At 34.1% G+C, this 70,391-nt stretch overlaps 8 protein-coding genes across 17 annotated transcripts in view; 5 read left to right on the plus strand and 3 right to left on the minus strand.

The window, feature by feature from the left end:
* LOC109714578 (protein IQ-DOMAIN 31-like) overlaps positions 1 to 1,156 on the minus strand; it is a 7,450-nt gene extending 6,294 nt beyond the window's left edge. For 2 of the 4 annotated variants that reach the window (XM_020239294.1, XM_020239291.1), the window contains exons 1-2: positions 987 to 1,156; positions 257 to 377 (exon numbers count right to left, since the gene is read on the minus strand). In XM_020239294.1, coding sequence (XP_020094883.1) covers positions 257 to 346 — 90 coding nt within the window. In that variant the 5' untranslated portion in view covers positions 347 to 377; positions 987 to 1,156. The remainder of the gene's footprint in view (positions 1 to 256; positions 378 to 986) is intronic. The other 2 variants (XM_020239276.1, XM_020239284.1) reach the window with 2 other exon arrangements.
* LOC109720981 (probable choline kinase 2) lies at positions 4,491 to 8,599 on the minus strand. 2 transcript variants are annotated; one of them, XM_020248372.1, is made up of 8 exons: positions 8,509 to 8,575; positions 7,719 to 8,184; positions 6,742 to 6,863; positions 6,459 to 6,654; positions 5,941 to 6,058; positions 5,789 to 5,836; positions 5,098 to 5,198; positions 4,491 to 4,971 (listed from the first exon to the last, which is right to left on the minus strand). In XM_020248372.1, exons 2-8 carry the CDS (start codon positions 8,127 to 8,129, stop codon positions 4,879 to 4,881), a joined length of 1,089 nt encoding a protein of 362 aa, XP_020103961.1. In that variant the 5' UTR covers positions 8,130 to 8,184; positions 8,509 to 8,575; the 3' UTR covers positions 4,491 to 4,878. The 2 variants fall into 2 exon arrangements, with proteins under 2 accessions (XP_020103961.1, XP_020103953.1); XM_020248364.1 differs by having other exon boundaries at positions 7,719 to 8,599.
* LOC109716457 (histidine protein methyltransferase 1 homolog) lies at positions 17,762 to 23,628 on the plus strand. Of its 5 annotated transcripts, none has more exons than XR_002217931.1 (10): positions 17,762 to 17,914; positions 17,989 to 18,111; positions 18,215 to 18,280; positions 18,383 to 18,449; positions 18,549 to 18,649; positions 19,914 to 19,958; positions 20,071 to 20,361; positions 20,485 to 20,587; positions 21,199 to 21,806; positions 21,961 to 23,607. XR_002217931.1 is itself a non-coding variant. In XM_020241932.1 (10 exons), the coding sequence occupies exons 1-9, from the start codon at positions 17,879 to 17,881 to the stop codon at positions 21,279 to 21,281; spliced, it is 915 nt and encodes a 304-aa protein (XP_020097521.1). In that variant the 5' UTR covers positions 17,762 to 17,878; the 3' UTR covers positions 21,282 to 21,300; positions 21,718 to 23,628. The 5 variants fall into 5 exon arrangements, 4 of the variants coding, with proteins under 4 accessions (XP_020097521.1, XP_020097540.1, XP_020097528.1 ...); XM_020241932.1 differs by having other exon boundaries at positions 21,199 to 21,300; positions 21,718 to 23,628; XM_020241951.1 differs by having other exon boundaries at positions 21,199 to 21,300; positions 21,961 to 23,628.
* Positions 28,012 to 29,150, plus strand: LOC109719770 (transcription repressor OFP14). Its single transcript, XM_020246583.1, has one exon. The coding sequence runs from the start codon at positions 28,218 to 28,220 to the stop codon at positions 29,073 to 29,075; it is 858 nt and encodes a 285-aa protein (XP_020102172.1). The 5' UTR covers positions 28,012 to 28,217; the 3' UTR covers positions 29,076 to 29,150.
* LOC109724334 (putative lysozyme-like protein) lies at positions 31,104 to 36,519 on the plus strand. Its single transcript, XM_020253158.1, has 3 exons — positions 31,104 to 31,108; positions 33,096 to 33,470; positions 36,393 to 36,519. The coding sequence occupies exons 1-3, from the start codon at positions 31,104 to 31,106 to the stop codon at positions 36,517 to 36,519; spliced, it is 507 nt and encodes a 168-aa protein (XP_020108747.1).
* Positions 41,831 to 52,669, plus strand: LOC109718062 (potassium channel KAT4). 2 transcript variants are annotated; one of them, XM_020244065.1, is made up of 13 exons: positions 41,831 to 42,121; positions 43,906 to 44,121; positions 44,701 to 44,862; positions 47,403 to 47,460; positions 47,749 to 48,066; positions 48,148 to 48,387; positions 48,606 to 48,704; positions 48,800 to 48,832; positions 49,342 to 49,527; positions 49,738 to 49,812; positions 50,538 to 50,613; positions 51,555 to 51,689; positions 52,024 to 52,669. In XM_020244065.1, the coding sequence occupies exons 1-13, from the start codon at positions 41,976 to 41,978 to the stop codon at positions 52,125 to 52,127; spliced, it is 1,848 nt and encodes a 615-aa protein (XP_020099654.1). In that variant the 5' UTR covers positions 41,831 to 41,975; the 3' UTR covers positions 52,128 to 52,669. The 2 variants fall into 2 exon arrangements, with proteins under 2 accessions (XP_020099654.1, XP_020099660.1); XM_020244071.1 differs by having other exon boundaries at positions 49,342 to 49,503.
* Positions 54,252 to 57,544, plus strand: LOC109722712 (protein SYS1 homolog). Its single transcript, XM_020250832.1, has 3 exons — positions 54,252 to 54,824; positions 55,734 to 55,960; positions 57,126 to 57,544. The coding sequence occupies exons 1-3, from the start codon at positions 54,601 to 54,603 to the stop codon at positions 57,131 to 57,133; spliced, it is 459 nt and encodes a 152-aa protein (XP_020106421.1). The 5' UTR covers positions 54,252 to 54,600; the 3' UTR covers positions 57,134 to 57,544.
* LOC109709297 (phosphatidylinositol 4-kinase gamma 4-like) lies at positions 59,732 to 62,708 on the minus strand. The gene is made up of 2 exons (XM_020231463.1): positions 60,766 to 62,708; positions 59,732 to 60,285 (listed from the first exon to the last, which is right to left on the minus strand). The coding sequence occupies exons 1-2, from the start codon at positions 62,095 to 62,097 to the stop codon at positions 59,908 to 59,910; spliced, it is 1,710 nt and encodes a 569-aa protein (XP_020087052.1). The 5' UTR covers positions 62,098 to 62,708; the 3' UTR covers positions 59,732 to 59,907.

Consider the following 70,391-nt stretch of genomic DNA (forward strand, 5'->3'; position numbering starts at 1 on the left):
AATCTCATTTCAGATTTCTACCAAAGCCAAAAAATTGTGCACTTTTGTACACTAAGAGGCTAGCTTTCGCTTCTAAAGCAGAGAATCCACTCCAATGACTGAACAGGAACTAAAACGAAAAGGAGCATCAGCAGCTGCCAGCTAGGGTTTTCTTACAGTCACTAACTAATGAAAAAGACCGTTCTTTCTCATCAGACGGTGACATCACAACAAATAAGAATTCCTTCCCTTTGCCGAAACAAAAACAAGTACATACCGAAGAATTCCTTCCTTTTGTCGAATGAGATCTAGCTGATTTCTTGCCAAAAAGCAGTGTCTTGATCCATTTCGCAGGTGATTTCCCCATCTTGCGATGTGTTCTCTCCTATAATGTAAGCCTGCAAGAAAACAGATCACTGCATTAAGCAACGGAAACTAGCATCAATTTAACCTTAAATCGTGAGAAAATTAGCTGCAAATACAGTTGTCCTACTCAATCTCCAAAGATATCAAGTTCTACAAATTATCTACCCAATTTATTGCAATTCTTCTGACACGCAAAAGAAATCTGAAAACAGATCCACTCTACGGTGTACCAAAAGACAGAAGAAATAATGTTCCCATCGCACAAACGCACAAGTGACCTGAACAACATGCTAAATTGCCTCCAACAACCTCGCACCATTCTCCAAAACCCTAGACATTCACGAAACACATTGCGAACCCTAACCCTAGAACCCTACTTCTCCTAGATCCGACACCGACGCCCGTCAAATCAAGTAGATAAGCAAAATTATCAACAATAAAACAGAAAATAATCAACCCAATCGGTAGCTCAGAGCAGCTAGAACTGAGTTTTAACTCCCGATCGGAAAAATGGCCCCGAGCACTCGGAACAAGATTTCAAGAACAAAAAAGAAAACGAAACCCTAGATTACGAATAGAACATCAACGCAATGCACGAACTACGGACATCGGATTCAAGGAGAAGGGAGAGGGATCGAAACCTCGTAGATCTGGGAACTTGCGAGGCGTAACCCGACGAGTACGGAAACCCTAGCACTCTCTCTCTCTCTCACTACTCTCTCTCTACTCCATTTTCGAGCCAGTGTAAGGAAGAAGAAAGGGGAGTGTGTAAAGTGGAGAGAGAGAGAGAGAGAGAGAGAGAGAGTGAATGAGATCTGAGACGAGAATGATACCGAGAGTGAAAAAAAAAGAAACGAAATTAATAAATGAGAAAATAAAAATAAAAGATAAAAACGTATGGAGGCCCCTCACCTATTGCAAATTTTTGAATCAGGCCTAAACCGTTTTTTTATGTTTATTTCATTTAACTACTATAGCCATTAAATTTAATAACTAGACTAATTATTAGTTATTAATTATTCAGTCTCATTTGTTTGAAAGTAAACTAAGGTTTCTGATAGAATTGCTGATGAGTTTAGTAAAAAATCACAATTTATCATAAAAAAAATACTTACTTCAAAAATTTAAAAATTAAAAAAATCTTAATCGCAATAATAGAATTTAGTTCAGATGAAGAGCACACTAACAATTTATTTCATAAAGCGTGATTTACTAATTGTTTGTCCATGCATTATATATATATTTTAATTAGTATTTTTATGACACATGAAATTACAATTCATGGAGTTAGATATTTTATTCGATGTATAGGTACGGTTGGGATAGAATTTCTACATAGTAATTTAGTAAAACTTTTTTCACTTAAATTAAGTTTTTCAGAATAAAATAAAGGGATCTATTTTAAAATAGCCTATAGTTGAGGGGTCCTTATAAATATTTTATCTAAAAAAGGAAAATATTATTGATACACTCAAAATAGAGAGTAAGATTTACAATGCCTCATGGGAGGGTTTAAAAATTCTTTAAATTTTTAGTATTCAAAAAAATTAATTTTAACAAGATAAGAGTCCATTATAGACCTTTGGATGAGGTGATATAAGAGTTACATGCTTTTTTTTTTTGTGTATGTGTAACATTGCTAAAAAAATATACATAAAGACTCAATTTCGTTCTCAAAATTTAATATTTTACAAAATTTGACTCAAACTTTCCAAATTGTTATAACCCTCCCAATCTAATTTACTTGACTGAATATTTGTGCGCCATTAATATGAAAGCAATGTTGTAGTATTGTGATTGATGGCATCTTGTTACTTCCATATCAGTAATACATTAATATCTTATCAACTAAATTGAGTTACGAAATCCGATTAATAATAATTTATAAAGTTCGAACAAAAAATTATAATAATTTAAAGTTTGAATACCAAAGATTCACATGCCTCATAGTTTTAAGGACCAGAAGCGTACTTTGGGAATTAAACTTTCTAGACTTTATCAAATAATTTAATGAATCATTCTTCTGAACCGAAATTTTTAATTGAATTATTGTTACATATTCATGCCTTACACATAATTTTGTATGCCTTCAAAACACAAACACATAATTTGCTCTTCTGAATCCGATAATTAAGCATTAAGATTTAATAAAGAAAAGAGAGCCATCAGATTAAAAAAGTTGTGAGGTTAAAAAGGTTGTAGGGGTTTGTGTACAAAATTGCTTAAGGTTTAGGGGCTCTCTGCATATTTTTTTGAGAAAACTTCAAATACCCCCTTGTGGTTTCATTTTTTCTCACTTTCGTACCATGTGGTTTAAAGTGTATCAAGTTAGTACCTCGTGGTTTAAAATGTATCAAGTTAGTACCCTATGGTTTCGCACTTTCTCACTTTAGTATCATGTGGTTTAAAAACCACAGAATACTAACTTGATACAAAAAAAAAAATCACAGGGTACTAACTTGATACAAAAATAAAACCATAGAGAACTAACTTGATACACTTTAAACCACAAGGTACTAAAGCGAGAAAGTGCAAAACCACAGGATACTAACTTGATACACTTTAAACCACATGATACTAAAATAAAAAAGTACAAAACCACAGGGAGGTTTTTGAAGTTTTTTCTATTTGTTTTTAAAAAATAAATGAATTGAGTGATGTTATTTTATTAGTCACATAATATGACAAAAAAAATAAATCTTATTTATTAGATGAACGAAGTGTACATCATTCACCTCAAAATGAATAGCCTTTTTCACAAAAAAAAAGAGAAAAATTTCAAATACCACCATTGTGATTTCACACTTTTTTATTTTAGTACCTTGTAGTTTAAAGTGTATAAATTTAGTGCTCTGTCATTTTTTTTATCCTTTTATTATCAATTTTATTAATTTTTTTGTTAAATCAGTGACAAAGTTAAAACTAAACAGTATTAATGTGAATATTTAGTAAACCTAGGTAGGGTATCCAAGTCTTTTGTATATAATTTAATAAAATATTAATGAAGAAACTGACGCAAAATTAAAAATAAAACCACGAGATACTAACTTGATACAATTTAAACTATAGGGTACTAAAGTGAGAAATTACGAAACAGTAAAAAAAAAAAAAAAAAAAGGGGGTTGAAGCAGAAGAGAGTGGGGCCCACACCCCTACGGGCAACAATTTCAAATAAAGCGCATTGGTAAGAGACCCGGAACTGTGACTCATTAATGAGACCGTCCTTGCTGGCACTTTGTCATATCGACACGTGTCCTTTGGTGCGTGCAGAGTGAACATCTAGGTCCAAATGGTCCCCTCTGTCCTGGTTTGCACGGCGTTGCTTTTTTTAAAAAACTTCAACTAAACGCCTCAAAACTACTGCTGCTTTTGGGCCCGGACCTTGTTATTACTTTTTGTTTTTTTTTTCTATTAAAAAAACGGAAATGGATATTTATTCTCTATTTTCATTTTTTTTAAAAAATAAAATAAAATGGATATTTACGTACAATTAGATTATAAAATATGCTGTTAAAAGGTCGAAGATACATTTTTCCCTTGAGACATAGAAAGTCAAACAAATTATAAAAATATACGGTAGATTTTTTATTTTTAAAATTCAAGTATCTGTCTCGAAAATCGAAATACCGTAGCATCTATATATATAGTTATGAATTGGAGAAACAAAAATGGTACGGCCGCCCTCTCCGTGAATTGGGAAAATTATTCAAGGAATCTGAATAATTTTTCATCAATAAATATTTACATATGTATAAAGTAAAATCCGATTCGTCTGAGCCGGCTCGGTGTGATCAATTTTTGGCTAGACGGATTCGACCCAGTCCGGTCATTATGGGCTGGGTCGAGCTTGAATAGTTTGCTATGTCTTTGGACTGAGGACGGTCCGGTCCAGGCCGTTTTTTCCGTGGCTTGGCCCGGACTGGAATTTGCTTAGTTCGATTCATATTTTTACAAAAATGAATTTGATTTTTCAAATTCACCCATTCTTAATGAGAGAATAAATATCACGAAACAAATTTGTACTTCAGAAAAAAAAGAAAAGAAAAAAAGAAGACAATTCAACCACCCCACTAGGAAGAGAAATGCTTCTTTTTTTTTTTCTCCTTTTTGTCTTTTCAGATAGAAAGAGTGTTTAGAGTAGCAAGTCCTAAACTTCAAAATCACTCTTAAACCATTATTAGTGGGTATTTATGTGCTATATACATCAATACAGTCGAAATCCTATAGTAATACAAACATTAGGAACACCAAAATCTCACTGTTATTGTAGCATAACAGCTTTGATTTTACGACACTACTCGAGTTTATTTACTACTTTTATTGTACAGCTTGAGCCTTTGTACATATTGCGGCGCGAACAGCACAATCTTAAGGATTATATTTTCTAGAGATGTCACTTTGTTAACCTTAGCCTTGCACCCAGAAAAGTTGAAACCCCGGTAACTTGATGAAGCTGCGATTTTGTTTGATGAGGCCCTTGAACTTTACTTTTCCTTTCTTTTCTTTTTTGTTTCTTCTTTCCTAAAGAGGTTATTAAACCAAAGTCAAAGATTTCTTTAGCCAATACTGCTGGAACCTTTGCCGCGCGTACTCCATGTAGTCGAAGTCGATGTCGTTTACGTGTTCCTGTAGTTAAAGAGGGGAATTAGCGAAGAGCAAAAAGAAAAAGAAAAAGAAAAAGAAAAAAGGGAAGAATGCGTAGAGAATGATTTTAAAAGTTGAAGAGAGAGTTTGCGATGGAGAGCGGCTTACAGAGATTAATCCCCAAAGGCCCCATACGAGATGACTTGCGAGAGCATACTTCTCGATGGTTTCGAGCAGGTTCTCGAGTTCGGTGTCATCAGGTTCCTCACCTGTTTCGAGAGGGATCCATATTCTACTTTAGAGAGAGTAAAATGGAGGATTTAAGCATGAATAGCAATTTTTTATCGAAGTGTCGCATTTATTTTGTAGTAAAAAAGCAAATTCAGAGGAATCGAGACAAGTTCAACGATATTCAGATGATGAGAAACTGAAATAAGGTACTCCCCGACTAATTCATTCAGCATTAGCCAAATATTGCTATACCCCTTAACCCGTAAACTCTCGGGCCCTGTTCATCCTTGTCCTAACATCATTATGGCAATTTTAGTATACTGAATCAGTTGTGTCGTTCTTCTAACGTAGCATTCGCGATGTTCATTTTCTTAAGCATGGCTTATCTCTTTACCAGTGAGCTCTATTCTAACATAATTGATTATAGTGCAAAGTAAGTGGCCAGGTTCGGTATGACTACTGCCATCTGACATGCTATTTAACAGGAAAAAGAATCAAATAAAAAGAATAACACTTGCAAAATGAAAAACAGCCACACACTACTGATTATGATATTATGTCAAGGACGATAAGAAATTAACATGAATTCCATTTTTTTTTTTTGAGAAAAACATGAATTCCATATTACCAGAAGAACTCAGGTAGGTCTCCACAAATCTCTTACGCTCCTCGAAACCTGTCAAGTGGAATCATGTAAGAATTTTTATCAAGTGATCAGATTGAATGGAGAAAAATAGTAAAACAACAACATCAATCAAGCAAATATGAGAAGTTGGCTACCTGGGTACTTGGTGTAGTCTAATATGTGAGGCTTTTCCGAATGGTAGTTAGCCGCCATCTCACAAAAGTGATTCGCAATGTCATATGCAACTGGATTGAAACTTGCATACTCGTAATCCTATTCAAGAAAGGAGATACAAGTAAATCAACTAAACTCCACATTTTCTACTCCCCCTCTCTCTAAAATCAAAAGGGAGCACGAATTTCAAACACTAAACAACAAAGTGACGGGAGAAAAAAGGCCATAAAGCAGCAGTAGTGATAGAATAAATAAGTTTAATAGAAATAGAAAAGACACAACATATGTTTTCAAAATAAAGTCAATCCCATGTATAATGCGCCGCTCAAACAACCATTACTAATCACTCCCGGAAAAATAAACTAGTAGTGCAAATTGCTCAAATAGTGACACTTACTATAAGAGGAAGAAACAAATATAATTCTGCATATGGTGGAAGGTTATGTAATTGAAGAACAATAGGAATTATATTGGAGAATTGACAGAAGAAAAAACTTACAATTATGGTCACTAAGCTAGTCTCTTCATCAATCATGATGTTGCCATACTGAAGATCATTATGACAAAACCCTATCCTCTGATTCTGGCCAGAAAATTCGTTCTCTAAATCAGTAATCTCCTCCTCCATGATATCCAAGCAATATTCTTCGGCTTCCTCAGGGGGGCACAAGCTCCTTGCTGCCCTAAGCCAATTCCTTAAAAAGGGCAGATTGTAAATATTATGTCCATTTGTTTTAACAAAATATTGATATACAATATTTGATATAGCAATTAAAAGGTACCTTAATCTGTTCCAAAGCTGAATTGTTTTTGGACCAGGCATGTCAAGATCATGAAATTCCCTTAGTTTTGCTGCCACGAGAGCAGAAATTTTTTCGTCACGAAGGTCAACAGCTGAAAGGGTCTGTAGTGCCATAAAAACCAAATCAGAATCTCTATAGTTGAAGGACAACTTTATAAGTCACTTGTATTTATATGTATAATGACAAGTTCTTATACATCTCTTATGTCTTATCACCAAAAAATACATCCTAGGCTTCATATACTTTCTATTTCTGTTGTTAGTCACACCTCTTAGTCCTTTTCTTTTCCAAAGAGAAGTGAAGAAAAGTCAGATAGACTGGTTAAAGCTATTCAAAGATCTAGTATTGGTTACGCAAAATCAAAGAGCTAACTTATTTAACAAACTATTTCTCTGGTTCATAATCCCATTCTTGAATTCATCCATTATCTAAAACATAAAGATAAGAAACAGATTCATCTAAAAAGATCTAAAGGGGAAAGAAACACCTTAGAAAAGTCACGGCAATCATAGTTCAAAACAGGAATCATATATACTCTTATTTGCAATAGCATAAGCACCCTTTTGACCAAGGAATTTAGAGAATTCGTAGAGCAACTTTATTCCAAAGTAACTTTTCCATTTCGCATCATTTCCCTTAATCCACTAACTTCTTCTAAGCAGATTCCTAGCTTTGTAAAGATGGATTCTTCACATTTATAGCGATCGAACCAATTATACTTCCTAAGTAATACTAGGTAACGTCTAGGATTTTGCAGCCCAAGCCCCCGGGATAAGAGAGCAACAAAACCAAATTTCGATTCAACAAATTACTCGACGAAAGTAAATTACCCTATTATTTGCTATCATCTCCAACAAATCAATAGGACTACCAAAATAACCCTATTATTGGCAAATTTTCTAAAAAAATAGGGCAAAAATTAGAAGAACAAAGGATCGATTTAGGCGAATACAAACCCTAGCGTGGATGAACTCCTCGATGCGCCCGTTCGGGAACCGGGCGAGGAGGCGCGGGCCCTGGCCGTGGCGGGAGATGCACTCGAAGGTGCGCACCTCGTCGGCGCGATCGAAGAAGAGATCCGTCCCGTCGCCATAGATCCGGAGCAGCACCTTCTTCTTCCTCACCTCCTCCTCCTCCGCCTCCTCCTCCGCCGCCCCCGGCCTCCTCCTCCGCCACCGCACCTGGTAAACCTCGTTCGTCATCGCCCCGTTCATCGGCACCACCTCGAGCGCCCACCGCCCCTCCTCCGCCGCCGCCGCCGCCGCCACGGCGCCTCCGGCGAACCACCGCGCCGTGAGTCCCTGCAGCGCCCCCGCCGCCTCCCTCGGGATCCGCAACCCCGCCGCCCCGATCTCCACCGCCACCATCGTCTCCTACCCCCTCCTCGCCCGGTGAGTTCGCCGAAACCCTAGCTCGGAGTCTCTAATTAAGAGAGGTTTGATCGAAATAGAATCTCCGATGAGCAAATCCGATATTTATAGTTTAGATAAAATAAAATGCGTTCGATTCTTAGTTTCCTTTCATGAAAGGCGTCTTAAATAACAAGAAACCAGGTGGTAGGGGGACAAAGCAGAGGCTTTGGAAACGAGTCGTTGAAAAGAACTACTCCGTGCACCGGGCCTACCACATCATTTGAACCGAGCCAGTTATGCCTTTCTTAAAAGATAAATAGAACGGGTATTTGACAATAGACCGGGTCCAGGAAATAGACCCAGAGGTTTACGAAGAGGGTGGAGCGGGAGAGACCGTTTTAAGGCGACACGTGTCAGAGAGCGATTGGCAGTGGTGGCGACTATCGAGGGAGGGGAGCAAGAGCGGGCACAGAACGAAGAGTTGGGGGGGGGAGCGAGGGAGGCGTGAGTATATATAGGATGCGTGTGGGGCCCGCTTTATAGCCAAAACAGCGACACGTTGATTATTTTATGTCATGCCACGTGGCATGGCGTGTGGGCCCACGCTTCGCGGCTTTGTAAATTGGTCAAAGGAAGAGCGGCACGCGCTGCACCCACGGCACTCAGGAAGCGACACGTGTAAGCGACGGAAGGTTCGACACGTGGCGTTTGGTGTATGGATAAGGTGCGTGGGATCGTGCAACACGCAGCGTAGGTCGATTTCCACGAAAATAGACAAATATCTCGGCCGACCGTGTGAAACGGAGCGCACGCGGATCGAAGTGTTTGTGGATTGACGAAATTACCCCTGAGAAATTTTCAGGAGCTCAAAGCTGTACTCTACTTATCCGAGAGCTCTTATTCTTTACTTCTCTTATCAATTTTTTTTATTAAAAAATTAAAATTTATACTTATTTATAAATATATAAATATATATATATATAGTATTTTTATTTTTTCAATGGCTTTTAATAATGTGAGAACAACAGTCGTGACTTTCACCAATGCAACGCAAATGGGCTTTTCTAATGCTTTTGAATTGCTAGACTCTTGTGCGAAGTAAATCTTTGCACATTTGTGGTAAGATCAATTTATGCTATTTGCATATGAAGATTATTTTTGCACGGAGTGATTCCACTTCAAATTGAGCCATCCTTGTAAATTTATAGATCGATCATGAAGCAGATTTATAGTGGGATAGAAATACGCTCTCTTTTATAGCAAGTGTCTTTTTTCTACAAACACGTGTGCATGTCGGATTGATCACGTTACAGATTTGTAGAGGATTGCCCCGCTATAGAACCCCTACGACGCTCAATAGTCCCGCATCAGGTGAAAAAGAAATTATAAGTAGAAATATAAGGATTATATATAGAAACACAAGGAGTAGGAACCATACTATCAATTACTGAAGTTAAATATTTTTGGCTGGTGATTTGAACCAACGAATTATTACTACTAGTGTACAGGATTGTTAAAATTAATATCAAAACCAGTTCACTAGCTGGTTGTGATGCCGAATCGTCCCATATCAGATGAAAAAGGATTGCACCTTTTAATTTCAATTTTAACTTTTTTTTATTATTCTTTGACACACCACTAATCAAAGTAAAAGACTAGCAAGTAGAGTCACTGATCAAAGTATGTGGACTGCCATAGAGTTAAGCTTTTCTTTAATTGAAAGAGATAAGCTATCAAGGAAGTGTTATGTATAGCAGGTTTCTTATACCAAATAGTGGTACTTGTTCATATCTTTTGATCATGTTGTAAGGTGCAGCGCTAGCACTGTTAACTAAAGTATTATGTCAGAAGCATTGTATGGAGATCTCCCAATGTATAACTTCTTTTTGCAGCAATAGATCAGCTTCAAATTAGAGATTATACTTTTTAAATTCAAATGTTCTATTTTAGTTTACCGTTGCATGCAACAAGAGTCCTAAACTTTTCTACTTGTCAAATATTGTGCGACAGATGTTCGCAAAGTATAAGCAAACAAGATCTCAAACAGAAAAAAATGTTTTAATTACAACATCGATCTTTTTTTGTAGGATAACAACAACCACTCAAAAGCTTTAACTCTGGTTAAAACTATACGAATAAGATTTTCTTCAATAATAATTTCAACATAAACTTATCATATTACACAGTTTAATACGGTTCATTTAATATTAGATCTTACGAGACATGCCTATTACAAAAATTAAGAGTTTCTCGCCAAATAAGCACTACATTCTACATCAGTGCTAAATTAACGAGGGAGCATCGATAGATGTAAAAAAGAAAAAATATGAACTCTATTTAAAATATAGTTAAAGGGTCTTCATGTTTCTTTCATTTTACCTTTGTACTCCATTTTATCATACATTTTAAAATTTCATACATTTTACCTTTGTATAGAAAGTAAATTTCATACATTTTAAAATTTGTTATCAAATTTATTGAAGAGTCGAAAAATGAACAGTCAAAAACGAATAATCTTGTGAAAATAGATACGTTAGACATTTTCAATTCATGACCGAAGTTATCAAACGTTATCTAAATAGTATAAAGAATTTTTTATAAAAAAATTAAGCTGTTTGGATTGTTCTACGCTGTTAAACAAGCAAACGACTCATATAGGTCATAAAAAACGGACGATTTTTGTGATCCTTTGATTATTACGTAAATAATTTTTAAAATTCATAAAATTTAGTTTTTAAACACTTTAAATACTCTAAATCAAAGTTAACGGTCTCGATCATCGATTCGAAATCCCTATTATCTAAAACGACTTAGGAGGACAAAGGCCTCCGTGCGTTCTCCTAAAATAATAGTAGCTGAATTTATGTTTAATATTCAAATTATAGTATTATTATACTAATCACTATAGTACCAAAATATTTCTATAAAAACACTTCACTCCTACCGATCGTCCCTAGAGCAAGTGGCAAAAGGTTTGGTGGTTGGTACCCGAGACCCAAGTTCGAATCCTAGTTGATTCACATTTCTAGTTTAGTTTATTTCTAAATGAAATAAACGAAACGGATAGCGTGCTACCTATCTCTCAAAAAAAAAAAAAAAAAAAAAAAAAAAAAAAAAAAAAAAAAAACTTCACTCCTTTGCATTAGAAGCTTCTTGTGCACCATCCAACCAAAAGAGGAAAAGCAGCTTCAAGCAAAAGCCATTTTGACTGCAGCTGCACCAGTCACTTGCCACCCCAGTTTGAAAAAGAAAAAGCCAATGAGAGGAGATTATTTTTATGCTACAAAATCAAAGCTCATCTCAGCTTTTTTTTGCTTTCATGTGGATTTTGTTCCTTTTCCTTTGAATCCATGAGGTCCACAATTTAAAGTAGAATAAAGTGCATTAGTTATAGTTATATTTTATGCTTGCATGAGGACTACAATGCCATTTTTTTATTATCTTAATGAATGCTTATGTACTACTGGACATAAATTTAAGGATTTTTTAGTCTTCTAGAGTGATAAGCTCAAACCTGAATTTTTTTTTTTCATTTATTATATTCTATCTTTATCAGAATTAGATTTAAAATGAAAGATGGGTGTGTTAAGACTAATTTTAAGCTATTTTCTACTATATTAAATTTTTGGATAGTACAGTACTAGAGCCAATTCTAAGCTCAATCTCTTCTAAGAGATCTTTATTTCAATTACAATACATTTTTGTTAATTATGTACCCCACTTGTATTAAGAGAGAGAGAGAGAGAGAGAGAGAGAAATCTTTTGAGAAAGAGGACAAGTACAGAGAGAGAGAGAGAGAGAGAGAGAGAGAGAGAGAGAGAGAGAGAGGAGGAAAAGTACATAGAATAAGAGGGATAATTTCATTTATACCCTTCAAAAGATTAGAAATACCACAAACACCCTTATAAAATTGGTAAGCAATTGTCTCTTTAAATATCCACTTTATTTCAATTTTACCCTTGTCGGTAGTCTCCTTAGTTTAATTATATAGATTTAATCCCATTTTTTATTATATAAAATATATCAAATATGAAATTTTCTATTTTACCTCTTATTTTGAATCTTCTGGTGGTATACCCATCATTTATTTCCCTATTAACTAATAAAAATAATGTGCATAAGACCCCTCAAATATAGATTATTTTGAAACAGGACTGTAAACTATTTTTAACTTTTTTTTGGTCCATATAATTGACAAATTTGTCAAAATTAAATAGTTCATTAGCTATAAGCTGCTAATTCTTCAGAAAAATAGCCAACTAAAGCCATCATAAATTGATACAATTGTTGTTTAAATTTATGAAATTCTCATTTTAATGCTTGAAATAAATTAAAGCAAATAAGATAGAAGAGGGTGAGAAAATATTTAATAAAATTGAAGAGCTATTTCAAAATAGCTTATTGTTGAGAGAGCTCCATACATTTTTTATGTTTGGGAAGATTGCTGCATTTATCTAAAATTGTTTCGTAATTTTTTCGTAACATTCCATAAGTATTTTAAAATGAGTTTTTATAGCTGATTTTAAAAGACTTTTTTAACAATTTATTAGATTGTTTATTAGCATCTAATTAAAGAATTTCTATAGTATTTTGTTCAATATTTTTTCAAAGAATATAATTAATTCACTAATAAATATAATTAAAGTGTATTTATGAGTTAAAATTTCAAAGGGCATTGATGAAAAGTAGAACAAGGGGTGTAATAGAAATTTGTTTACCGTTTACTTCAGCATGGACGAAAAGTTACATATAAAGCTAGTTTTAAAAAAATTTTAAAAATAGAGGGATATTTATGATATTTCAACTTTATGGGGCATCAGTGAAAATATTTCTTTAGAAGGGCATTGAGTAAATTTTCTTTTGAATAAATGAGAAAAAAAGCACTACTAGTTACAGAAAGAGACTAACCGCTTTTTAGCGCTAAGTGGTAAAGATTTAGTGATTGATAACTAAAATTTCAAATTCGAGGCCTAATATTTTTATATTTTTAATTAAATCTATTTTTTTAAAAAATGTAAAAATAGTTGCAGAAAAGAGAGAGGGAGGGAGGAATTTTGACACTTTTATTATAATAATTAAAATTAGGAAAAACTTTAAATACCCCCCTTGTGGTTTCACTTTTTTTCACTTTAGTATCATGTGGTTTAAAATGTATCAAGTTAGTACCCTGTGGATTCTCACTTTATCACTTTAGTATCCTGTGGTTTAAAGTGTATCAAATTAGTAACTGTGGTTTTGTACTTTATCACTTTAGTATCCTGTGAAAACCACAGGGTACTAACTTGATACAAAAATAAAACCACATAGTACTAACTTGATACATTTTAAACCACAGGGTACTAAAATGATAAAGTGAGAAACCACAGGGTACTAACTTGATACATTTTAAACTATATGGTACTAAAGTGAAAAAAAATGAAACCACAGATGGGGTTTTTGAAGTTTTCCCTCAAAATTATCATTGATAGACCATATATACTAATATTTTGCAGTCTATTGAGTGAACACATAAAGAGTTGAGTAAAAGCAAACATCACAGATTCATTTTCTATGGAATTGATTTACTAGTGCTTGCTAAATTTTATCTCTAATTGACTAACTCTCATCTACTTAACAAAGAAAATAAAGAGTTTGCGTGCTTAGAAAAATTACTCTTAAAATAAGAAAACTTACTAAAGTCATATGCTTATTATATCTACTTGTGTTTAATTGATTAAGTACTGGTCAAATGATAGATAACGTGCAATTCCTTTCCACTTCTGAGTCGTTTGAACATCTTACACCATTCTACTTTGATCCAACTCACCTGAATGGAGCAGCATGCATGCGTTGATGCTATTTTGATATTTGGATATATAACATGTAACTTTCGATTCGATAGCGAAGGTTGAACTTACTTAATTATGATCGAAAGAGACGTGTGCTCTACCGGATCGAATAGACAAGATTGTTGCAATAGAGTGTCGGATCGTTGGCGCTAACCATTAATCTCAAAAGCTCGAGCTGTTAGAAATACGCAACCAATTCACTTAAAGTGTACAGAAACAGCGTTCACGGGTCTCGATTGTGACTCGGCCTACCTGGCCTCACGCCACTTCGAACATGACTCGGCCTAACCCAGCTTCACACCATTTCGAACATGACTTTGCCCACATAGCCTCCCGTTATAGGACAGAATGTTGGCTCATTTAAGCCAACATAGAGTACTATAGTTAACCGCTATAAAACGACGAGTTGTGAAAGAGGACTACGGAGAAAACAAAACAAAGTCGAATCAATAGTAACAATTGCCTTTTCTAATCGCGACATAAAAGGGACTTTTTTTTTTTTTTTTGAGGGAAAACACGCCCTGAAGCGATTTTATGCCTTTGATGACATAAAAGAGAGTACAGTGTTGGAAATTAATACCATTGCAGATCCTTTTATTTTGACAATATCTTACTGCTATTATTCGGGATGTCAAATAAGTAGGGTCTCATAAATTTATTTTCTATGGGTGTCTTTTATAATTCTTTTCGCTTATGGTTCGTGAGTCGGCTCGTGTTCGGCTCGTTAATAAATGAGCTCGAACACGATCTGACTTTTTCGGCTCGTTTCTTTAACGAGTCGAGTTCGAGCTGGATTTTTCAGCTTGTTTAATAAACGAGTCGAATACGAGCTGAGGTCAGTTCGCTCGTGTTCGGCTCGTTTACAGCTCTAGGTCCATCTAGCCTGTAACTAGGTTTTTCTTACGCTGAGTAGGATATGCCTGTTTCGCCAAAGGTAAAATTCATATTGAAATAAAATTTTCGGCAAACTATTGTTCGGGTGAAAATAATTGGGAAGTAAGAGTTTCGTCCAAAGTGATTTGTTTGTATAGCTGCGAAACTGAATTTTTTTTAGTTATGTTAATTTTTTATTTGATAAGAAGTAAATAACATAAAAGATAAAGACATAGAGGATAGAGTAATATTTTACTTTTTTTTTTTTCATAAGTGATTTTGGGTTGGGATGAACTAAAGTCAATTACAACATTACGAAGGATTTAAGTGTTGATCAAAGATAAAGTTACGATGAATCAAATAACGGAAGTGAATGTTTAGGACACATCCTTAGAGTAAAACAACAATTCTAATAAATGTCATGTCAGGCCAAATAAATACGAAATTTTCTGCATAATTTATCCAATTATAGTCTAATATTACAATAGAAAAAAATTTCTAAGTTGAGCTTTCCTGAATTTAAGTCTTAATTTAATTTTTTAAAGTTTTTAATAACTCTACTTAAATTATATTATTATTTTTTTATTAAAAAAAAAAGAACAAACTACTCTTGAAGGGGGGGAGAAATATAGTTAAAGGTCATTTTATGTACTTTTCAATGTTGTCACCTGCATTACCAATTTTCTTATCCATCTTCTAATCTTTGTAATTTTATAGANGGGGACATTTTATGTACTTTTCAATGCTGTCACCTGCATTACCAATTTTCTTTTCCATCTTCTAATCTTTGTAATTTTATAGAATATCATCATTGTCTTAGTCAAAGTATAAATTCATGCACAATTAAAGGGGATTCCACAAAGAATGCAATTTATGGTTGGACTCTCTCTATTTGTCACCATCAATGTACTTTTTATGAATAGTGGTTCAAACAAGATACCCATTGAGTGATTGATTAGGGGAATGAGATTCTTTGAAAAATTCCATATTACACCCAAGGAATTGATTAGAATGAAAGAATCATCTCCACTTGCACCTTTTCCAATTTTTCATCAAATGAAAATGACAATTAATAAGAGGCTTGATAATTTCTTGATTGCAACTTGAAAATGGGAATGTCAATGGTTACGGATACCTGACATTTAATTCGAATCTGAATCCGAAGGAAGAGGGTTTAACCGATGCTGAACGAATATGAGTTCGATTATTGGTATAAAAAATAAAAATCCAATGAATTCGGATTCACGTATGATTTTTTTTTTTAAATATACTTGATCTGAATCTGAATCTGAATTGGCTTTCTGTTATATAATCATATAAAAATTTAAGTTTGTACACTAACAAAAATTTAGTTTTGAATATAATGTGTTTTAAATTTTGATAAAGAGAAATGATTACTTTGGGATTTGAGTCATTGGGTTCCGTTCCAGGTTTTAGATGTTTTTTTTTTTTTTGCCAAGTTTGATTTTGGTTATAGACTTTCAAAACTCTGACTGGTTCGGATTTTGATTCGGATTGGAATTTTATTTTCAGTAGTCGGATTCGAGTTTGAATTTTGAAAATATGTCCCGGATTCGGTACGTTGGCATCCCTACCATAAGGAAACTTTAGGGGCACAATACATTGATTTATTTCCAGGGCCGTGACAAAGGTAGAAGTTCACATTTTTATATTGGAATTGAGTTCCTATGCTTTTAAAAGTACCAAGTGATTAGTATTTGTAAGTTTTCGGCTCTTGGATTAAGGGATGTGCGGTTAGGATGATGTGAGCCCCCTAGGATTGAGTGGGTGGTTGGTTGAATAGTATAATCTAACGGGTAAAAATGATCAAAGGCGTAGATCTAACGGTAAAAAATTTACAAGCACCAAGTACCATAGCCGGATTCTTTATATTGTATCCTAATAAATTATAGGGACAAATCTAATATGTTCTTCAAAATTATAAAAATACCTTGTTTTTTTTTTTGAAATATCAAAATATTCTTATTAATTTTATAATTTTTTCAAATATTCGCATCTTCTCTGGGGCTTATTAATGAGATTGGATTTTTGACGGGTATTATAATAATTTCAAAACAAATTTAAAAATTTTGAATAGTAGTAAACAATAAATAAGCAAAAGCTCTAAATTACAAACCACCTCTAGATAGAATCTCACAATAAATAAAATTATGTGTGTAATTGGACCTGTCAAAAACATCAAGATTTAAATAAGAGGAGGGGACATCATGGGGGTGTTGTTACATCCCAATAATTCCAAAGTAAATTAGAAATAAAATTATGATGGATATATAAGGAGTTATGCTCCGTTTAGAATTGCGGAGAGATTGTGTTATGTGCTGCGATTAAAATATCATGTTTATTTTCGTACATAATATTATATTCCTTATATCGTAATGAGTCGGTGACGATATATTTTCTACGATCGTACCGAATAAATATTAGACTGAATCATTGAATTATCTTCCAATTTTTTAAGGCCTAGATAGGTTCAAAGAATATCGCAGTTATTTGACATTAATGTAATTGAAGCTCGTTCAAAAACATGAAGATGACACCAAAATCTCTCGGTCAGTAAATTTAATTTCTACTCGCTTCTTTTATTTTTATTTTCATATCATTTTGCAGGTAGAGTTATTAGGGCTTAGTTGTTTTTTGGTTACACACCTTGAACTTAGGATAGTGAAAATTTTGAAGTCTAATTAAGGACCAAAATGCAACCCTGTAAATGTTCGAGGGTTAAAAAATATTTTTAAAAAAACGAATGAGAATAGTAATATCCGTTCAGAGGCCCATTTTGTTTTGGGCCCCTATTATGGGCTTGGGCTTAACGAAACGAGCACACGAATCCAACGACCCATTGTTCAATCTCCACCGTCCATTATTAGACGGTACAGATTAACTGTACCCTGGATGGACGGTAGATCGCCCTCCTATTGGCGTCCGCATACGGTGCCATCCGTACACTAGCCCTTCCTTCTATGTTTCTAGGGTTTCTAGGGTTTCTCTGCTCGAAACTTCGCCTTCGTACTCTCCCTGCTTCTTCTTCTTCGAAGCTCGTCCATGGCGGAGGAGAAGAGCTCAACCACGAACCCTAAGGTACTTCTCTCTCTCTCTCTCTCTCTCTCTCTCTCTCTCTCTCTCTCTCGCTAACACCTTTTATCTACTCACAGGAATCGTACCCTTCCTTCTCCCTTTCCAATCTCACTCAATCGGACCTCGGATTAGGGCTTTTCGGCTTCCCCGAGAAGCCGCTGCCGCCTCCTCCTCCGTGCGTCGAAGTCGATCCCTCGGAGGTACATAGTTAGTACCATTCCATCAATTGCTCTAAATAGTGTCCTCTGCATAGGCGATTAAATTCTCCTCATCTCACATTTGACCCTGTTCTTATAATCGTAGGAACCTCCGATTGCATTATCTAATGCAGATCCTGTTGTTATTAACGAATCTTTAACACTTTATAAGGTATCCGGTTCATTTCCCGCAAAATGTTTATTTAATAATGTAGAAAAACAAGGTGTACTACAGGTGTTTGATAAAATGTCGCTTTGGTTTTATTTATTACAGGGAAGAGTAAATACATCTGATGTTTTTGGTGTCACCAACTCGGATTTGGTCCCTGGAAAGTATGAAGGTGAAGAAAAAATTGCTCTTTTGGTGCTTAATTTCTTCTTTAGGTACTGTTGGATTGCACAATCTTGTTGATGTTAAGTGTTGATTGTTCTCTTACTAGGTGGATTGAAGTTGTGGGAGGGGTCTCTTGATTTAGTTAAGACCGTCTACTCTGAGGTTGAGAAAGGTCGACTAGTATTGAAAGGAAAGCGAGTATTAGAGGTGGGCTGCTTCTTCTCAGGTGACATTTTACATCCTTTTGTAGTGTGGACTTAATTTGTAATAGTTGTCGGTTTCAGTTTATCGAATCAAGTTCATGTGGAAATCAATGGGAAATGCTGCTTTGTGAGATGGGATGTATTGCTAGTTGTTATTTCTTGTGTGATAAATAGACAAATAGTTAATGTAGTTTTATTGCCCTAACTCAAGGTTTCCTGCTAATAGTAGTTGTATTGTTATTTCATTTCTCATAAAAAAAAAAGGAAACTCTTGCATCGTTTATACTGGCAATGGCAACTTTTTAGGATTTTAGTAGGTATATGAGAAAGTAAATAATTGGTCTTGTCCAAATCTGCAGTATTGAAAAATGCTGATAGAGAGAGAACCTGCAGCAGCGCAGAATACTCTTCTCACTCTTTTTGGTATTGAGGGGAGGAAAGATTTAACAGAAATCAGTTAAACATTATAATTCTAAAAAGCTTATGCTTGTTTTTGCATATGTTCCTCATTTTTATGTACTATGATTTCTATTCTGTTCATTAAGTTCTCTCATAAACCTTAAAATCTTTTGAAAGTAGTCGCTCATATATATCTTCATCATACATGATTAGTCATTTGTAATTTGATAATGTATATTATTTCTCTGTAAACTGTCTGATGTGACAACTTCTCTTAATCATACTCCTTAAAATGGGAGGGTTTAGGGGCCTCGAGTATGAAGTTCTGGTGAAACAAAATTAGGGACTAGAAGGAATTCATATACGAAAGAAAATTTTTTAGTGGGTTCTTTTAAATGCTGCTGCATAATCACAAAAAGGAGGCTCCATAGATGAATGTAGTTTCCCGTCAGGATTAAATGTGATTATTTTCTCTCAAAGTTAAATGCTTGTGATGTTCAAGGTTCCAGTTTCTCCGAATTAACTTTTACCTCAAGTTACAGGTCTCAATTTTGGAAAGTTAGAAAGATTCAAAATGTCAGATCAAAGAATTGTGAACAGAATTTTATATCTACTCTGACATATTAGATTTCTTTTTAGTGAGAGAACTTTTTGTAGTTATTGTCATCCTTTCATGAACTTAACAGCAGTGAGTTCTCTTCTCAAAAATAAGGGAGATATTTTTTTTATCCTATCTATGCTGCATTTGAGGGGGGTTGTGAATTGTTCAAATGTGCTTGCATTTAAAATGTTTGCGCCAAGTTATTAGTGGATATTGTAAGTTCTCTTCTGCAAGGGCTAATTATGGTTTCTTTCCTCCTATATTTCAGCTTGGATGTGGCCATGGGCTCCCTGGTATCTTCACAGGTCGTGAGGTATGAGTTACATAGGCTCAAATTTGTATGGTTTGGGTTTCTGTTTTAACTACCGGATTTTCTTTTCTTTATTATTATTATTATTATTAATATTTTGTTCCTTAACCATTAGGGTGCAGCTCTCATCCATTTCCAAGACTTCAATGCTGAGGTCCTAAAATATCTAACCATACCAAATGTAAAAGAAAATCTTATGAAAGATACATCTGTATCCCCCTTTGTCCGCTTCTTTGCTGGTGACTGGAGTGAAATTCACAAGCTTCTTCTCTCTGGTAACATTGATCAACAAAAAGAAACAGATGAAACCTTAGGATCGGAATATGATGGCTATGATCTCATTTTGATGGCCGAAACTGTTTATGCATTATCTTCACTTAGTAACCTCTATGTGCTTATCAAGAAGGTTAGTGTTTCCAAAGTTTAGAATTTCTTTTGTCCCCCTTTTTTTTTTTTGTGTGTGTTGCTGCAAAATCTCCTGCATTTGTTGTTTGTTTGTGGGTATCTGAAGTGAGCATGCATATTGTAGTGTCTGCACTACCCTCGCGGAGTTGTATACATGGCAGGAAAGAAGCACTATTTTGGAGTAGGCGGCGGCACGAGACAGTTTGTACACTTGGTTGAAGAAGATGGTGAGTGATACTTCTTTAGTACTATTTAATGATATTTTTGTCTTGAGGATTGTCTGGACTTCTCTTCTAGTCAAATTTTCAGGGATAGCTTTTCCTATGCATGGGATATACAACCATGTCATCAGTAGCCAAGAATAAAGCCAATTTCAAATTGGTCTTCGAATTTAGGAATAATTGTGAATCTGTGATAATGATTATGAGGATAGACGTAATGATAAAGTATGGTTCTGGGGATGACTGGACATTAAAGGGATAGCAAACATTTCATTAGTTAGCTGGAAACAGCACTAATTCCCATGTTACTATTACGTGCTTTTTATCCTGCATTTAGCAGAATAAGGGAGGAAATTAGAATTGGTAACTCACTCTGTTCCCTGTATCCTAATAAAGGGTATATATGCTATTGGGAAGAGTGATTGGGTGAAACATTGCTTTATCAGTGTATCATTTTTACGTCTTATCATTAAAAAATATTTTGTAAATTTACACCGAGTTTTCGTTTTAATTCAATTCTCATATATTTGCTGCCCTTTATGCTTTACAAGCTCCTTTACAAACTTTGAAGCATGCGTACGCTAAGTCTATGCTGATTTCTCTTGTTCTTTTTCCAGGTGCCATGGAAGCTTGCTTGCTTGCTGAAGTTGCTGATGGCTCATCTAATGTTAGGGAAGTGTGGAAGTTCTCATTCAAATAGTACTTCGTCCATACTCGAGGCAAGTGAATTCAGAAATTGTGCTTTATGTATTACTATGTTCTGTTATGCTATACCATGCCTAAACAAGAAAGTAACACATTTCTTTTCCTTTAGTCGGTAGACTTTTTTTTTTTTTATTGTTGCCCCATCAATAGATATTATGTACAATTCTCTCTTCCGCTAGCCATTTCATTATTTAAATCTTTCATTGTGTTCTTCATAGCCCACTCTTGTTCTACTATTTTATGTTGAATATTTCTGATTAAAATGTGTATTATTTATGTTTCCTAGTGCTATGGGGTTGCTCCTAGGGATCTTACCATCTATTTCTCTTTAGAGGAAAGATAAAAAGCAGAAATAATAGAAAACTTCATTATAGTTTAATGAATTATAATCAATAATCAATGTGTGACATCATGATTCAGTATTACTGCAGATATAGGATTGGCTTCAAAAATATGCTCGACTGAAGCTTTCATAATTTATTCGCTACAAGTAGAAGCCTCATGATTCATCTCAAGAAGGGTAGCTCTTCTTCTTTAGCTTATAGGATATAACGATGTCCGAGTCATGCTATTCGTAGAAGTGTTATCTTAAAATATTTTTGAACTTCTCCTTTAATATTTCTTTTTTTTCTTTACCAACTGCTTTACTGGGGGGCTGTTGCTACCTAAATCAGTGGCAGGAGCGGCGCCAAACAAGTTCTTAGAAAATGACGGCAGAGCTCCTTCTGCTAAAGCACACCTTTATTGTACGACATCTACCACCCTTTTTGAATTATTGTTATTTCGAAATTTGGTTCAGTGGTTAGATTTAACTTATTTCACATGGGATTGGATTTGGGCTCTTCATAAAATTTTTGTTCAATATATGAGACCCTCTTATTGCTTTTCCAATGGTAGCATTCTAATGGAAGCAAGTGAATGGTTAGATTTAAATTATTTTACATGGGATTTGGGCTCTTCATTAAATTGTGTTGTTCAATTTGTGGGGCCATTTTATTTTATTTTATTTTTTAATGGTAGCATTCTAATAGAAGCAAGTGCAATGAATAGTACACATGTGCTGGCCCAAAGCAAACTCATGGGGAAAAAGCTATGTTGTCCTTCCACGTATTCTTATCATGTGCAATAATAATGATTACATTACATTACATACATAGTACGATGTGATGGGCTTGTTTCTTCTACCTCTTAGTTGTCTTTAGGTCATGCACCTTAGTGTATCAAATTACTAACCAATATTTCCTTCACTCTTTTTTTTTCTTTTAATTCCTTTGTGAATTAGTTTAATGTTATTGTATTGAGAACAGGTTATGATAAGAAGCTCTCACCTACATAGTTGAGTTTATATTGAGAGATGAGAGTTAGGGTGTTTTCTGAAGCTGTGGTAGTAAGTTTTTTTTTTTTTTTTACTTTTTCGCGCGTCAGATTGGATCATGAAAATCATATGCTCTACCTTTAAGATTCACTTTGCATGATATATTGCAGCAGATCCGATCTGTAGAAAAAGTGGAATCACACTCTAAACTCTTCTCTCTCTCTCTCTCTCTCTCTCTCTCTCTCTCTCTCTCTCTATGCATGTTTATGTGTATATATTATGTGGAAAACAAATGGTCTCTTTCATGCAAATTGGTGAGGAACAGGAAAGGAATCAAAGCCTATCAGGCCATGTTTGTCTCCTTCCCCTCAATGTCTATCCTTCAATGAGTGTTGCCCACTCCCATGTGCTTTAGCCCATCACACCATCATGTTGCTCCCTCTATTATTCTCCTCCGCATTCCCCTAACCCTATATCAACACCCTACTCACACTTACTCCCTAAACTAAGCACATCATAGGCAATGGGCTTCAAAGACATCTTTGTAAGATGCTCTAGAGGCCACTCTTCCTCCTCCTGTTGCTACTACTACAGCAGCTACCAAAGGCTGCACTACCAAACCGCTGACATGACAGTGATGCAAGGGAAGCAGCGACAGCGAACAAGCGGTGGCGCAATTTCTTGCATCGAGAAGCCGTCGATGTGGCGGCACTTCTCCTCGGCCCTAGTCCTGAGGAGGGTGCTCGACGACTACGGCGCGGGGGTCGGTCCGGTCATCGTCTTCTCGTCCCCTTGGGGGCTTCCGGTTCTCTCTCATCCCGCCCTCGTTCCTAGGAAGAAGATCGGTTCGTCGTACCGGAAGGCCGTGTTATGAGTAGTGAGATGCAACTTTTGAGTACATTTTGAAGTTGCCTTGACAAAGTTGCTAGTTATGTACTTTTCCTTGGATGTACAATTGTTATTGCATTTTCTACCCCTTAGTTTTTGTACCCTAGATAGTTATGTATCTATGTTAAATCTACAATTATTTTGGCATTTGCTATCCCTACAATCTCACAAAAATTCACATTCAATGGCTCTGCTATTTCTAGTGGAGTAAACAAAAATAACATATGCATAGTTCGCTAGTTACATAACATGTTTTCAATCCAAACATCTAAACTATGTTCTAAAAGAATGAACACTAAAATAAACCATAGTCAGTTAATTCGGGAATTATTGAGAATCCAAATAAAACAGTTCGTATGCAATTTATTTTCAAAAAATTAAAATAAAACGCGAATTTTTGGATTAGGTTTATTATTCGTGAATAATTTGCATAAGCCGAACTATTCGGTCAAAAAAATGCGCAAAATATTTGGATAAAAGTCCCTTTTCAAATTGTTCGCAAATTATTGCAGAATTATTCGCGAATTATTGAAAAAATTCATAAATTTTTGGAATATGTGGATCACGAAAAAAAAATGAAGATGGAGACGACAATAAATGCTATTATTTTTTGTTTACTTAATCTACTTTATTTTGTAGCTCTCTATTTTTATATTTTTAAAAATTTATAATTATGTATGCTAGTAGCATAAATTTAGAGAAAAAAAATTTAGTTTAGTTTTCATCTTGAATTTTTAATTGGTGAATGCATAATTTTCGTATAAATCGCATATCTGAATAATTGACAGATTTATTTTTTAAACCGTATTTTTTAACAAATTTAAAAATTGTGATACAATTATACCCATACCGATTTTTTGCCGAATCCGAATTAACTAACTATGAAATAGACAACTTTGGTAATCGAGTTTGCATTTGGTACGGCCATGCTAAATGTTCTTCTTCTTCTTCTTCTTCTTCTTCTTCTTCTTCTTCTTCTTCATTGGGCACGTTCACTTTTTAGATCCTCTCTTTTTCAATCATTTTAATTATGATTACAAATCATTTGATGAATTAAAAAAAAGAAAAGAAAATAAGAATAGATGAATAAGGTTTGTAACTAAATACAACTCGAGCAGGTTGGGTCAGGCCAAACGCCTCAATTTTTTAATCTTATATTTTAAATCTGTTTTATTATTATTCTTTCATTCAATTTTATAGAATATTTATTGTAGTTTATTTGGTAAGTAAATATTACATAATTTTCTATAGAAAAACATTCGAAATTATTGAATAGCTGATTTGGTTTGGAAATTTCTATCCTAAAATAGCACAAATTATGTCCTAATTTTTTTTGGTTTATTTTATTGCCCTCATTGTTTGTAGTTAGGTATAATAATGAAAATTAATAATAATAATAATAATAATAATAGCCTATATAGGTGATAGTACAATTTTACCATAGCCGTTATTCCTGGGATAAACATGTTATGAGAATATTTTTCTCATTAAATTGTAGGTGGTCTTAATGTGAAAAAAAGGAGAAAAGTTAAAATTATTAGTACATTTTTTAATGGCACTCTCTCTATCTTTAATCAATTTGATTTGAGTTTTTCTAGTTAATTAACTAGAGAACGTAAAAATTAGTAACTTTGTTAGCGATCAACCATTAAAAAATAACAAAATCCACTATTTTTTCAGCGGAAAAGTGAAAAAAGGAATTAATTTTAACGAAATCTTGAAATTCTCCATTCAGCTCATTAGAATAATCCAAACCAAAATAGTTGCAAGTTTAGTGGGTGTCAAGAAAATAAAATAAAGTTTAAGACCCTTTTTAAAAAATGGCCTCTTGTTGAGGGGTTCTCCATAAATTTCCACCAAAAAGAATAAAAAAAAATACTAATGGTAAAAAACCCCTTTTACGTTTTGTTTTAAAAAAAAAAACAAATGATGAGATAAGTAAAAAAAAAAAAAAGGAAAAAAAGAGCTAAAGTTTACACTTACACGTAGGGCCTATGGATAGCATTGATAAATAAAAGGAAAATGCTTAAAACGAAAAAACAAATGTAAAAGGACTCCTAAATGTTAAATATAAAAATGTTTAAACACCGTTATCTAAAAGCTTAACTTTTTAGAGTACAACGGTTGTTTCGTATGGTATCAGAGCAGGAAGTTCTGAGTTCGAGTCACGCCAGGCTCCTAGCATATTAATTTCCTCCCATTTAATTCAAGCCCACGTCATGGGCCGATTAAAAAGTTTCGAGGACGTGAGGGGAGTGTTAAATATAAAAATGTTTAAACACCGTGTTGTTTCACACTAAATATTAAAACTTTTACAAACAATCCCCTGAACATTTAATCTCGCTCCTCAGCCCAACTTACTTATTAAACAACTGATTTAATCATATATTTTTCAAATAATTTTGTATATATAATTTCAAAATATGCATGACCAAGTACCGAATCGAAGAATAGGATGAATATATCTTTAAATTTTATTATTCTTTATTATGAGTTAGAATAGAAAAAAATAAATTTGTCTGTGTTTTAAACTATGCAAGATTATATACAATACAAGCGATCAAGATGACTACTTAATTACTTAACTTATGCTGAGAACAGAACCAGTTAAATTATTTGATAATATTTAGAGAGTCTAATTAGTAATATTAAAGTTTTGTTTCCAAAAATAATAAAGTTTAGAATGTTTTTCTCCATTTTTCTAAAAAAAAAAAAATTCTCAATTTCCCCACAGTGTATTTTTACTTTGTCATCCAGTGGTTCAAAAAAGTGGCACTGAAATACTTTGCAATATAGGACATTTTTATTTTTCCACCCCATGATTCAAAAAATTATATTTAACTACCATATAGTTTGTTTTTTTTTTTTTTTTTGAGGAAATATTTTTGTNTTCTTTAGAGAATGTGATTCAAATAATTTTGAAGAAAGAAATAAAAGTTTTAGAGCAGTTGCTATATATCGTCTTAGGAAAATTTTCATAACTCTCCAAGACTAGCTTCTCCAGTGTTTTTCCTTTTTTTTTTTTTTCTAATTGTGTTTAATTTACTATTCTATTTAGGTAGGTTAATTTTTTGTTAAAATAAAAATAAAACGATAGTATAATTAATTAACTGTAATATTTTGAACTATAAAGTGGCAAAATAAAAATGCACTAGCCTACACGCAAAAAAAAAAAAAAAGGGTGGGGAACACGCATGGGACTCTAGCAGCCGTCCGATCTTAATCAGACAGCTCCATTTAACCGAAAGAACGATCTCTTCGTATTTAAAACGCAATCAATCTTCACATGCATTTGCTTTATTAAAGCATATGAATTAATGCAAGGTTGAGGTCACAATATCTTATTGGTATGCCAAACTAAAATTTTGTGGGGATATTCCCCCCAAATGAGACAGTCTTATCCACCGTTCGTCGTATAAACTGCATGGGATGAATCTCAAAATATAGTTCTCAATGAATGGGGTCGTCTGAATATGGGGACTGTCCCCGTAAAATTTTGTATCTCGTTGTGTATTTTGTGAACAGATTTTTTTTTTTCTTTACTGAGAAAAATGTGCTGTATCTTTCTAAAAAGAATGAATTGTATTTTTAGTATTTAAACTTTAATTTGTTGCAAATTTTGCCCAAAACATTCTAAACTGTTATAGTTAAATTTCGCAATCCAATTTAGTTTGTTAAAAGAAGATATATTGATAATGTGATAGTTTGGTGATAGATGACGTGGTGCTTACTGAATTGCCCCATCGATCACTAGTATATCTGCGAAATATTCAAATCTATTCAATTAAATTAGACCGTAAAACTTGATTATAGTTATTTATAAAATTTTAGTCAAAAATATTCTCTTTTTAATACTTGAGCAATTAATGAATATTTGTTTCATCGTTTACAAATGACTAAAAATGTTAATAGAAATTTTTTTTTAATTTTTTTTTGCCGGTTTAGATCTAAAAAAAAAAGCTTTTTTTGGGAATTTTTTTTTTCCAAATTTCATAGAAGACTAGTATTTTTATTTTTCAGAATTTTTTTAAAATAAAAACACTACTTTCCTATAAAACTTCGAAAAAAGCTTTTCTAAAAAATCTATTATTTTTTATTCAAACGAACAAAAAATTGCAAAAAAAAAGATTCACGGAATTATTTTTTAAATTATTTTTCGCACTTTCTGAGGAACCGAACAACTTCTTAGTTGATTGATTGAAATAATTAGGAAATTGTTCACATTTTGGATGGAGAGAAAGGAAAGAAATTGGGTTTTGTAACTTGTTAATTAATTAATTAATTAATTAGGAAGTTAGTTTTTGTAACTTGTGATCATAGAATCAACATAAGTAGTCATTAAGGCAACTCCTTAATTAATATAAGAGAACGTTTCCTAAAATCACTTTTAATCAGATCCCAATATCAGTGTACCCAACCCCCATTAAATCCACGTAACTTTCCTCGCCATTAATTAATTAACTCCGTGTATATATACATATACATATATATAAAAACTCCACAACTTCACATCTAACTCATATCTAAGCATCTCATATCTAATTTACCCCCACTCACATTTAATAGCAAAATTTGCTAAGACAAATTTGGAAAATTACATTAAAATATATATATACAAGATGTATGATATGAGTGAGAGAAGGAGAAGAGAGAATATATAGGAAAAGCGCTTCTGGGAGAATTGAAGCGCTTCTCGGTGGTGACGTGATTAAGAGCGTTGGCATTAACATGAACAGCATGGGGAGGAGGAGTAAGAAGCTGCAGCTCTACTTGTCGAAGAAGCTGAGGAGATCGGTCCCCAACATCAACATCCGCATCCAATTCCGGGCCAGAAGGAGGACCGCTGACAAACCCGTTAACCCGCAGTACTCCACCACCAGTTGGCTCCTCTCCGCCTGCAAGTACCCCAAGACGCCGTCCTTCGCCGTTAGCCGACACAACGACGACGACGCCGCCGACGCCGCCGCCGCCGCTCACGGCGCCACGCTGTCCGACGTGGACCGGTTCCTGCACGAGAACTTCCACTCCCTCTACATCCGCGACCCGAGTGACGTCACCGACGCCGCCGCCTCGCCGCCCCCCCGGTTCGACCCCGAGCCGGGGCCGGTCCGGTCCTCGGACCGGTTCTTCGTGTCCCCCGCCACGACGTCGAACTCGATCATGCTGGACCGGGCCGGGCCGGCCACGTCGGCGTCGACGTCGTCGTCGTCGTCGGAGGAGGACACGTCAGCGGCGGAGGGGGGAGAGGATGACGTGGCGGCGGCGGCGGCGGCGGCGGTGGTGACGTTCTCGAAGGACCCGTACGAGGACTTTCGCCGGTCCATGCGGGAGATGGTGGACGCGCGCCGCGTGGACGCGTCGCAGCCGTTGGATTGGGACTTCATGGAGGAGCTCCTCTTCTGCTACCTGGAGCTGAACGACAAGAGCGTGCACAAGTACATCCTAACGGCGTTTACGGATCTGACCGTTAGTTTCCGCCGTCCCCGGGACCCCGCGGTGTCGGCGGATGCCGGGACGGAGCAGCGGCGGCGGCGGCGACGGACGAGGACAAAGGCTGCGGCGGCGGCGGCGGCGGTGCGGCTGTGACGGCGGCGTCGAACGCGCCCCGATTCGTTACGAAATTGTATACTCGGTGATGTTACTGACAGAGCTGATTTTAATATTAATAGATATAATTTATTGAATTTGGTTCATGTTTCGTTCGATATATATATATATATATATATAGTTATTTATTTATTTTAAGCAATTAGATTTTGAATTTTGCACCTCGAATATCATTCTCTTGCTTCTGTTAGAGACTGTCGGTTCTTGTTTATTTTAATTTGATAAAATTTCAGATTTGTTCAAAAATGTTCAAAATTAGAAATCAACAATCCATATTTCAGTTCATTTATATATATATATATACAGAGAGAGAGAGCGAGAGTTGAGTTAGAATACTATCGATAGCAAACAGGCTCTATTGCCACCCATTTGTTTTCGGTGATTGAGTCTCCAAATCGACGATCGGCATCGTTAAATATAATTTATATCACTTGAAGTGTTTGGAAATCAAATTTTAAATCTTTTCGACATAATTTGCCTAATGATCAAAGGGTTTCAAAATTTGTAATTTTAATGGTCGATACGAGACGTTTTCTCGTTTAATGGTGTAAAGATATCCAAATTAATTAAATTTTTGTTAGAAATTTTTTTAAACTATTTAAAACGAGATTTATACTCTTAATCTTGATTACAAGACTCCTATCATCATTTTCTAAAGAATATTCATTTTCAGCCGTTTATTTTTGTGTCTATTCGATGGATAGGAGAACAATATTGAAAATATATAAAATTTAATTTCTAAACATTTTAAGCGGTATGGATCATATTTAACGGCGCCGATCGTCGATTTGAAAGCTCCATCATCGAAAACAAATAGGTGGCAACGGAACTCGTTTGCTATCAATAATATTCTAGCTCAACTCTCTCTCTCTCTATATATATATATTAGTTTCAATAATATTTGTAATTAATAAATCTCCACATTAAAATGACTTAATTAATATTAATTTCTAATTATTCGGTAGTTTGTTTTTAGAGGGCCCCACTTTAACTTAAAGGTCGCCGTAGACAGAGGTGACCACAAAATATATAGGGAAAACTTTAAAAAACTCCATGTGGTTTCACATTTTTTTATTTAAGTAACTTGTGATTTAAAGTGTATTAAGTTTGTACCATATGGTTTCTCACTTTATCACTTTAGTATTTTGTGGTTTCTCACTTTATCACTTTAGTAACTTGTGGTTTAAAGTGTATCAAGTTAGTACTCTATGGTTTTATTTTTGTGAGTCCAGCTGGGATACTATCAATAGCACAAAGTATTTGGTACTATCAAATTTTCTACCGTTAGATTTACCTCTTTTATCATTTTCAACTGTTAGATTATACTATTCAACCAACCACCCACTCAACCCTAGAGGGCCCACATCATCCTAACCGCACATTTTTTAATCCGATGGTATACAACTTAATAGCACCAAGTCATTGGTGCTATTAATAGTATTTCAGCCTAGTTCTTATTTTTGTATCAAGTTAGTATCATGTGATTTTATTTTTGTATCAAGTTGGTACCCTGTGATTTTTAAACCACAGGGTACTAAAGTGATAAAGTGCGAAACCACATGGTACTAACTTGATACACTTTAAACTACAGGGTACTAAAGTGAAAAAGTGCAAAATTATATGGTACTAACTTAATACACTTTAAACCATAAGGTACTAAAGTCAGAAAAAGAGAAACCACAAGGGGGTATTTGAAGTTTTCCCAAATATATACTCAGAATGTGGATACTTCTCTCTCTCTCAAAAAAAAAAAAAAAAAAAAACTTTTAGTGTAGATATGATATTTTAATTGTGTTACAACGCAAATTACGTGATTCCTCACATGCAACGAAGCAAATGTGATGTGTTATTATATTTGACTTTTGGAGTATACTTATAGTACTTAAAATTATTTTTATTACGTCTACGGCTGCTACTACTATATTAACTATATCCATTTTGATTAATAATAATATCGCATTTAGGTGACAAATTGGTACAATTAGTTGGGTTCCAACCGCGTGATCAATGAGGTATATATGCTGCAGATGCTATAATAAATAAATTGTAGTTAATGAGGATATAAATTGCCGTTTAATTAATTAAATAGGGTGAGATTTGTGATCAATGTATACAATTAAGGACATGCATTGGGTGTGGTTTTTTAATTGTAATACTTAGGACCCGTTTGGAAACTATATAATTTTATAGTATCAAAATATTTTTTTACTAGTTTAATAAAAAAAATTATGTTTAATTATAAAGGAGCATTTAATTAGGTGCTTTTTTGAAGTATCAAAAAAAATAAAAATATCTCAAAAATACTGTGAATTAATTTATTGTAAAAACAAAAAAGAGCTAAAAAACTTCTGAATTTAATTACTTGTTGTTAACGAATATATGTTGTAGTATAATATAATAACTTCACAATTAATATATAAAATTACAATATTGTATCGTCCTTATATCAAAATATATGGAAACCCCCACAACTACAGGCAATTTTGAAATAAGCCCCTTACCCTTTTTTTAAAAAAGAAATAAGGTCCCTCAACTTTAAACTTTTTATTGAGTTCTTATATACTTGGTTAAGAGAAAAATTTTATTAACTGTTAATGTGTCTTAATTTTATTTTCATTTTTATGCATTAGAATAGAAAAAAAATTATTTCTATTTTAAATATTTACACGATTTTATATCCAAAACATACGGCTAAAATGGATGCATAATTAGTAATTTCATTTGAACGGAGAGAGGGTCCATTAATGGAGTCTAATTAAGAAATAAAAATTTTATAAATCTAATGCAAAAAAGTGCTAAAGTTCAGGAGAATTTTCTACATTATTTTTTTCTTTTGATTTTTTTTCTTGCATGTGAGGAGATAGAGTAATGGCTAATATAAACCGTTGACTGGTTACTTATTATAATTATTATGAGAAATTTTACTTGTATAACTCAAAAAAGTGTGTAGATCTTATCCTTTTTATTCTAAGATTTATAAAAATTTAAATAAATATTAGTCGTTGGATGGAGAGGGTATAAGATCGATGCATATTTTATTTTGGAGTGTGCCAATTGTATTGCCTCTTATTGTATTATTCGATTTGGATTTTTGGAAATACTGCAATCAAGTCCTGCAACCTAATTTAGTTGACTAAATATTAATAAATTACTGTGGCAATTATTAAGACATTGTATTACTTTTATATCAACTATGCATTAGCATTAGTCTATCAAATTGGTTTATAAGATTTGATTATAAATTGCAACAATTCTGAAAATTTAAGTAGGAATTATAGTAGATTAAAGTTTGAAGGCAAAAGTGTCACCGTACTGATAGTCTAAGGACCCAACTTGCAATTTGCTCTTATTATTATTTTCAAAAATTAATCTCAAGGTTTACTTTTGGTGATGTGGAAACAGTGATGTTTAGTTAAAGCAGATCCAAGTTAAAGTGAATTGAATGGCTTGGTTTTTGTTTTGGTTTTGATTTGGTTTGGTTTGATTTACTCATTGTGACCATCATAAAAATGCTTTTCTCAATTTAACTTTTCACAAGTTTTCAGCTTTTGTAAAATTAGATTACTATTTTGAATTTTGCAGATTCGATTCGAATTTTTAGGACACTAACTAAAATATTCTTATTTTTTTCTCTCTATNAAGCCCAAAATAAGTGGATTTTTTATGCAAATTGGCCTACTTTTATTCTCTTTTCTCTCTCTTCCTTTTTTTACGCCTTGTTTTTCTCTCCGACTCTCCGCCTCCGAGGCGGCGCCGGCGGGGTCTGCGGCCGCGGTCCGACCCCAAGGCATCCGGCGTAAGCCCTAGATCGCACGGCCCATCGCCTACGCCCTCCACGGCATTGGGATGGGGAAGGTCAGCATTTTACACTATTTACACCATTTTACAACATTTAAATGGTATAAATGGTGGGAGTTCAAAACATCTAATCTAGCTAAATGAGCTTTTCCAAAATGGTGTAAAATTGTGTAAAATTGTGTAAATACCATTTCGAAAAAGCTCCCCTGGTCCTCCTCATAGCCCACGTCCCTCGTCCTCGCCGCCTCCGACCACCACTCCATCCGCCGGCGGCGCTCGAGGCGGCGGTGACGGCAGTAGCGCTCGAGGCGGAGGTGGAGGCGACGGCGGCGAGGAGGGGGCTGCCGGAGAAGGGTCGGCTGGTGGAGGTGGTGGTCGCTGCTGGCCTGCTGCTGCATACCCTCCCTTGCTCGCTTTCGAAATCCCTCCTGTCACTGCCTCCCTCAACCCCAGCCTCAGCACCAACGTCAATAACATCAACATCACCGACCCAGACGCCACGCCCACGCCTCCGCTTCGGGCGATGGCGTCTGCGTCGTCCTCGCTGGAGAGCAACGGGTGCGAATTACAGCAGTGGTACTATCATACCAGGCGGAGGCGGAGGCGAAGGCGGAGAGTCTTGGTGAAAAATCCAAAATCTCCAAATATCATTTAATTTTATAATTATTCTTTGTTTATTATGTTAATTAATTGGATGGACTAAATTTAATTTATTCCTTCTTTATACCACATAAAGACATGAATTAAGTGGAATGTTGGGAACATTGGATTTCCAACGTTCCATTCTCTCTCCATTATATATACGTTGGATTGCACTGCTCATCTATGATGAACATTGCTGAGAGGGAGCCAAGTGAAAAAAAAGGAGAAACTTTATTTAAATTTTTATTTTATTTTGTTTGATCTTTTTATCATCGAATGTTGAAAGAGTCTCCGTTAACCTCTTCCACGTTTGTATTTGTAGGAGGAGAAATTTCGATCATGCCTTGGGATGGTATTTTCGATTAATCCCGCACGAAGGACGGAAATACGTCTTAAGGCAGCGCCTCGCATGCTTCCGGATCAACTAAAAAATTTATTTGGATTTAGCGATTGTCTGTAAGTTACATTTATTAATTTTATCACAAATTAGTTAGATTTTAATCACAATCGAATTTTTTGTTGCGGTTTCCCCCAACAGATCGAGAGCCGGAGAGAAAAAAAAAAGCGTAAAAAAAAAGAGAGAAAAAAGAGAATAAGAGTATTTTGGTCAGTGTCCTGAAAATTCGGATTAAATCTGTAAAATTCAAAATAGTGACCTAATTTTGCAAAAGCTGAAAATTTGTGAATTTTTTATGCAAATTGGCCAAAAAGAAAAAAAGATACCAATTACTCTAAAAAAGAAAAAAGTAACGACCCCAACGAAACAGCTAGCCTAGAATATTTATTTTGGAGTGAAATAAAATAAGAGCATAAAAATTACACATGCATGCAAGAATTAAATATATTGAAAATTTAAACTTGAAACCATTTAATCCTAATCAGAATTTTTTTTTTCCTCACATATATTAATTTCTATAAAAGATGATATAAACAAGTAATTAAGCAGCCGAATTACATAACAGTGCTCCAAATATTACCATAATCTAGAATTTAATAAAAGAGTGAACGGGAAAGAAATTAATATTATATTTAGGAGAGAATTGATCACTTTTGAACACAATTATTAGAGGAAAACTTTTGCATTTAATTGATAGCAGATTAAGATAAATTTAACAAAAAATTGAGTCCAACCTATTAGGAAATAAAAATAATTTTGGAATTTTGATATTATATCTTGTATAATTTACATGAACTATATAGTGGATATAATTAAGTAATAAAAATATCTTTTTTTTTGCAGCTTAAGCTATTGAAGACGAATAATTGTTCACAACATTTTAATGTAATGTTAGAATAGTAGATTCTCAGCTCGAATCCGTCGGCTTATTAAAAATTCTCAAGCTCAAATATAAGAAAAAAAAATGTTAAATGTAAGTATTTAAAATATTATTAATTCTTTGATATCTTAAGTTGTTATCCAACAATGGTTGTTTCATACACTTTTAACACTATAATATATGTGCAATAAAAAAGGTGGTTCGATGATAGCCGGGTCGGTTCTAAGAACACTGATCTTAACGGGTTAGATCCGTTAAAAAGGCCCGAAAATTCGACTATAATTACATACGTATTGGGTTGTAGGCCGAATCTTGTTTGTTCTACAAGAAGCCTAGTTGGGCCGGACTCGAGAAAAAAAAGGGGTTAAGGGGTGGAATGACCCACATTTCTAAAAATGGGTGGGATTAGCTAACTCCACCTCAAATGGGTTATTTCGGATTAGCTAACCCCACCTCAAATGGGTTATCCCGGATTAGCTAACCCCACCTAACCCCACCAAACCCCAACCAAACACTATTTTCTATTCATAATAACCTACTATTCTTCTTATCCCAGCTACTCCAACCAAACACTATTTTTTACTATCCTGGACTAACTCCAACCCCCAACCAAACACAAAAATACTCTAACCAGAATAACTAATTTTTCCTTAACCCCGAACCAAACGGTAAAATTTTTTTGGCTAAATTATAGAAACCGTCTTTTCACTTTTCTCCCCTGTCATTTAAAACCCATACTTTATCCCCTTAGCTGGTGTTTGGTTGGGGGTTAAAGTGGAGGTATAAGCGGGTTAAAGCCCCTTTAACCCCAAATACTATTTTTTAATTAGGATAACCCATTTGGGGTGGGGTTAACAAACAATGGGGTAGGGTTAACAAACTCCACCCCACCATAGAATTGGTGTGGGATTAAAGTTAATCCCACCCCAATTCAATTTAAAATATAATTTTAAATTACAAATTTTAAAAATTTATAATTCGTAACCAAAAAATTAATATTTTTAATTTTTAATTTTAAAATTTTAAAATTTAAATTTTATTATTTAAATTTTAAATTTGATATTTTATATTTGAAATTTTTAAAATGTTTAATTTATAATCTTATAATTAATATTTATATTTTTAAATTATAAATTTTAAATTATTATTTATAATTATTCAAATTTTAAATTTAATATTTTATACTTGACATTTTAAAAATTTATAATTTGTAATCTTAAAATATATATTTATATTTTTAAAAGTTATCTAGTTAAATTTAAAATTTTAAATATAAAACAATAAATTTAAATTCAAAATATAAAAATTGGGATAAATTTATTATTTTTCTATTTATAACAACTCACTATCCTTTTTATTCAACCTAGTCCAACCAAACACTATTTTACTTATACCTGGACTAAACCCAATTCTCAACCAAACACAAAATTACTTTAACCTTATCTTAACCCTGAACTTAACCTTATCCCTGGAATAACTAGTTCTTACTTAATCCCGAAGCAAACGAATTAAGAAATGAAAAATGATCAAGAGGGGTACATTGTGACAAAATAACCAAATTGTTTCTCATCTTCTTCAGGGTGGGCGTGAATGGAGAGGTGGACGAGGATGAGGCGGCGGAGATAGGCGAGGGCGTTTGGGTGGGCATGGACAGAGATCGGGGTGGGCGAGGGCGAGGCGGCATGGCGGAGGGCAAGAAAGGATAAGAATTTCTGAAATATTTTGGGTATAAAAAATAGAATATAAATGAAACCCTAACGGAACACGTACTGACGGCGGGGTCAAAGTGAACATTTTTTATTTTTTAAGAGAGCAAAATATAGGTTTTTGAATGACAGAGGGGAAAGTGAGAAAAGGGATATTGACTGAGAAATTTTTTGTTATTTAGCCAATTTTATTTTTATGCTTTTCTATGTAGTTTGGTGTTTAAAAAAATATCACTATACTTTTTATTACTCTTTTTATCAAGCTCTTTTTTTTTTTCTTAAATTTATTTTCTCTGTTTTAGACGTAAAAAGTCCGAGCCCGGCAATCAATACATGCCAAGAAAAAAGAGGTTTCTTTGGCCCAAGTCAACTATGGCTTGTGCAAAGTATTACATGAGTAATTCGAAAAAAAAAAAAAAAAAAAAAAAGCATCCTACTACAATTCAAAACTCTTAAACCAAATATTTTACTTTTGAAACTAGAAGAGTGATACCGACTGTCCCTAGAGCAATTGGCAAAGGGCTTGATAGTTGATATCCGAGACCCAAGTTTGAATCCTAGTTGATTCACATTTAGTTTATTTCTAAATAAAATAAACGAATCAGATAGCGTGCTACCTATCTCTCAAAAAAATAGTATTTTCACATTTATGTTTAACACTGTTTTTTTGTGCGACTTTACAACTTGATAGACCCAAGAGCCAGGAAAGCGAATGCTTCTCTCTGAAAACTAAAGCTGTTAGTAGTTTAATATTTTAAAAAAACTTCAAATACCACCGCTATAGTTTCACACTATTTTTTTTAGTACTTTGTGGTTTAAAATGTATCGATTTAGTACCCCGTGGCTTTATTTTATTTTTTATTATCCCTTCTACTATTTTTTTTTTCGTTAAATCAGTCTTAAAATTAAAACTAAAATGTACTAAAGTGAATATTCGATAAACCTAAATGGGGTATCTGAAGTTTTTTGTATATAATTTAACGAAATTTTACAGAGGAGCTGACGAAAAAAGAAAAATGAAACCACCGGTTATTAAATTGATACATTTAAACCACAGGGTATAAGTGAAAAAGTGCGAAATCATTGGGGTGATATTTGAAGTTTGCCCTAAAATTTAATATTTTGTTACATGCACCACCTAAACTTTGAAAATTAAACATTTGCCATCCGGACTTTTATTTATTTTTTTAATCAGTAATTAATTACCACTTGAGTTTATATTCGCATCAATGTAGAGTCATTAATTAATATTAGCTAAATAAGCAAGAAAGAATAAATAACACATACTTGTGAAATATACGGGTCTTGTTGATGCTAAGAATTTCTCTAGTTATTACATTTTACTTTTAAAAGTTCAATAATAAAAGAGAAATTTTTTTTTTACTATAAAATTGAATCGCGATGTTCAAAAGGTTTTTCTATATATAATGGAGACTAGCTTACATTTTTTTTTTATATTTTGACCATTTCACTAATGTTACGTCACTTCATATTGATTAAATACAAATCTAGATAGTTGATTGTGAAAAGCTTGAAAAGTTTGGATTACAAATATAACATTTATAAAGTTGAGTTGTTATCTGTAAATTGGCAAAAATTTATTGATTGTGGTGCAATAAATCGTTATATATATATATATATAGAGAGAGAGAGAGAGAGAGAGAGAGAGAGTTGAGCTATATAGAATACTTGTAAAAGTATTATGAGAGTGGTGCTTTTGAGTTTTTAGCCATTGGATGGAGAGATGTGAGGTTGAGATGATGGTGATAGGTGGTGGTAGGTGGAATAGTGTTTGATCCAAGGGCTATTAGTAATCAAGGAGTAGATCCAATGGCTAAAAACCTAATAGCATCATGGCGGTAATACTTGTAAAAGTATTCTAGCTCAATTATATATATATATATATATATATATATAGNAATATATATTTATATTTTTAAAAGTTATCTAGTTAAATTTAAAATTTTAAATATAAAACAATAAATTTAAATTCAAATATAAAAATTGGGATAAATTTATTATTTTCTATTTACAACAACTCATTATTTTCTTATTCAACCTACTCCAACCAAACACTATTTTACTTATATCTGGACTAAACCTAATTCTCAACCAAACACAAAATTACTCTAACCCTATCTTAACCCTGAACTTAATCTTATCCCTGAGATAACTAGTTTTTACTTAATTCCGAACCAAACGAAACCTAATTAAGAATGAAAAATGATCAAGAGGGATACATTGTGACAAAATAACGAAATTGTTTCTCATCTCCTTCGGGTGGGCGTGAATGGAGAGATGGATGAGGATGAGGCGGCGGAGATAGGCGAGGACGTTTGGGTGGGCATGGATAGAGATCGAGGTGGGCGAGGGCGAGGCGGCATGGCGGAGGGCGAGAAAGGATAAGAATTTCAGAAATATTTTGAGTATAAAAAATAGAATATAAATGAAACCCTAACGGAACACGTACTGACGGCAGGGTCAAAGTGAACATTTTTTATTTCTTAAGAAATCAAAATATAGATTTTTGAATGACAGAGGGGAAAGTGAGAAAAGGGATATTGACTGAGAAATTTTTTGTTATTTAGCCAATTTTATTTTTATGCTTTTCTATGTAGTTTGGTGTTTAAAAAAATATCACTATACTTTTTATTACTCTTTTTATCAAGCTCTTTTTTTTTTTCTTAAATTTATTTTCTCTGTTTTAGACGTAAAAAGTCCGAGACCAGCAATCAATATATGCCAAGAAAAAAGAGGTTTCTTTGGCCCAAGTCAACTATGGCTTGTGCAAGAAAAAAAAAAAAAAAAACCAGCATCCTACTACGATTCAAAACTCTTAAACCAAATATTTTGCTTTTGAAACTAGAAAATTGATACTGACTGTCTCTAGAGCAAGTGGCAAAGGGTTTGGTGGTTGATATCCGAGACCCAAGTTCGAATCTTAGTTGATTCACATTTTTCGCTAAGTTTATTTCTAAATAAAATAAACGAAGCGGGTAGCGTGCTACCTATCTCTCAAAAAAATAGTATTTTAACATTTATGTTTAACACTCTATTTTTTTGTGCGACTTTACAACTTGATAGACCCAAGAGCAAGGGAAGCGAACGCTTCTCTCTGAAAACTAAAGCTGTTAGTAGTTTAATATTTTAAAAAAACTTCAAATACCACCCCTATAGTTTCACACTATTTTTTTTAGTACCTTGTGGTTTAAAATGTATCGATTTAGTACCCCGTGGCTTTATTTTATTTTTTTATTATCCCTTCTACTATTTTTTTTTTTCGTTAAATCAGTCTTAAAATTAAAACTAAAAGGCACTAAAGTGAATATTCGATAAACCTAAATAGGGTATCTGAAGTTTTTTGTATATAATTTAACGAAATTTTATGGAGGAGCTGACGAAAAAAGAAAAATAAAACCACGGGGTATTAAATTGATACATTTAAACCACAGGGTATAAGTGAAAAAGTGCGAAACCACAGGGGTGGTATTTGAAGTTTGCCCTAATATTTAATATTTTGTTACATGCACCACCTAAACTTTGAAAATTAAACATTTGCCATCCGGACTTTTATTTATTTTTTTAATCAGTAATTAATGACCACTTGAGTTTATATTCGCATCAATGTAGAGNCAATGATGCGGCTTCTAAATCGACGATCGGTTTTGTTAGATTTGATTTACACTATTAAAAATATTTGAAAACTAAATTTTATAATTTTTCGATATCATTTGGCTAGTGATCAAAAGATCTCAAAATTTTATAATTTTTTAGTGTGTCGTTGCTATTGGTATATCTAAAATTTCCTCAAAAGCTTTTGTGTGTTAGCTTTTTGATGTTTTACACATAAATTAGTTTGTACAACACAGATCAGCATATACCAGTGAATATATTGGCCGGTACGTATATTAAGCATTAATCTTTTTATTATTTGTGTTATTGGTATTTGAAGCACCCACCATATGATGTTTCTTTTTTTTTATTTAAATGTGAGCTTGCGCTAGGTCTTTGGGTAAAATTAGTTTTAAAATTGTTTTCTCTAATTAAATTTTATTAATAATTAATTAACTTCTAGAGTTGAGTGGGTAGTTGGTTGAATAGTATGCGGATGAAAATAATTAAAGGATAGATCTAATGGCAAAAAACTCGATAGTACCAAGAATAGTATAATAGCTGGACACTCTCTCTCTCTTTCTCTCTCTCTCTCTCTCTCTCTCTCTCTATATATATATATATATATATAGTGTGTGTGTGTGTGAGGCTACTATGTATATATATATATAGTGTGTGTGTGTGTGAGGCTACTGTGCTTTTGGAAATATGGAGCCTTTCGTGCTTTCAGGTCGTTTTTGATGTTGCGACTTTCGAATCGTCGATCGGTTTCGTTAAACTTGATCTAGAGTATTTGAAGTATCTAGAAAATAAATTTTATGATTTTTCGATATCATTTGCCTAGTGATTGAAAAGGTTCAAAATCAATAATTTTAATGGCCATAGTGAGCCGTTTGCAAGTTTAACGGTGTAGAAATATTCAAATCACGTAAAATTTTGATAGAAAACTTTTTACACTATATAAAATGAGATTAATATCTGTGATCTAAAATTTTAATGTCATATTATCACGTTTTGTAAGATTTTTATTTTTAGCCGTTGATTTTGAGCCCCTTCGTTCACTAGGCAAATAATATCGAAAAATCGCATAATTTATTTTGTAGGTACTTCAAATACTCTAGATCAAGTTTAACGGAGCCGATCAACGATTCGATAGTCATAACATAGAAAACAATCTAGAAGCACGGAAGGCTTCGTACTTTCAGAAGCATAGTAGCCTCACTCTATATATATATATATATATATATATATATATAAAATTGAGCTAGAATACTTTTAGAAGCAACAATCACTTGGTGCTTCTAAGTTTCTAGCCCTTGGATCTATTCCTTAATTACTAATACCCCTTAGATCAAACACAATTCCACCTATCACCATAATCTCAACCCTGCATCTCTCCATTTAATGGTTAAAAACTCAAAAGCACCACCCCTTGGTGTTTTTAAGAGTATTCTAGCTTAACTCTCCCTCTCTCTCTCTCTCTCTCTCTCTCTATATATATATATATATATATAAAATTGAGCTAGAATACTATCAATAGCAAACGGGCTCTGTTACTATCTAGTTTTCGATGATTTATATATAATAGTTTCATGTTGAATATTGAAAAGAATTGGACCTATATATATAAATAATGTAGAGTGTATTATCTTTTGTCTATAAGCTTTTGGATTGGTTTGAGTACTTTTATATTGTTAATTATTAGTATTAATTTAATGTGCCAGGATTATTATGTATTTGGAGTTATATATATAAAACTCTCCCCCCCCCCTTTCTCTCCACAGGATTATGCAATTGAAGCTATAAACACCTCTCTCTCTCTCTCTCTCTCTAAAGACTAAGCCATGTCAAGGAGGGTGTCATCAAGTGCAGAAATCAGGAACTTAGCTGCAGTTTCAAGCGGCCTTCTTACTGCGTTTGTAGCTGCGAATGATCAAACCCTTCCTCGCCTCCGAAAACATGTCATAGCTCCTTACGACCGCCGCTACAGGTACCCCTCTCTCTCTCTCTCTCTCTTTCTCTAAGAGTTCAAGTCAGGTGCAGGGCACAGCAACAAATTAAAGATCAAACGTTCAATCTTAATCATTGATTGTCTCATTCATTTGCAGTAAATATGGTAAATAATCTTTTCTACCATATTTTCTGAATAAAAGGTAGCGAGCTACCGCTTCATTCATTAAGCGACATGAACCTAACAACAGAGACGAGATAGCCAGAATCTCCGGTTCACAAAGAGGGCAAGTAAAATATAAACATAGAAAATAAAAAAGACAAAAAAAGAAAAAGAGAAAGGAAAGAGGAGAGGGTTGGGTTGCAGAAATGCATAAATTTTTTTTGCCGTTAATGCCATAATTTACTAGTCTTTCTATTTAAGCAGCAATTAATTAAGGAACTGCTTAGATTGATCTTTCAAACTTATTCTATTATAGTGTGCACTTCATTTGAGCCGGATTCTCCAGTAAGTTATTTTTCTCTATTAGTTTAAGCTTTTAGCCTTAGTTTGGTTGGGGGTTAAAGGGTGGAATAACCTCTTAACCCCCATTTTATCCCCAAACACTTCTAAAAATAGGTGGGATTAGCTAATTCCACCTCAAATGGGTTATCCTGGATTAACTAACCACACCTAACCCCATCAAACACCAACCAAATATTATTTTCTATTCATAATAACCCACTATCCTTCTTATCCCACCTACTCCAACCAAACACTATTTTTCACTATCCTGAACTAACTCCAACCCCTAATCAAACACAAAAATACTCTAACCCCACCTTAATCCTAAATTTAACCCTATATCTGGAATAACTAGTTTTTCCTTAACCCCGAACCAAATGGTAGCTTAGAGATCTAAGCTGTTATTCTCATCCTATCAGAGTAGGATGCCTCCATTTGCGTAATGCGCATGGAGAAATTTCGTGGACATAATCAATAGATCATGCATGTTTTCTATGAGCCGGAGTTGTTTTATTGGTTCGGTCCACTGGACCAGTTCCAAGCAATAGTAGTTTTCCATAGAAACACCTCTCTCATTTGAGGGTGCAACATAACAAAGCACAAGATTTGCTTTTTATCTTTTCCTTTTCCTCTGTAATTAATACACCCATATCTCAATTTCTGTACACATTCATTGAAGTGAGATTTTTTTTTTAATTTTTAAAAAGCCCCCTTATTACGCAAGCTAGGTTTTGTTATTTTCTTATTTATTCTCAAGATAATGTTTATATTATATTATATTTTATTAAATAAATCGCTCATGGGATGTGATAGTAAACTGTCTTAGACATATATATAATTAAGAAATGGACAAATAAACTAAACATACAAAATGTGTGCGTGTGCTCATGCATGTATACAAATATATATACACAAGGACACTAATTTGCATCCATATGTACATGCATATATACGGACGCACGTACGTACATGTACTACACGTTCACACGTACACAACACCAACATCCTTTTCTCAAACAAATAAAAGTGTAAAACCAAAAATACATGCAATGAGATAATAATTATATAAAAAAAATCCATTAGTGAGTCATTTGCATGCATATATTTGTAGTCACTACAAACTAATTATACAGTTACGTTTTAACTGATGAACACGATCTAATATGTATTATATATATATATATATATATATATATATATATAAGCATCATATATACTCTCGCTCTATATCTCTCTTTTGTTTCTTTTTTTTTTTGTTTTGGTAATTATGTTGTTGTGAGTAACATTAATTGTTATATATGTTTCAACAATTTACATAGGTGGTGGCAAATGTTTCTGATCCTCCTGGTCATCTACTCTGCTTGGGCCTCGCCGTTCGAATTAGCCTTTCAAAAGGTGGGCTCGGGCTCGCTCCTAGCCATCGATCTCGTCGTCGACGTGTTCTTCGGCGTCGACATCATTGTCTCCTTCTTTGTCGCGTACTTAGATGGCTCAACGTATCTCCTCGTCGACGACCGCAAAAAAATAGCCTTGAGGTATACATACATACATTACTCGCGTCTTACTTATGTACGAAAAATTACGATTTTACTCTATTTTATTAAATTATTTATACACTGAACTAGTTAAAATATAACACATATGCTCGGAAAGAAAAAATAAAAGGTTTAGGGTTTCGAATACAAATGCTACATTGTCTAAAGACTTCGTCTCTTTTAAGAGATTGCAACTGCATTCATAAATTCTTTTTTTTTAAAAAAAAGAGAGCTTGAAAAAATTGTGTGCACCGGGTGTGCCAGTACAATTGTGCACCGACTCAATTCTTTTTAAAATAGATGGAGAGTTTGTTAACAATTGAGGTGGAATTAATAGGCAGGATCTGAGAATATATATTAACGTTTTTACTCACGTGCATAATGAATATAAAAGAACATATATTTGATTGGTGAAACAGAAGATAAAAATTTAACCTGTTAAATACTAAAAGTAGAGATTAAATTCACGTTCATACAGAAATAAGAGGGTTTAGAATTGATTCTGATATTATACTACTGAGAAGATCGACTTAGTAAAAAATAAGCCCAGACATATATATTAATAGTATGCGTTTTCAGATACGTGACGAGGCCGTGGTTCGCGATGGACGTGGCGTCGACGTTGCCGTTCCAGGTCATCTACCGGATCGTCACCGGCAAACACAACGGTGGATCCGTCTTTGGCTTCATCAATCTCCTCCGCCTGTGGCGGCTCCGGCGAGTCAGTACCCTCTTCACAAGGTATTATGTTTCTAAAGTGAATAATTATTTGGGTAAACTTCAAATACCACCCATGTGGTACGTTTTACACTTTCTCATTTTAGTACCATATGGTTTAATATATTAAAATGTATCAATTTAGTATCCTGTGATTTTTCTTTTCTTTTCGTCAACTACTCCGTTAATATTTCGTTAAATTATATATAAAAAATTTCAGATATCTTACTTAGGTTTATCGAATATTCACTTTACTATCTTTTAGTTTTAACTTTGTCACTGATTTAACGAAAAAAAATTAATGAATGAAATAATAAAAAGAAAAAAATAAAATCACGGGGTGCTAAATTGATATATTGTAAAGCACATGGTACTAAATTAAAAAAGTGCGAAATCACGTAAATGGTATTTGAAGTTTCCCCTAATTATTTTAATGAAATTATTTTTGTGTCTCTTCACATTGGTCAAAAAAACACTTTAACTTTATTTAATATTTATTTAATACTTTATTAATTATTAGAGAATAATATTGCTACATAATTGGCTATGTTATCAGCTAGTACAACAGGACATGGTTTAAATAATAGGATTGATTGGTTAGCACTATTTGTAGAGAATATAATAAGTTTTTTGAGTTGAAATGGATGTATTGAAGCTTATTTTATGTAAATGATTGGAGGGAAAAGTCAAATTAGGGTTAAAATTAGTCCTATCATGCACATCAGTACTACATGTGGTGTCTCTTAATTAGGGTATTGAACATGCACATGAATAAAAAAAAAAGTCTTTTTAAAAGATGTTATTATATATTTGCTATTGAATATAAACTGTTTATTTTAAATACTTTAAATTTTTAGAGAAATTATTATTTTACATGAGAGTAGGGTCCAAATTTGAATCCTACCACACTTCGATCCCTTTTAATTTCTCTCATATCCATCATGGATGTGATGAACTATGTTAAATAAATTTATTAATCCTTGTTAAATATGATAATCAAATAATGAACATATTCAGTTAACCTCTACATTGGTTGAATAAATTTACTCTAAAGCAAAATCAAAAGACATATCATATTCACAATATTATATGTTATCAAATGATAATGAATTTATGAGGTGGCACTAGCACTAGCTTAATTAAGAAGAAGAGCTTTGGACCATTAATAGCAATTTCGATGTATTCCACCCTGCGACTTTTGTGTGCAGAGAAAATCAAAACTTTTTATTAGAATTTTTATTTTTTGAGTCTAAAAAAGCTTATCTCAGCTTTTCCTTCACGGCAAAAGCTCCTAACACATGTGTTCTCATTGGATTTCCTGAATTTTCAGTCATTATCAGTACAAGATCTTCTGGTACGTACTATCAGAATATTTTGTCAAATTTTGAATAGAAAAGTTTAACAAGGAATACCTTTTGGGATGACGTTTGGTGGTGGCCATTGAAGCATTAATGCAAAATATTATTGGCGCAACGTACTTTGAACTTGTCAAAAGAAATTGAGTTTAATGAATTCTGTCATACTTTTTCTAACAAAGAAAACGAAAAAGTTACCGACTGTCCCTAGAGCAAGTGGCAAAGGGTTTGGTGGTTGGTACCCGAGACACAAGCTCGAATTCTACTTGATTCACATTTCCAGCTAAGTTTATTTCTAAATGAAATAAACGAAGCGTGTAGCGTGCTACCTATCTCTCAAAGAAAACAAAAAAGTTGTTGTTGTCAAAAGCGTCACTTGTCGATTATATTTTGATGTTGTTGTTACAAAGTGCACAAGAGGAAAATTCACAGAAGAGAAAACTTTACATAATTCTAAAAAGAAAAACACTTTTTTTTTCTTTTTTCATTTTTCTTTTTCCGCCTTTTTTGGTGTTAAGAAGCTAGTGGAATGAAACTAGTAGTCCAATATGGGCTCTTGTGCTAGCTAGTTGAGAATGCCTACTTTTTTTCTTTTTCTTTTTCTTTTTCTTTTTTTTAGATAGCCAAGGTAAGGAGGTGACAAGCAAAACCTCTGAAGATTGCAACACAACATTCATACTAATGCTGCTTACTTGGCCCTACTGCAGCTTTTGTAGAAAGGCCACTAGAGCCGAGTAGAACTGTTTCAAGAAGCAATGTCAGTTGCTATGAAAAATCCTTGCAAGATCTTTGTATGCAAAAAAAGCATAAATTACACAAATTTTGGACCCCTCAAACTTGCATGTTTCAACTTCTTGGTATAGCGAAAGATCGAACGTTTTAATCTGCCAAATACGTGGCTGTTGCTTTTTGGAGTATACAAGTGATTCCAAAAGCTAGTCAAATGTAGCATCCTCCCTGCATAATTAAAGGCTAATCAGCAACATGGCAGCATTTCATCTGATTTTGTGCATGAGAGGAATTACGCAGACATCAAACATTTAGCAGCAGAAGTTTCATTTTTCTTTTTCTATCATACCCAATAAAAACTATCTTCATTCGGTTTATAACTTAAAATTGGTAAACGAGAATGTAGTTGAATGTACAGAAAATAGATTCTTTGATTGAAATTCAGCATCAAAAACTAAGACGAATTCTTGGACTGTACAGGTTGGAGAAAGACATCCGCTTCAGCTATTTCTGGACGAGGTTTGTGAAGCTCATTTGTGTAAGTTCAAGCTCCTAATTATTTCATTGCGAAAGATACTCTTTACCGCACTAGCATCAGTAGTAACTTCGACTTAGGCGTTTGTACTCGAAGGCCCATTCGATGAAGTTACAAGTACTAGAGTGCTAATTTAGGTTTAAGTGAGAAGTCAAAATGTATAAAATCACTAAAATATGGGATTTGTAAACCTGGAACCATCAAACTCCGCAATTTTGTCGCCTTAATTTCCTATGTAGTAGTAATAATAGATACTTGGTTATGAGTGTTTTTCTCCTTAATTGGTTACAGGTGACATTATTTGCGTTGCACTCAGCAGCCTGTGTATATTTCTGGCTGGCGATGCATTACCGTATAAAACAAAAAACATGGATTGGGAGCCAGATACATGATTTCATGGACCGCAGCATATGGCTTGGGTACACCTATGCCGTGTACTGGTCCATCACTACTCTCACCACCGTCGGTTACGGGGACTTGCACGCAGAAAATACGGGGGAGAAGCTGTTCAACATCTTCTTCATGCTCTTCAATATCGGCCTCACCTCCTACATCATCGGAAACATGACCAACCTCATAGTCCACAGCGCAACGCGAACATTTATCATGGTACTCCTCGCTCTGAGCCCGTTGTCTAAAAGGTACCGAAAGCCAATTCTATCACCGAAATGAATGTGAAATTTAATGCAGAGGGACAAAGTACACCAAGTCTTGCGATTTGCAAGCAAGAACCTGCTCCCCGAGGGGCTGAGAGAACAGATGCTAGCACACATGCAGCTCAAGTTCAAGACCATGGAGCTGCAGCAGGAGGAAATTCTTGCCGACCTGCCCAAGGCGGTGCGGTCGAGCATCGCGCAGCACCTGTTCCAAAGAACGGTCGAGTCAACCTACCTATTCAAGGGGATCTCTCCAGACTTCATAGCACAGTTGGTAAGAATCTTCCATCGCTACATATTATTCTAAAAACCTAACCAACTTCCTAATAAGAGATGACAAAACTATTTGAGTAGAAATAATCAACCACATCTGCTTATCAGCATGAATGCTACTTATCGCGTTTGTAACAAAAGTTTAGATAAATTTTTAACAATATAGATCAGTAAGAAGTATCATGATCATCTAGTTAATTTCTTGATCTGTTATGGCAGGTTTCTGAGATGAAAGCAGAATACTTTCCACCTAAAGTGGACATAATTCTACAGAATGAGATGCCAACAGATTGCTATATTATAGTCTCAGGGGCAGTGGTAATAATAGCGAGCTTTTTTCGATCGTTTCGTGCGATACTCTTTCATTTGTATACTTATGCTTATATACTGGAGATATCGGCCTAATTTTGCAGGATGTTCTAACTAACAAGAATGGAACCGAGAAGGTAAGATTCAAACTACAAGAGTTATTTCGTTAACCGGAAATATATCATCATGTTTTTCATAGGCAAACAAAGAAAAGTAATACTACATGCTGAAATGACCAAATGTTACTTTGGTTCAAAAATTGTGATCTTTTGTAATAACTAAAATTTCTAACTATGTGTGCAACTCTCACTCAAAATCAACACACTAGGAACACACTAAGAGATGTTTTTTTTTCTCTATCAAGTGCTCATTAGAATACCAACTTATATATATATCTCTCTTCTTTTTTTTTTTCTTCTTTTAAATAGAAAAAGGAAACCAAAATAATTTTTTTCTTGTCCTTTGAAAGCAAAGAATTAATACTGAGAATACTGAGAATACTGAGATTTTTTTTTTTTCCTGTTTGGCTCGCCTCGGAAGCCTTAGCTGCTTCCATACTGTACGCTTAATTCATTTCTCAATGAATGAAACATGTAGCTCGTCTTCCTCTTTCTCAAAAAAAAAGTAACGGTATATGGGTTTCTAGTTTGTGTCAAAATTAGGTCCTGCAGATATGGTAGGAGAAATTGGAGTGATCTTCAACATGCCTCAGCCTTTCACGGTACGAAGCAGAAAGCTTTCCCAGGTCGTTCGGATAAGCCATCAGCATCTTAGGCAGATCGTTCAGCCGTGCAACATAGATGCGGAAGTAATTTTCTCCAATTTTCTTCAGGTTTGGCTCCGAATTTAAAAAATTCACAAAGAAAGAAACTGAAAATTTAATTGGCTCAAGGATATATTTTGTTTTGCTGGAACTTCTGCAGAAATGCTATTTGAGAAACACAGTATTCTTATTACAACAGCCACGAGTAGAAGCTTCTTACATACTTTTGAAGCCTAATAAATTGCAGAATCCAACTTATGATTCTTCTTACATTTCCAGTACCTCAAAAATCTAAGGGAAGAAATTGTTGCGGAGTTACCATTCATTGAAGAATTGAATTGCGGCATAAATGCGGTAGGTTTTTTTTTTTTCTTTCTTTCTTCATCATCAAAGAAAGCCGAAAAGCTCTTGCTTTAGTAAAAGTTGGGTGTAACCAGATTTTACGTACTAAAAAAAAAGAGTAAAATACTCATGACTAAAATAGTAAGAAGTAATATATTTAAGGGTTAATTTCATATAGATCCCTACAAATATAGTAAATTATAAATATATTTTTATAAAGTTCAACTTTCATATGTTGTTCCTGTAAAAGTGCTGATGTTTTTAAATATGTTTTTCTGGTTTGTTACTATTAAAGCACTGTTTATTTTATAGTAAAATGACATCTTTGCCATCACAAATATATCCCACCAAAAATCTTAACTATTAATTGAAGAGAAGTAAAAAGGTCAATTCACCTCATTAACTAATTAGGATTAAGTATTTTATCTATAATTAACTAATTTTTTCTAACAGAAATAGAGACATATTTGAAAACATCGGCACTTTTATAGGAACAGCGACATACAAAAGTTGAATTTTGTAGGAATATATTTGCAATTCACTACGCTTGCAGAGACCTGTATGAAATTAACCCTATATTTAATTGCAAAATGCTGCATAAGAATGAACTAATTACCAAAGAAACCTCTAAATTTTGGTATTATTATATTCACCTCTTTTAATGTTGTTGTGTTTTGTCCATATACGATTGATCGAACTATATATTATACAGCAACGTAACAATGTTTATTATACAGAATCTTATACCATCCGAAGAACTTCCAAACTGCGATGCATCAATTTCAAGTGAAAAAGAGGGCACCAACATCGAAGGTAATTCGTTACGGAATATATGAGCAAATTATAGTACCCATAAAAACAAGGGGTAATTTCACCTTATACCCTTCAAAAGTTTAAAAATATCGTAAATGCCCTCTCAATACCCCTCTAAATATATATATACATTCTTTCAAATCTGCTCTTACTTGCAAACTCCGTTAAATATTGTGATTTTTTTTATTGGATTAAAAATTAAATTACCGATTTTGCCTCGTGTTGAAGGTTATAATGAGAAAATATATATATTCAACCCTCTCAATATAGGCTATTTTGAAGAAGGTCCCTATTTTTTTTTTATTTCTGTATAAAGATCCCTTCAGTTTTCATTTATTTGGTTTAAAATAATTTCATAAATTAAATTAAATATATTGTTCAAAACCAAGACACTCTACTAGTAACTAATTATTAAATCTAGAATTAGACTATTTTCGCATGTTGAATGACAATTTTAGTATGTCGTCGAATTTAATGGCTTTAATTACTTTTAGTTAAAGATATTATAAATTTAATAGTTAGTTCCTAATGAAGTGTCTTGGTTTTGAACAAAATATTTAATTTAATTCATAAAATTAATTTAAATCAAATAAATGAAAACTGAATGGATCTTTATACTGGAAAATAAAAATGGGGACCTTCTTCAAAATATATAGCTTATAGTTGAGAGTGTTGAATATATATTTTCTCACCTAACTTACAACAACTTTCAAGGGTTAGGGGCAAAATTGGTAATTTTATTTTTAATCTAACGATTTATGAAATAAAGGTAAATTTGAAAGAATGTATATATTTATAAGGGTAATCATGATATTACTCATTTTGTGAGGTCATATGAATACAAAGAACATTCTTATGGTAAGTTTTTACGCATATAAAGATAACGAAATCAAATAGGCTTTCACGAGTTCGATCAAATTATAAATGTTTCAATCTCGCAGGGCTTCGAAAGACATTACCCACAAGAGTTATAATTCACGCGCATCGCCTTTCTGAATCTCGCAAAACGGAAGGCCATTCACTAGGGAGACTTACATATCTACCTGATTCAATTGAAGAGCTCATGAAATTGGCAGGTATGTGAACTCAATCGATCTCACATTTTTCTCTAATTAAACACTGATTTACATTAAAATTTTGATCTTAAAGCAGCTGAGTGTAACAATTTAAACCTTGAAGTTTGATTCGAACTTCAATTTCAATCCTCCGTCTGTCACGTGTAACAATTTAGACCTTGAAGCATGACTTGATTTCAAATGCATCTTCAAGAGTTTCTATTTAATCAAACCCGGAACATCCAGGACCGAAGAGTTATGTACAATCGAAATAACGAGAACAAATTTAAAATCGAATTCAAACTTCGAAGGCTAATTTCCATTAACTCGTCTATCGTGTAATTTCATGGCACAGAACAAAGTTCTGGACAAGCTGTAGAAAAGATTCTCACTGCCGACGGTGCAGAGGTCGAAGACTTACTTACTTTGAGGGACAACGATCACCTGTTTATTTGTTGAAAAGGCGAAGGACGGCATTGTGAAATGTGAAAAATATCAAATCAAAAGAAGCATGCATCAGTGGGTGTATTAACTTGTAAAAGATTCATATCCAGTAAAGTGAGAATTTACTCTGTAACGCCTCCAATAGTCCCACATCGGATGGGATACTGATTCCGATCAGTTTATATGAGGCCTACACGCTAGTAATAACAACTAAGCTTAAGAATTTTGGGCCGGTGGTTCGGGCCCAACGAGTTATTGTTGCTAGCGGGTTGGGTCGTTGCGTACTCAATCTGGGAGTACGTTCGTGATGTATTTCTTCTAAACTTGTGTACGTAGTACATAAAGAAAACAAGCAAAAAAAGGCAAAAGAAAGACGAAGAAGAACATTTATTTTTGGATCTTAGAATCTCGCTTGTGCTTTCCTTTATGGCAAAAGCTCTATACTTTTTGTATTTAATAAGCACTCTACCAAAAATGATTGTAATCTAAAAGTGAAAGTCTATACTAAGATTGTATTTGTTCCTGCTTAATACTTTTGGGCATGCTTTCAACGTAAAGTAGGCAAAACAGGTCATGTGGGCTTCAGTATCTAGTTCGTATCTATCCACTAAAATCAATACGTTTACTCTTTATATTTAGTATTCAGAAGTCAAATTCTAAGAATCTCATTTCTACGTTCTCTAGTAGCAAAAGCTCTACAATTTTATAGAGGTGATTGTAGCTGAAAGAAGAAGTACGTAAAAGCGGAACAATTTGAATGCCAATTTTTGATCAGCATCTACTCACTAAAATTAATATATGTTTACTGCTCATATCATAACCCATCAATAAAAATACATCACCACTGGAACATTAAACAATACCAAGATTAAAATTTGTGAATAAGAAACAAACATATGTAGCACGAGAATTACATTACTATGACATGGTGCTTTAAAGTCTATATCAACATTAAATTGTTGTTAAATATAAGACAAGTGCACTAAATAGTGGGTAGCTAGTAAGACATTTCCAGCTCACTAAATTACTCCATAAAAAAGAGAGCATGTATTTGATTTGAGCATTAAAAAGAAACTACCATAACACATATATATGCTCATTAAAATACGTGTATTTGTATAAATATCCATTAAAAATAATTTAATTTGCATCTATATTCAAGTTAACCTTTTGGAACTATAACAAAGTATATTGATTACTTTTATTTTGTCTCATTTTTTTGTATTGGATTATTTGAATTAACAATGGAACATCATTACATATCATTAATATTAGTTAATTTTTTAAAAAAATTAATTTTATAATTTATCGACAGTAATTTGGTCCAAATGCTGTTTATATTCACCATTTAAATATTTTAAAAATAATGTCAAAAGAGTTGCGAAGCTTAATTTCTAATAATTCAAATAGTTCATGTCATGTTGATTCGAATATTTGTTTTAATTCAAAATAAGTATTATTANCGGTTAAACTATGTAAAATTTGGTGTACCCCCGTTCACTCTTTGATGCTTTGGTGTACCCTCCAAAAACTTCAAAAGGGAATATAAATATTAAATCTTTAAAGGAATAAATATTAATATAATAATATAGAGATTTTTACATTATGCACGTTAACATGCGTAAATATGCCCCTGTGGTTTCGTTTTTATCTTTTCGGTAGCTTTTTCGTTAATATTTTATTAAATTATATACAAAAAATTTCAGATACCCATCTAGATTTATCAAATATTCATTTTAGTACCCTTTAATTTTAACTTTATCACTGATTTAAGGGAAAAAAAAATGAAATTGATAAGAAAAAGAGAAAAAAAGAAACCACGGGAGGCAAACTGATATATTTTAATCCACAGGGGGCCAAAGTGAGAAACTACGAAACCACCGGGGTTTTTTTTAAAGTTTTCCCTAAATATAATTATAATTTTTAGAAAACATACTTGTATGATCACACGCATTTTAAAGCGTACCCCAGGTCACAAATCAGAGCCATCTAAATTGTAGTCCACAGTAAACTCTAGATACATAATCGCCGTCAGATGAAAAGTTAACGGCTGATGCTGATTCTCGCATATAAATTTTTATGCGGCTCATTGTACAGGTGTTACGAGCATATTCTCCCACTCTGGAATCACTCCTCTCTCTCTCTCTCTCTCTCTCTCTCTCCTCCCTTTCCCATCCCCCCCTCCCCTTCCGATCTCGCACCTCGTCGCCGACGAAACCCTAACCCTAGAACGCTCCGATCCTCAGATCCTTACTCCGTTCATCGTCATCGCCCTGCGGAGAGGATGAATCGCCATTGACGAGATCGGGAGGTTCTCGCTAGGGTTTCCTTGCGAAGGTTCGGCTTCTCTTTCTTCCGTTGTTTCGCTCGAATCGACCGATGTTTGGATGGAAGAATCGGGAGGATGTTGGAAATTTGTGATTAGAAATTGGTGCGTAGGAGTGGAATTAGGGTTTTGAAGGGGGTGTGTCTTTTGCTTGGATTCGAGATGTTCTATGGGGCGATGGTATGGGATCCATGGCTCATTGTGTCGCAGATCGTGTGTCTACAGTGCTTGTACTATCTCACCCTGGGGTTGTTCCTCGCGATCCTCGTGGGGACTCGCGTGTCGCGGTTGGGCCTCGTGTACTTCTTCGATTTCTCAACGCTCAACCCTTCCACTGTCACCGGTTGGTGCGCGATCGTTTCGTTTCTACTCACCTCAATTGCGGGGTAATGATCTTCTCGTTTACTTCTCTTTTGTTGCTTGTTGGCTGGATTCTCTATGTTCATATATGCCTACATCTAACCAGAAACTCCCTAAACATTTGGAAATTTCAAGGGGTGTGAATTGAAAGGTTGGGATTAGATTTATACAAATTATATAGACTTGATTACATTGTTTGAGATTAGATATAAATTTGTGATTCTGTTTCTCTGGTTATTGGTTGATCAATCTGGTTGAGAATTTGCTGACCTATAGCTGAGCCTTTTCTTTTAGATCTTTTGGGGAACCATTGTTTTTATTCCATAGCATGTTCTTTTCTGCCTTTGGAGCTATTATACTATTATAGTATCTTCCTTCTTAATAGTAGAAACAATATTTTAATTGCGACTATCAACTCGTTTTGTACCTTTAGTCTTGTTTTTGCTGATTTTTGTTACCGAAAATGATTGATCAGATAGGAAACAATACGGAAATAGTTTTGAGAAATGGAGTTTAGGTGAACAATGTCTCGTGAACTAACAGGGATGGTGACGGAAGAGACAACAGAATAACAAATAGAAATTTATGCCATTATATGGCGGATGTGGGGATTAAATCCATGACCTCTTGGAGTAGAGACGGCTTAGGACTAGCTCTAATAATATGTTACACAAAAGCTTGTCGTAACAGCCCATAAATAGTAGTCTTAACATTTTTCAAGCCTTATAGTTTGTTGCCGTCAGCAAACTGAATAAACACAGCTGTATAATTTAGAGTTATGACTGATAACTTGTAGGTTTTGGCTGACAATTTACTTGTAAATGAGGGCTTCTTTATCCAGTATTTATTGGGAAAAATAATGATCGAGTACTTGTGCTTCACAAACATTTATCTCATGACCAGATTCCTCTAATGTTGCCTTTTCTCTTGAGCAGAGCTGGATTCTTGCTCTATTTAGTTGAGAGAGCCAAAAAGTGCTTGGATTTTGCAGCCACCCTTTACATCATCCATCTCTTTATATGCATAATATATGGAGGTTGGCCGTCCTCCATAACATGGTGGGTTGTTAATCTTTCCAGCTTGGCTTTGATGTCTTTGCTTGGAGAATGGCTCTGCATTAGACGTGAATTGCGAGAAATCCCTATAACACGACTTCGTGCAAGTAAGCTTATTTTCTGCTTTCTCTTATTTGGTTCTTGCTTTTTTACGTCCACATATCTTCTGGTAGTTTATGGACTCTGCATGTTTACCTGTTCTATTCGACTTAAAGACTATTCTTGTAAAGCTGCGCTGCACATGCTTTTTGTTGTACAGAATTGCATAGTTTTGTTTACATAATATTGTGCATTTCTACTTGAAGTTGTAAAGCAACTTTAATATCCTTCATTCTTATTACAGTGTTAGAACACTGATTTCCAACATTTTGGCTGATTGTTATGTTACTTTTTCATATTGAATACTTATATCCAAAAACCATGTCTAAACAGTTGTTCTTTGGCAGGACCAGTAAAAAAATTGAAGCTTTACGACAGATGTAGAAAATTACTCTATCGTTTCCTTTTCTGTGACTTGATATCTGTTGATAACCTGGAATTTTTCAGTAGTAGGAATATTTCCCTATGACTTTTATATTGGTCTTAGTTCCTCTTCTTTGATATTGGTTATAGCTTGTTTTTTCCCCCTTTTGTTGAATATACTAGTTAGTTTTATCGATTACATAGGTGGTGTTTTATTGTTAGAATTAGATAGCTGAGAAACATGAACTGAAAAGAGACAATTTCAACAGGATGAAACATTTCGTCAGGTTTATATGATATGATGTTAATTACAATATGTAATGTAATACAGCAAGAACCTGTGATAAATGGTTAGCGGAACAGAGCAGGTTGAGAGCCGATCTATAGAGCTGTTTGAAGAAACCTTAACTGCTTCTTTGATTAAAATCCCAACAAATTCCTGCAGAAGCTAGAAGAAAAGGCTTCATATTAGAGCTTCCACTCTTTTTTGAATCCAGAGTCTCATTTTTTACTCCTTCAGCAAGAACCTTTAAGACTTTTTAATTGACAAATGCCTAGCTTTTGCTTCTCGAGTCAAGAAGCTATTTCAGAAGTGTAGTAAAACATTTGTGCAGTGGACACAACAACTACAACTGAAGGGCTTGTCAGAAAATTCTCTTGTCATTGTTATTGACTTGGCTTTTAAAAATTTCTTTGCTTCACAATTCTTATTATTATGTTACATTTTAATCTCTCTCCCTCTCCCTCTCCTCTCTCTCTCTCTCTTCTAAACTACCCAGTTGATATATTCATGTTTTTGTCTTACTACAGATGTTTGACGAAGAAGCGGCCGGAAGAGCTTAGTTCTATTGTGAATATTTTTACAGCCAAAAGATACTCCATCACATATTCGTATCAAACTGGGTCGGATGCTTCATGATGCCTGATTCAATTACCAACTGGACTGGATGTCGCCTTAAAAAGTATAAAAAACTTAAAAATTCTTGGGAGTTGCTTATGCAGCGAAATATCAATACTGTCAATTAATAGGGAAAATTTTTAATTGTTCAAAGGCAGGTTCCCGGTAGTTGCATTATAATTTGGGATCTCACATTTGTGATTGTAATCTCTGTTATCTTTGCCACTTTGTCCTCTCTTTTTCTTTTTTCTTTTTTACAGGAAATTCTATCAGGAATTTTTCGATCTGGCTCTGGAAAAATTTGGTATTAATTTTGTTAATTTGTGTGATAGTTATCTTGTTTGGTATGGGCTGAACAACTGACCTGATGTGATTTATTTTATTTTTTATTTTTATTTTTTTACTTTAATTTTTACATCTATCTTCTTATAAAGTTCTTAGAGGTTAAGCATGCTTACATTTGGACTTCTATTTTCTTATTTACTTTGCAATTTGTTTGTTAACTTTTTAATTATCATTGTTGTTTGAGAACAGAATTAAAATACAATTATAATTTCGAAAATTGTTTCAGAAACTTGAGTTTTGTAAACGAATTAATTTTGTTGTTGCTGTGTTGGAAGCCACTGAAGAGTTTTTTTAAAAAATTAATAGGCTTAAAAAAATATTATAACTATAAAAGTAGTTCGGCAAATAATTTATTTATAAAATTAGGATTATGCGGGAAATGAATTATCGTTTTTAAAATGCGGTAAATCATGCATTATATATTTTTCGGAGTTCGGATTTAAAAAATATATAAGTTATGTGATCGATCAAGTCTAATTTTATAAATAAAATTGTTGAATATTTATTTTTTATAATTAAAAAGTTTTGTAGGATTAGTTATGCTTACAAATTACAATCAAATTCGTTAACAAATTACAATCAAATTCGTTAACAGTTCCTTATTAATTCGAGGGGAAATTATTTGCTTTATTTTTTGCGTGCTCCAGTTTCCACCATTATCCTTCATGCGATGTTTGTGGTGGCATTTGTTCCGTGGGGGATAATTTCATAAGTGTTCCTTTCAAAGTCTAAAATTTTATTGATGCCCCTATAGAGTTTAAAATTTCATACGTTTTCCTGACAATGTTTTAAAAGTCGTCCTAGGCGGCCTGTCATATGCGGCCCCTTACTTTTTTTTTCTTTTTTTTTTTTTAGAGAAATGTATTTCATTTATTTAGTTTAGAAATAAACTTAGCTGAAAATATGAATCAACTAGAATTTGAACTTGAATCTCGGATACCAACCATCAAATTTTTTTACCATTTGCGTTAGGAATAGTCGGTAACTGCATCGTATACTGCACACTCGGTCCTATAGGCCCGTTGGTGCGGCCGTCTTTTCTTTCTCTCGATTTCTCTGCCTCTCTTTTATCTCAATTTTTTTTCCCCTGCCGATTTGTTTTTGTCAAAAAACATATGCAAAGACCCCCCGCCAACTATATTTTGTCTTGAAAAGACTAATTTATCACTCTCTCTCTCTCTCTCTCTCTCTCTCCTAGTATTGGGCTGTAGTTTTCAGGTTCCAATATAATGTTGACTTTTGAAATAGGCCCCTCCGAACTTACATTATATTTTAGGTTAATTAGCCTGTAATTATTATTTACGGGTTGAGGAGGTGTGACATAAAATTTGGATTAGCCTACAGTTCAAGGGGCTTTCAATTTCTATACACTTTTATCAATTTGTAAATTGCAATTAAAGATGACATTTGTATGTTTGATAAGATGGCTAATTAATTCCAGTTCCATCTCAAGACCTTTCTCTTCAATCCTCCGTTGTTCTTCTTCTGCCCCCCAATTGAGAACATCAAAGTTGAGAATCTCAAAAATGGGATTCGAATCGCGCACAACTTGCTAAAAGCCGGACTAGCCATGGCCGTTAACGGTCGTCACGAAAAGAGCGGTGACGACCCCTTCGAAATGTTATCGACGTGGGTAGTTCATCGTTTTGTGAGTTGTTCGAAAATACAAAATGTGTGAGTATCATAACCGACAGCATCTGAAGAGAGGAGTAAAGTCACAGAAACAACATTTGGATTGTATGTCTACATTCAACAGTCATGTAATTTTTGTTCTCTAGTTGAGATAGTGTCTACAAGACACAAACCGAGAGCTATTCAAAGAGGAAAACAAAGAACTTAATATTTCACTAAAAACTCACCATTGCAAATTTATAACCACATAGACACAAAGTAAGCAACACGGAAAATATTCAAATAAGCAAAGACTCAACAGCTTCACATCAAGGTAGAAGCTCCATCTGAGCTTCCACTTTTGTTGTTATCACCAATGTTATAAACCACAGAAACCGAAATTGCAAACTTTAGTCGCATGCATTTACCAGTAATCCTGAACTGCTTGTGAAATGATAATACAAGAGTTTGATTTGATTTATGATATATAAACCACCCACAAATTCAAATGTACACACACAATAGACCTTCATATATAACTTGGATGATAATAACTAGGAAGTCTCAAGAACCTCTCGCCGCTTTAAGGGGGGGGGGCATTAGTCACTTTAGAGTTTAATACATTTAGCCATTCGTCGTCAACATGACAAATCCACATAAATACATTTCCATATACACATACATATATTTATATAACATATATAAATATATGGTCCTTTTAAAGATTATTTACTATTTCTATATAGCGAGTTCATCAAGATGGCGATCCATGATTTCTGAAATGGTTTCCATGAATGAAGCTTCGCTGAATCCCAGAAAAGCAGCTTCGTTTGCTTCTTTCAGAATCTCTTCGATTTTGGATTCTTTCTTGATGGTCTCTCTGCACAAAATGCTTCCTATATCATACGGAGTTAGTCCTCTCTCGACGCCCTTCTTAAGAAGCATGGTGGTTATGCGGAGAGTGCGAGCACAGTTATGAGAGAGGTCCCAACCATAAAATCTGAGAAGCTCAATGTCCTCCTCGGCGTTTAGTGATTTTATGTAGTCGATGGTTTCAGAGTTGAAGGGTTGGCGGGACTGCGGCCAGTAGAGCCACTCAAAGGTGCAATCTTCAAACTGCATCAGAAACAGAAATCTCCCATTAATACTTGATTCACACACACACACACACACACATACATTACATCTATTGCAAAAGTTTTAACACTTCTTATGTTCAATAAGAACCCAAATGTAAAACTCCTAATCGAAGATCAAAATTGTTTATCATGATCTAAACACCGGTGGCATTTCTCAATGAACCATGCTTTTGGAATCTCAACAAAATGCATACAATCAAAATCCAAGGCATGATAATTTCTCTTCTTTCAACTAATGTGGTTAATCTCAAATTGCAATAAATTCCTATAATTATCTTAATGAAAAGTCTGAAAATCTCAGAGCATGTAAAAACGGGTGAACAAAGTTACACGGAACTAACACTAAATGCTTTAGCCTTGAATTATTATAACATAATTCATACGCACCTTTTCGCAGAGATAAGAAAAAAAGAGAAAAAAGAAAAGAAATCTTTAATCAACACAACAGCAAACTCACATTCTCAGGCAGGCAATATCCATGATCAATAGGAATAAGCACCGGCCTTCCTTCCTCTCCTCCCTCGCTGCAAAATAATATATTCCCAGCATGCCTATCTGTATTCGCCAACCGTATATCCAACACGCAGATCTTGTGCACCTCCTGTACGGGAAACGCCCTCGGCCCCATATCCTCACAGCTCCCATTGTTCTTCACAAACATCTGCAAAGACCCGATCTTGAAATCCTTCTTTGCTTCATTCGCATCAAACCCTGGAGGATGATTAAAAGCTCTGTGCAAGCATTTCACCATAGCTGTAGGAGGAACTCCGGAAAAGCCGAAGTCAAGTCCAGAAAGTGACTTCTTCCCGCCTATTGGATGGTCGAGAACGTATGCCGCGACTTCCCGAATTGCACCTTCGCCGACCTGCGTCCCTCTCTTCAATCCCTCTCCGTTTGCCGAGAGCGGCAGCCCTCGCGGGTTGTTCTCAGCCATCGGTTCCTCGTCGATCGGCTTAAACACGGCGATGTACTTGTGGCCCAATACATCTTGCATAAAGTACGCCCCTCCTGTACCTTCCGACGACAAGATTGGCGGGTTCCCATTCTCCAATCCAGCAAGAGTGGCGGTAATGAGATTTTTAATTACTGGAGGCAATTCGACCTTCGGATTAACAATGAACGGCTCGATCCAAACATCTCTAATCGGTGGTTTCCTAGTAACATGTACATCTGGTGCTATAATCGAGAGCTCAAATTCCTTATCCACAGGCTTGCTCCTGACCTTCGCTGATCTCCTCACCAGCAAGTGTATTACAGCATCATTGTTCTTGCATATATCGTGAATCAACCGCTGATCATCGAGCTCCTCGCCATCGAAAATGAGCTTCTGATCGTCAAAATTGAGAACCTCTTTGCTTTTCTTTGTGATTTCTTTCTTCACGTAAGCAACAGTCCGGCCTCGCTCGACATGGAACTTGAACTTCTTCCCACAGACGGTTTTCACGGTGATTACTCGGAGATCGGAGACGCGGATAACAAGGTGGAGGAGATTACCGTCAGACACGCCGTAGTCCCGGATTAAGCAGTCATTGCGGGCCAGCTCACGGCCGTCGAAGACCAGCTTCTGCTTCTTCACCACAAAGCCCTTGCAGGTCTGAACCCGAAGTTTGACCGAAGCAATTGAATCGGATTCCGAGACCCGCATCGGAATCACCGATAGGCCCGGGATCGAAAGGTATATCATGATTGAATCCAGAGAGCGATGTGGCGATCGAGCATCGTTCGAATTGAAGGGAAAGAGGAAAAGATCTTCCCCAACAGGGTTGAGAGTGGCTCCAGCCGACGACATACTTTTAATTTCTGATTAGGATTGAAGAGAATTCTTCGATTCTCTAATCGCAACGAAAGCCACAAAGAAGGCACGACGATCTCAAACCCTAAAATCCATCGCCGATTCCGCCCTAATTCCCCTAACCCAGCCTAATTTCTGCAATCCCTTCTAGAATTCCCCCCCAAAAAAAGAATCTCAACTTGGAAACGATCAACAGATTAAAATATCAAAATCAAGCACCAAAAGCACCTAAAAGCCCTAAATTTCGAATCGAACGCAGCAGGAACAAACCCTAGACCGAAAAGGAGCCACCTTTTCGAGGCTGAGGGTTTAATCCGACAATGTCGACGGATCTAACAATGATTTAACCAAAAAATTCGATTCAAAAGGGATAAAAAAGGGCACAAAATGGGGATTTCCGCGTCGAAGTCGATCGAGAGAGGGAATGAAAAATGGGGGGATGAGGGTGGGGGAATGGATTCTTACCGGAAGGGGAAAGAATCGAGGAGGAGAGGGCGACGAGGAGGAGCTTAAATCGTGCGACAAATATAGCAAATTGGGGGCGATCGATCGCAGCGGTTTAGGGTTTCGGTTCGGCTCGGTGCGTCCCCATTTCTTTCTCTCTCTCTCTCTCTCTAAGCTCTCGAAGGCTCGCGCGCATTTTAATGCGAGTTTTTCGAATCATGACCGTTGGGATTTAAATAGAGGAGAGAGAGAGAGAGAGAGAGAGAGAGAGAGAGAGAGAGAGAGAGAGAACGGAACGGAGAAGGGGGAACGGGAACGTAGCCGTAGCCGTTAAAAGCGGTTGGAATTGGACCCGAACGCAACGGGACGTTAGGGGCATGGCCTAACGGCGTTAAGTATGGGAAATGAAAGGTGAAAAATGTATGGAGACCCCCCAACTATCCGACGTTACGAAATGGCCTCCCAAATTTAGTTTTCTTTCTTACTTAGTGACACCCCCTCAACTTTCTATTATTGCAATGGAGTAATTTTTATTAATAAAATAAAAACTTCATTAAATTCATGTGCGATATTTCATAATTTTAAATAAATTTTAAAAAGAAAATAATCAACAACTAATCGTTGATATAGCTATTTAATTTTAAAATTGTAATTTAACTAATTAGAAAACCTCAAATCTAAAAATTGAAAGTTCAGGAATGGAGTACGTTAAAACGCACTGAGTGATGTCTCGAGAAAAAAAAAATTATTTTGAGGTGTATGATATATACCTCATCTATCTAATGGATGAGATTTATTTACTTGACATATAATGTAACTAATGAGTGAGGTGTATATCATACACTCTAAAAGAGGTGTATGAGCAGTATTAATTTCAAATTTGTCCAAAATTAAGGAGGTTGAATAAATGCTACTTATATATTTCAAAAGAGATATACATCTTATATCCTTTCCTTAACTAAAGTTTCAAATAAAGTAGAGTAAGGTGACTCTAAAAAATCGAAACGAATGGGTCCAAATCAAAAGTGTAAAAGGTGAGGGACATTTCAAATAAAAATAAGTCACTTATATATTCTATTTATATGGTGCAAATCCCACACTCACCTAACACTGGATTGGAAAACTCTTCTTGGATTTTAGTTTTTGGGCTTAAAATCTCTCCTTAGATTTTTAGTTTTCTAGAAAAAAAAAAGATTTATAATACGAGTAAAAATTAGTCTTTGTATGGCGAGGATGTAAACTTTATAAACATTGGACGAGAAATGCGTAAAATTTACGTTCATTTTTATGTGCACAGATAGTATTGTTGTGACGAATATTGACAATAGGAATAACGATTTGGATTAATGTGTCGCATACCTGTGATTATTGGTAATACGTTCACTCAATTCAAATCTGAAGTTGAGCTTCCGTGCTTTTAAAAGTACAAGAGCTCAACATACTTGTGATTTTTTTTAACAGTCATATAGCTTTAAGATCCGTGAAATGCTAGTAAAAGAGAATTAGTGAGGCATACCATTAATAGTAATATACGTATTTTGAGGCGATTCGACGGCTAAAAAGTCACAAAGACTAATGCTTCTGTGCTTTTAATACCATACAAGAATATAAATTGTACAAGATTAGAGGAAAAGTATAAGGGTTATTTAAATATTAGAGTGTGTATACTACAACATAATTTTATAAATTTTTATATATTTCTATTCACATCTATATATGCCTTTTTTTTTTGTGAGAGAGAGAGATATATATATACCAAAATTTCAGGTTTGATATTAAATGGGTTGTTAGCGAATTAGGCAGGTAATACGGATTAATCCAAATAAGAACAATTTAACAAGCAAGTTAAATGGGTGATCCAAATTTATATAATCTAAACTTAAACTAGTTATTTTGGGGTCTGATCTTGTTAAGAGTATATGGATAATATCAAATTTTATTTAAATATATGTATAAATGTCCAAATTTACTATCTAAATGGTAACGTAAACCTTCCATACCAGGTTTACCAATTATTAGTAATGAATAATAATATTTAAAGGCCAAATTACATATATTTTAAATGAAGCCACATATCAATCACAATATGTTTCAATTAACACTTACACAATTTTTCTTATTTTTCTTGAAAGAAAAAAATATATTATAAAGAGAATTCATAAAATTGTTGATTATAGTAAATTTTCGCATTTATTGTTACAAAAATAAATATCTCATTTATAAACTTATAGCGCAATAAGAGTTGAGTTTCTGTGAAGTACTTGTGAATTTTTAGCCATCGAATAATCTTAAAATTCGTATAGTATTAGTAATGGTGAGGACTGTTAAGTCTTTTTTACACATGAATTTTGAAGTGATTCGACGGTTAAAAAATTACAAGCACATGAGTTCCTGCGCTTTTAAAAGCACGTGAGCTCAACTCAAACACAAAATCTGAGAAAACATTTGCTATATATGGTGGAAATGCAAGGTTAAATCAAGTGATGGAATAGAATCATTTAGTTACGTGTAGTTTACATTACGCTTGTTTAGGTGTGTAGTTTGAAAGGAGGGTAAACTTCAAATACCACCCCTGTAGTTTTGAACTTTCTTACTTTAGTATTCTATGGTTTATAGTGTATCAAGTTAGTGTCCTCTAGTTTTATTTTTATCTTTTTGTCAGTTTTTTTTTTTAATTTTTCGATAAATTATATACAAAAAGCTTCAAATACCTCATCTAGGTTTATCGAATATTTACTTTAGTACCCTTTGGTTTTAACTTTGTCATTGATTCAACGAAAAAAATTAGTGAAACCGATAATAAGAAGATAAAAATGAAACCGCATGGCACTAAATTAATACACTTTAAGCCACAGAATACTGAAGTGAAAAAGTGTGAAACCACAAGGATAATATTTGAAATTTTTCCTTTAAAAAATCAAAGCGCTTCTACCCAACAAGTTACAGACAATTTCAAATGTCCCCTTCAAAAGATAAAAAATATAGAGGATACCTTTTTTGAAATTGTCAATATCATATTTGCCCTTATTTAGTTTTTTAATGAATTGTTACTGATTTGGATATTTACGATAGTTTTTCTAAATTAAAAGGGTATTTTTTTACACTGACTCTTTTAGAAAGATATTTATGTAATTCAATGTTGGAGAAAGAGTATATATAAAACTAACCCAAAAAGTTAAAAAACTTGGGTAAAAAAAAAAGAAGATTGTAGTTGTGTAAAAAAATTAATCAAATAGAATTAAGACGAAGCTGCTTCGTCTTGTTGTTGTTGTTGTTGTTGTTGTTGTTGTTAACGAGCTATTGTCACCGTTGTAAAGAATCTACCCCAAACAACTTTACTACATATTACAATTTTAATTGCATATGAATATAAATGCAGTGTTTGTTTGAATTAGTTCATTTAACAAGCTGTTTGATTTTATATAATTAAAAGGGTTTTTTTTGCAAATAGCCCCCTGACAAATTTTATTTGCAAAAATAGCCCGATCCAAAAATTATTTGCAAAAATGGCCCTGCCCCTGCCACGCCAGCGCTACGTCAGCGCCACGCGGGCAGGACGGGCCCAGGCGTTTAAGTTGAACACGGTGAACCATTCACCGTGTTCAATATAAAATTTTTGTATTGGACACGGTGAATGGTTCGCCGTGTCCAATACAAATACCCCAACTATGACTAAGTTGGAGGTATTTGTATTAGACACGGTGAACCATTCACCGTGTCCAATTATTTGTATTGGACATGGTGAATGATTCACCGTGTCCAATATATTTTGTATTGGACATGGTGAATCATTCACCGTGTCCAATACAAAAACTTTGTATTGAACACGGTGAATGGTTCACCGTGTTCAACTTAACCATCTGGTCCAGCCCCGCCCGCGTGGCGCTGACGTGGCGCTTGCGTGGCGGGGCCAGGGCCATTTTTGCAAATAAATTTTTGACATGGCCAATTTTAAAAAAAAAATTTGCAAGGGGGCTATTTGCAAAAAAAGCCCTAATTAAAATGTAGTGTATTAGGAGATGTAGAAAGTGTTGTAATTATAAATAATTTATTTAGTTACATGAGTTGAGCTGGAATGCTGTTAGTAGCAAACTAGCTCGTTGTCATTGATTTGTTTTTTATGATGGAGCTTTTAAATCGACAATCGGCACCGTTGAACATGATATATACTACTTAAGCATCTACAAATCAAATTTCATATTTTTTCGATATTGTTCTTTTATTCATAAGTGAATATAAAAATAAATAGCTGAAAGTTAATATCCTTTAAAAAATAGAGATAGAAATCTTGTAAATAAGATCAAGAGTATACATCTTGTTTTAAATAGTTTAAAATATTTTTTAACCAAAATTTTACGCCGTTAAACAAAAAAAACGTTTCATACCGATTATTAAAATTATAAAATTTGAAACCCTTTGATAATTAGGCCAATAGTGTCAAAAAGATTTGAGATTTGGGTTATAGATATTTCAAGTGGTATAAATCATATTCAACCGTGCTGATCGTCGATTTGAAGTCTTCATCATGGAAAATAAATGAGTGGCAATAAAGTTCGTTTATTACTGAGAGCATTTCAGCTAACTCCTAGTTGTATGTAGTTGAGAAATATATTGAGAAAATTTTACTCTTTATACATACACGGTGAGATTACCTCTAATATTAAAAATATATATTTTGTTGTTAAAAAAGTAACTAAGGAGTTAAGTTTATATGTTATTTATATTATTCTTTCCAACAGTACCAGTTGAGCTCCTTCGTATAGTTCTAACTTTTTAGAATTTTGATTTTACTATCCAACTTTTCAATTCATTTGATTTGAGTGAGCCAGCGACACTTTGCTTGCAAAATTTAAGCAAATTACTTATTTTAACGAACTTCTAGTTGTGAGAATTATATAAAATATATTAATTAAATCTGTAAAAATAAAAGATGTATTTAAATTTTGAAGTTTAAAATTTCGTTGATCGACTTAAATCAAACAAATTGAAAAGTTAGGTAATAAAATTAAAATTTTAAAAGATTGGATAATTAAATCCAAACGGTCCATAGCTCAGGTAAATTGCATATGTTTTTACCTAATTTTAAATTTATTTTTGAGGATAATAATATTAAATAATTTGAAATGTATGTGGAGCTAAAATAGTTTTAAATCAAACTTTAGGTTACTCGGTGAAAGCTAAACAATTTTAAATGTGGAGGGAAGTTCATGTGTAATTTAGTTAATTTGAAATATTTAATTATTATAATTAATTAACTATTAACTAATTAACTAAATTAATCTATTTATACGGTCGAAATTTGAAAGAAACAATCCTCCCTCTTCTCTTCCCCAACTCTTCTATTAAAACAAAAAAAAAAAAAAANCGGCGGTCTCGGAGGCCGACGCGCTCATCGCCTTCAAATCCACCCTCTCCGGCGCCGGCGCCGGCGCCTCCGCCGCCTCTGGAGTGGAGAGTCTCCGAGGTCTTCACCGAACGGGCCGGCAGAGACGAAGCATCGGATTGTACGATACTTAGTCTCCTCCTTTTCTTTTTCTTTTTAAATTTTTGTTTTCATCTAATCTGGTATTGGTTCGTTCGATCGATTAGGGTTTCTTTTATGGCTTCTTGTTTGCGCGCTTTGATGTGTTCTTGTGATGAAATGTAGTTAACTGAATAGTTGTTTAGGACTATTTGTTGCTTACTAAATTTGGAACTTAGAATGCAAAATGATGCGCAAGTGTCGTCTTAGAAATTGAAATTAGCTAACGAGAGTATATTTGTTTTAACCTTTTCATCGTGATTTTGATTTGTTTGGATTGCTAGAGAAGAAGAAAAAAGAATAAAAAGAATAAAAAGAAAGTAACTTTCTCCAGCATATCTTTCTCTCTCTCTTTCTCTTTCCACTTTTGGAGAGGAAAGAAGTTGACTTTCTCTCTGTTTCTCTTCTTTACCCTTTCTCTTCTTTTCTCTCCGTTTCTCTCCGTGCGAGTAGAGTTGAGTAAAGGTCACTGATAAATATGTTTAATCTCACTTTTGTTTCCTTAATTTGGTTTTTGAGGTATCACTACTTTTATATGTTTGTCATGTTATGGAAATAAAGGTGTGACAGCTTTTGTTTTTACGGTAGTCAATTTGCCTTATCTTGTGTAAGTAAGTGCTTGTTTAGCGCGGTTTTTAGAGCAGCTTCTATTCTAGAGAGGCAAAGGTTATGCGCTTGATGATTGATAGGTCTAGAGCTTCTGGCTTGTGTTGGAAGCAGAAATGAGCTTTTCTAATTTAATCATTAAAACCAGTTCATGGTTTCAATGAATCTCATGGTATAAATATTGGTTAAAAAATAATCAGTTGATCCTATTTTGTGCAAAGGCTTTGACGAGGATATCTTTTAATTCTCCAATCATCAGTGTTTTGCGCTACATACTCCAAGAGTTAGAAATGCATTTAAGTGTTGTAGTGTTTGAAGAAAAAGAACAAAAAAGAGCTTATGTGGATGATTACATTCAAAAATTTATAATGGTCCAACATGAGAAGCTCTTTCTTATTGATAATTGACACTTTGATTTTTAGGAGGTTCCTTTTATTATTCTTTTTTTTTTTTTTGAATTAGCTGCCTTTCACTTTCTTTGTGTTGCTCAACCAAAGAATAACAACTTACTGAACTTTGACTATTCATTACTAGTACACCAGGGTCTGTCTTTCGTTGCATTTGTTAAGTACTTATTAAGAAGGTAGATCCATACTACCTTATGTTCTCAGGTTCTTGGGAACATACTGTTCTTATTTTACGTGTTATTTACTACCAACCCATGCGATGCACGGATTTTAATTTTATCTTTTTGTTATATCTTTTATATAATATATATTAATTTAGACAAATTAAGTTTTTATTAGAAAAATTATTGAATCAAATTAAAACAATACTATCATGATATGCTAATAGAATGTAAGAAAATAATTTATAATTATAAATTAATTCAGAGCTAATTTGACTAAGAAGTAAAGAAATTAAGCAAATTAATTTTCACTGTAATTGGAATCGTAATTTATTTTTTTTATGTGGTTCATAAATAGATATTTTTATAATCCTCCATGGGAATTAATTTAAATAAAAGTAATATAAATTGCATGATCAACTAATTTAAATTGAAGAAATTTAAAAGTGAAAAGCAAATTTATAATCCTATATATATATATATATATATACTGGAACACAGTAAGTAATACTATTCTCAAGGTATATTGGAACCTTCTATGAAACTGCGCCACATGGCATCTTGTGGTTCACTTGGAACCTTGCTTCCAAAATACTATATATATGTATATATGATAGTGTACATTTACTTTGCATGAGCCATGGGATGATGTGCAATATTTATGCAGCCCAGGTGGCAGACCATCCATTATATTTTGTTTTCTTATTTGGCTTATATTTAGGGCTTTCTAGCTAAGCCGACTCCCTTATGAACTTTTGCTTATTGCAGTTGATGTAATTTCGGCAATAGAGTTTGACAGCTCGGGAAGTTATCTTGCCACTGGATATAGAGGAGGGCAGATAGTTTTGTCAGAAAGGACAGATATTAAGAATGTATGTTAGACATATTTGACATGTTAATATTTATAATTGGCATCTGCCTTCGTAGTCGCTCAGATTTTCTTTCTTTTCTCTTCTTCTCTTTTCTTTTTTTCGTTTTTGCCCTGTAGCATGTTAGTAGAAGGGATCTTGAGCGGGCCGATTATTCAGCTAGTAGGCATGCAAAATACAGTTACAAAACTCAGTTCCAAAGTCATAAATCCGAGGTACTACTTTTTCAGAGCTTAGGTAAAACTAGAATGATGCTTTTTTAATCCATATTTAATTGGACTAG

This window comes from Ananas comosus, linkage group 1 (assembly GCF_001540865.1).
Source record: "Ananas comosus cultivar F153 linkage group 1, ASM154086v1, whole genome shotgun sequence".
Lineage (NCBI taxonomy): Eukaryota > Viridiplantae > Streptophyta > Magnoliopsida > Poales > Bromeliaceae > Ananas > Ananas comosus.

What these genes read in the sequence shown, in the direction of transcription:
- LOC109722712 (XM_020250832.1), top strand. Translation starts at nt 54,601, where the DNA reads ATGTTCTATGGGGCGATGGTATGGGATCCATGGCTCATTGTGTCGCAG. An exon ending in CTACTCACCTCAATTGCGGG is followed by an intron (nt 54,825 to 55,733) that starts GTAATGATCTTC and finishes TCTCTTGAGCAG; the next exon opens with AGCTGGATTCTTGCTCTATT.
- LOC109724334 (XM_020253158.1), top strand. An exon ending in GGGTGCGAATTACAGCAGTG is followed by an intron (nt 33,471 to 36,392) that starts GTACTATCATAC and finishes CATCTTCTTCAG; the next exon opens with GGTGGGCGTGAATGGAGAGG.
- LOC109716457 (XM_020241932.1), top strand. Translation starts at nt 17,879, where the DNA reads ATGGCGGAGGAGAAGAGCTCAACCACGAACCCTAAG. An exon ending in GGTCCCTGGAAAGTATGAAG is followed by an intron (nt 18,450 to 18,548) that starts GTGAAGAAAAAA and finishes TTCTCTTACTAG; the next exon opens with GTGGATTGAAGTTGTGGGAG. An exon ending in TCTATGTGCTTATCAAGAAG is followed by an intron (nt 20,362 to 20,484) that starts GTTAGTGTTTCC and finishes TGCATATTGTAG; the next exon opens with TGTCTGCACTACCCTCGCGG.
- LOC109718062 (XM_020244065.1), top strand. Translation starts at nt 41,976, where the DNA reads ATGTCAAGGAGGGTGTCATCAAGTGCAGAAATCAGGAACTTAGCTGCA. An exon ending in TTATAGTCTCAGGGGCAGTG is followed by an intron (nt 48,705 to 48,799) that starts GTAATAATAGCG and finishes CTAATTTTGCAG; the next exon opens with GATGTTCTAACTAACAAGAA. An exon ending in TGAATTGCGGCATAAATGCG is followed by an intron (nt 49,813 to 50,537) that starts GTAGGTTTTTTT and finishes TTTATTATACAG; the next exon opens with AATCTTATACCATCCGAAGA.
- LOC109720981 (XM_020248364.1), bottom strand. Translation starts at nt 8,129, where the DNA reads ATGGTGGCGGTGGAGATCGGGGCGGCGGGGTTGCGGATCCCGAGGGAG. An exon ending in AGGAGTTCATCCACGCTAGG is followed by an intron (nt 6,864 to 7,718) that starts GTTTGTATTCGC and finishes ATGGCACTACAG; the next exon opens with ACCCTTTCAGCTGTTGACCT. An exon ending in GACCTACCTGAGTTCTTCTG is followed by an intron (nt 5,199 to 5,788) that starts GTAATATGGAAT and finishes CTCTCGAAACAG; the next exon opens with GTGAGGAACCTGATGACACC.
- LOC109709297 (XM_020231463.1), bottom strand. Translation starts at nt 62,097, where the DNA reads ATGTCGTCGGCTGGAGCCACTCTCAACCCTGTTGGGGAAGATCTTTTC. An exon ending in GATATTGCCTGCCTGAGAAT is followed by an intron (nt 60,286 to 60,765) that starts GTGAGTTTGCTG and finishes TTTCTGATGCAG; the next exon opens with TTTGAAGATTGCACCTTTGA.
- LOC109719770 (XM_020246583.1), top strand. Translation starts at nt 28,218, where the DNA reads ATGAACAGCATGGGGAGGAGGAGTAAGAAGCTGCAGCTCTACTTGTCG.